The sequence below is a fragment of the Pelophylax lessonae genome, assembly GCF_965119305.1.
Source record: "Pelophylax lessonae genome assembly, chromosome: 11".
Lineage (NCBI taxonomy): Eukaryota > Metazoa > Chordata > Amphibia > Anura > Ranidae > Pelophylax > Pelophylax lessonae.
Window position 1 is genome coordinate 188776250 of NC_138778.1, and position 72089 is coordinate 188848338.

General features: G+C 46.1%; 1 protein-coding gene across 3 annotated transcripts; it reads left to right on the forward strand.

Moving 5' to 3' along the window:
* Positions 1–10229: 10229 nt before the first annotated feature.
* Positions 10230–58727, forward strand: LIMD2 (LIM domain containing 2). Of its 3 annotated transcripts, none has more exons than XM_082272003.1 (5): positions 10230–10370; positions 48998–49089; positions 52787–52831; positions 53418–53557; positions 58343–58727. In XM_082272003.1, exons 2-5 carry the CDS (start codon positions 49048–49050, stop codon positions 58503–58505), a joined length of 390 nt encoding a protein of 129 aa, XP_082128129.1. In that variant the 5' UTR covers positions 10230–10370; positions 48998–49047; the 3' UTR covers positions 58506–58727. The 3 variants fall into 3 exon arrangements, with proteins under 3 accessions (XP_082128129.1, XP_082128130.1, XP_082128131.1); XM_082272004.1 differs by lacking the exon at positions 10230–10370 and adding an exon at positions 34613–34761; XM_082272005.1 differs by lacking the exon at positions 10230–10370 and adding an exon at positions 34731–34765.
* Positions 58728–72089: the final 13362 nt, after the last annotated feature.

Sequence of the window (72089 nt, forward strand, 5' to 3'; positions counted from 1 at the left end):
CAGCCACCTGACACAAGCCTCGTGCCGAGAAAAACCAAGCTGTCTACCATTAGGACGCACATCAGCTCTCCGGGCCCCCCAGAAAACATACGAGTGTCCCACGATCCAAACAAGGCAGGGTTCCAAACCTACAAGAAAGGGGACAAAAGGAAAAGAAAAACCAACCAATAATCAGATAACCAGCCGGGCCCACACCCCCCCAGCGACAAAAACCACCCCCCTTACATACCCTACACCAACAGCTGTGGACGAACGTACAACAAGAACCTCCTAGACTCCCAGCGCCCAATGCGTTTGACCGCATCGTCGTTCAATCCCCAGCGTGCAGCCTCAGTGGCCGCCCCGATCCGAAAGGAATGAGATGCAAACCTACTGGCATCCAAACCCAAAGAGCCCACACACCTTCTGAACACCGATACAAATTGAAAACGGGATAACGACGACCCGTCCGCATGCATTAAAAATGAACCGGGCCGCGAAGGGCGGATTGCCCAGTAATCCCGAACCGCCCCTACCGGGCACAGCGGTGAAGACGGCACCGCGAACAACCGGACACGGACCCCCTTGCCACTCTGGTCCGTTTTGGACCGTCGAAGGAGGATAGTAACCCCCTCCCGACCGACAGAGACATCCTGACCCAATAGGCCCCCCGGCACCGTCCGGGAGGAGCTGACCAATTCCCCAATCCGGAAAGCCCCGAAAAAAGCGAGAGAAAAGGCCGCCTTAAACAACACCACCTCGTAACTCGAGGCGCAGTGCTCCCCCAATTGCCGGCAGACGTCCTGCAAAAGAGCGAAGGACACCGGGCGCCTAGTGTCCCTCCTCCGATAAGCCCTGGAATAGCCCCGTAACGCTTGTCTCACCACGAAGTCCTTCGTGTAATCCTGACAACCCAGAAATTTAAACAGAAAGGCCAAGCCGGACAACTTGCGAGCCACAGCGGAAGCCGACGCGCCCCTCTCAAAATGATCAGAGACAAAAGAAAGTAACACCCACCTGACCTCCGGACCCAGAGGATCCACCGATGCCACCCGCAACACCTCCAGCCACTCCAACCATACCTTGCAATAAGCCGACCACGTGGACTCGCTCACCGACTTCCTGATCCATCCAGCGAGGACCCCAAGGCAATCCCCCATAGCCACTCCGGACACGTGACTCCGCGTTGCTCCGCTGCCGGTGCCAACTCCCGGAACCTGTCCCACTGAAAACGAGACAGCGCGTCAGCAATATCATTCTTAACCCCCGGAATGTGCACAGCGTACAGGAAAACATTCAACCGTAGACACCGCAAAACCAAATACCTGAGGAGGCGCACCACCGGCTGAGACGAAGCCGACGCGCGGTTGATCACCTGAACCACCCCGAGATTGTCGCAATGGAGGCGAACCTTCAGGTTCCTGAACTCCGCCCCCCAAATCTCCAGGGCCACCACCACCGGGAACAGTTCCAGCAACACCAAGTTGCTGACCAGCCCCGCTGCCTGCCATGCCCCCGGCCAAGGGGCGGCGCTCCACGCCCCCCGGTGAAAAGCCCCGTACCCCGCCGAACCAGCAGCATCGGTAAACAGTTCCAAATCAAAGTTGCTGATCGGCCCGGCCATCCACAAGGATCTACCATTGTATGTGGCCAAAAAACCGTGCCACAGACGCAAGTCATCCCTGTGTTCCCTGTTGAGCCTGACGAAGTGAGTGGGCAACTTCACCCCCGAAGTCGCCGCCGACAGCCGTCGGCAGAAAACCCGGCCCATGGGCATAATGCGGCAGGCAAAATTCAATTTACCCAGCAACGACTGCAAGCTGCGCAACTGAATCTTGCGCAAACCCAGCACCCCTTCAATTTCAGCTCTCAAAGCCCCCAATTTACCCTCCGGTAGGCGACACTCCATGGCCTCCGAATCCACGACAATGCCCAGGAAGCTGAGCACCGTGGTCGGGCCTTCCGTCTTGTCGGGGGCCAACGGAATGCCGAAGCTCCCGGCCACATGCTGCAACGTGGCAAGCAGGATCGCGCACCCGTTGGAAGAGGGCGGGCCCACACACAGAAAGTCGTCCAAATAGTGGATCACCGAATTCACACCGGAAACCTCCCGAACCACCCACTCCACAAAGGAACTGAAGGTCTCAAACAGCGCGCACGATATGGAGCAGCCCATAGGAAGGCAGCGATCCACATAATACGCCCCTTGCCACCGGCAGCCCAGCAATCGAAAACTGTCCGGGTGAACCGGGAGCAACCTGAACGCCGCCTCAATGTCCGATTTGGCCATCAAGGCCCCCCGCCCATAATGTCGCACCCAGGCCACCGCGGCGTCAAAGGAAATGTAAGACACCGTACAGGCATCCGGGTCGATGGCGTCATTCACAGACCCACCCTTTGGGAAGGAGAGGTGGTGAATGAGGCGAAACTTGTTGGGTTCCTTCTTGGGAACCACCCCCAACGGCGAAACCACCAAGTCACGCACCGGCACCTCCGAAAACGGGCCCGCCATGCGACCGAGAGCCACTTCCTTGTGCAACTTATCCGACACCACCAAAGGGTGGCGCAATGCCGAACGCAAATTCCTCGCCACCGGCGGCACCGAGGCCAAAGAGCAAGGGATACGAAAACCCACCGCAAAACCCTCCCCCAGAAGTCGGGCAGCCGCCCTATCGGGGTACCTATCTAGAAAAGGCCGCAGCCTTTCCACCCTCACCGGCGTCGTCCCCTTTGTGCGAAGGCTCTCCGGACCGCCCTTTTCCGGACTTAAAACACTGAGCCAAGGAATGGGAACCTCCGCAACCGGAGCATTCATGTTTGAAGCGACATGTGCCACCGAACTTACAGGAACCCTCATTAAATTGCCAGCAGAAACCCCTCCTCTTTGCGGCCGGCTGTCCCGGGGTCGCAGAACCACCGGCCCCCCCTGGAAAAAACTGATTCGGAGCCTTCGCAGACGACATGAGCCGCATCCACAGGCTGATGTCCTTGTGGTCCCACCGCAAGGACGGCCTAACCGCCTTCCGCTGCCGGAACTGTTCGTCGTACCGCAGCCAGGCCGACCCCCCGTAAACCCGATAGGCTTCCCCTACAGCGTCCATGTAGCAGAACAGGGCCGAGCAGTTTTCCGGCGCCTTTTCCCCTATGACGCCCGCCAGAATGGCAAAGGCCTGCAGCCAATTGGCGAAGGTCCGAGGGATAAGCCGATAGCGTCGCGCCTCCTCGTCCTCCTTCTTGCGCTCCTCCGGTTTAACCCTGTCCAGGTGAAACTTCTCGAGGGGCAACAGCGTGAAGATTTCCACGTACTCACCCTTCCAGATCTTCTCCCGGACTTCCTGCTTCAAATGTGCCCCCAATGGGCCCTCAAAACAAACATATACCTCACCTTTCGCTGAATCGTCCAGGCGAACAGCGTCCGCCTTCCCCTCCTTCGCCGTCCCGGTCTTGTCCCCCGCCGCCCCGGCCGTCACTGCCACCACTGCCGGCGCACCAACAACCTGGGGAGGGGCCCCAGCCCCCCCCGCAACTAGCCCCGTGGAAGACGGCCCCGCCAGCCCCGGGGCCCCCCCCGGCTCCGCGCCCGAGCCCCCCGCCGGAGGCACCCAAGCCGCCGTTGGAGACAAGCGGCCCCCGTCCCCTGGGGGCAAACGCCCCAAGAGGTCCCGTAGACCCAGGAGGAAGCCCCTCAAACCCCCATCATCACCCCCTTCCGGGGTCCCCGCCCCCACTGGCCGGGACACCCCCACCCCCCGAGCCCCTCCAGCACTCCCACCCCCCACATCAAACAAGCCCCGCAAATCAGACAAAGCCAGAGAAGGAATCGTGACCTCACCTGTCTGCCCAGGGGGGGCGCCCCCAGCCGCCGATCCAGCCTCCCTCGTCGCCGACCGACCACCGACATCCTCTTCCACATCCGATCCGGACACCTCGCCTTCCGAACGATCGTCCCCGGGCACCGCCGACATCCGTCCACCAGGTGTCGCACTCCCGCCATCTGCAGAGCCGAGCGACAGGCGTCCACGCCCCCGTACTCCAGCTCCGCCCGACGGAGACCTCTGTGAACCAGCCGAACTTCCGATGACCCGGCCACGTGACTTGCCCCGCCGCGTCATCTCTCTGCGCCCAGCCGAGGCCGACTCCGAGTCCCGCCGATCACTGCTGCCACCGGCCGCCATGAAGCCGCTCCCACGCCGAGGCACCCCTCCGACCGGAGCATCGCCAGTAGGGGAGCCCGCCAGTCCAGCAGCACCCCGGCGAGAGGGACGGGGAGAGACCGAAGGCCGCCTCCCCCCACTACCCCCAGAGCTCCGTCCATGCAGAGGATTCCTCCCAGAGGCGCGCACGGCCGCAGCAGGAGTACGCTTAGCCGGCGGCCCTGAAGGGTCCCTGTCGGGGCTCCTAGGATGACGCTGAGCTCGAGGGGAAGGGTCCGGTGAAAAACGCTCCGGCGGCCGTGACCGCCGAGCCCGCGGGACCGCAAGCCCCTCCGAATCCTGTGCAGAGTCCTGAACCCCCATCAACATGGAGACCTGGGACCGGAGCCACTCAGTCCCCTTCACCGCAGCAGCGGCCTTGATTTGCTCCAGCAAAACGTCCAAATCCGCCATCCCAGACCAGGGAAGCTGAGGTGAGATGCTCTGCAGTGAAAAAGGTGGGTGACCAAGCTTCTTCTTCCTTCGTCCGTTGAACTTCCACTGACCTCCAATCTGAGGGGCCACCCCTCCTAACTGTACCTCAACCCCTCCCAAACCTGATACACCAATCCCTGAATACCCCCCAACTCAAAACAATTTAATTTAACTCACACCTGCCCTGTCTCCCCTCTTCACATGGTCATGTCTGCCCTGCGCTATTTTTTTTTTTTTTTTTCTTTCGCTTCGGGCCTTGCTATAAAATAAGTTATGAAATAAGTTAGGTCAGGTGCGTGCAACAAGTTGAAGTGTGTAAACCTATCTATAACGAAAAGTCCATAAATGAATTCCAGTGTGCAAATCTAAAGTGTCACTTCAATTGTCAGATGCTTCCACCTCCTTCAGTGCTCGAGTGACCAACCAGCACACTTAATGGTGGTGGCACTGGTGGATAGCGTCTGGGTGGCACTGGCACTGACTGCACTGGTTCAAAAAGCCATATATATTTAATTATTTCAATTCTCAATCACATAGGTCCTCTCCTCATAAGATATTAATAACTTAAGATTAGGTGATGAACTTCTTGGCGGCCCTGGCAGGATGACGGGGACACCCGCCACTTCTGGAGCCGAGCCGCTGTGATTCCCCAACATGTGACAAAGTGACTGCCAGGAGATCTAGTGGCTAGTAGTGCTCAACAATAGCGCTTTTATATATAAAAATGAAATAAAATATACTGACTCACAATTTAGTAGTAGTAGGTAGCGTGTAGCAGTAGGCAGCACAACTCAATTCAATCAATCCCACAGCCTCGCTCGTGCCGCGGCCCGCGGAATCACTGTCATGATCATCAAGTTAAGACCGCACTGGAGGAGCCATGCTGCCGTCTTCCCACTCAAGGTCTCTGCCTCTAAACGTGTTGTGTGTCACTCAGACTCCACCCCTTAGGGCACTTACTGAGAGCAGTTGTGACGCGGGCGGCGGGACGCGGGAGCAGAACTCGGAGCATTTTCTTCGTTATCTCATCTTCTTCTCTATGAGGTGAGTGAGGTGGACCGTGGAGAGGGCCTAATCCTTGCCATGGCAAATGTGCCATTTGAGAATCAAATCAATATAAAATATTAATATATTATATACACACGGGTCATGGGTGGCTTTTTTGAACCAAGAAGAGTGAGACTGACGGCTATGATGATTATCCGACCATCCATGGTCCATGGACCATAAGTGTTGTGTTGTGGTGGTGCCTGTGCTTCCTGCGGCCTGCCTCTGCCTGTGCGGCTGTGCCCGCACTGCAGTGGCCACTGGCAGTGGCACTTGACTTGAGCAAAGCAAATGAGCACTACTAGTGTGAAGGACAGGTGGTGGAAGCATGTTCTGACAAGTGCTTATAATGAAAAAAATTTATAGACAGCTTTTTGAACCAGTGCAGTGCCAGTGCTACTAAGGTGAGAGGCAGAGAGAGAGAGGCTATCCAGTCCACCACTTTACTTGAGCAGATCACAGAAGAAAGGTGGAAGCATCTGACAGCAAGTGACAGCACTTCTTAGATTGCACACTGGAATTCAGTTATAGACTTTTTGTTATAAAGTTTAGTTTACACACTTAAACTTGCACCTAAATTATTCACAATCACAACTTTTTTTATTGTGGTATTGTCATATATATTTTATATGAATTAAATTTACATTGTGGGAATAATTTGCACTGCATTTAGCACAGACATGTCACTTTATTTTTGATACTGTGGGCGATGATTTTGAATACAAGAAGAATATATATAATTGCAGGCGCTTTATTAGCATTTTTAGCACAGCCACTTTGTTAGTAGTTTTTGATGCATTTTTTACTTTAAGCGTTGTAGGTTTGATGAAGCTGGCCTGGCACATCATCATCAATTGTGCAAATCAAATCAAACCGCGATTAAGAAGACTGCGCATGCTCCTGTTCTGCCTTTTGATCAGCTGAAAAGATGGACGAACCAAAAACACCACTGGCTTTAAAAGGTGGATGCTTTAAAAGGGGAAGGGAGGGACATACTTTATCTGTTTTTTGTTTACAAAAAGTTACAGCCTAAGGAATTGTGATTGTCCTTTAGGTTAATCATTTGAATAAATCATTTGAAATAATAAAAAACAATATGATGTTCAAACTTTTGACTTCTTTCTTTAATAACTACATAACACAGTACTTCTACTTCTACTTTCAGTACTTGAGTAGAATTTTTTTTTCAAAACTACTGGTACTTTTTACTTTTAGTACTTAAGTAGCAATTTTTTTGAAAAAAATACTTGCAATACTTAAGTAAAAAAAATGTTGAATACTTTAGTACTTCCACTTAAGTAACTTTTTCTGCGAGCACTTCCACTTCTACTCAAGTCACTTTTTGATCGAGCACTTGTACTTTTACTCAAGTAGAAATTTTGAGTACTTTATATAAGTCTGCCTGTTGCACTCCCTACACTGCAGGTTTATTTACTAGTACAGGCGTTTATATGGCGCAGCCAATGTCCGCAGCGCTGTACATTCATATCAGTGTGGTGTCAGAGAATCTCCATGTACTTCCAAGTGCGTTGGTTTCCTTGCTGTAGTGATCTGCTGACCCCCTATGTCACTGCACTTCACAATCTGTGCATTCGGGTTTATTAGTTGATTTCTGGTTTTGTGCTGTCTAGCTTGACTGCACAATTGGTCAGTCGTGTCATCTGCACAGCCAATCACATTTTCACTGCACTTAAGCTGGCCATACATTATTCAATTTCCTTTAGATTTACCTTCAACTATTTAGTGCAAAGGCCTGGCTGATTGCATACAAATTGAAAGTGTTTAGGTTTGACCTCCATATTATATGGTTTTGTTAAATCTAAAGGACAACTGTGCAAGAAAATTGTATAATGTATGGCCAGCCTAATTAGTGTCAATGATTGAATGATGAACTGCAGGTATTGATTAACTGGGATTTTTATTGACCTTATTGGCACAAGAGAGTGAAGTGAGAGACAGGATGAGTTGAAGACAGGTATGGGTGGACAGACTGATTGAAGGATTGGGGGGGGGGGGGAGACACATGCATGGATGAGTTGATTGTAGGATTGGGGGGAATCATGGAATGTTTAAGGGGAGGCAGGCATAGCGATGGATGGTTGGAGAAGGCATGGAGGATGAAAGGATAGGGAGGGAGACAGGCATGGATATATGGAAAGATGGCTTAGGGGGCCATTGATGGATGAAGGGATGAGAGACAGGGATGAATAGAAGAAGAGGAGATTGGGAACAGTGGCAGGAGTGGAGGTAGGGATGGAGGGAAGGAGGGGAGATATGGATGGAAGGAAGGGAGGTGGGGATTAAGAGAGCGGGAGAAGGAAGGGAGGTAGGAATGGAGGGAGCTGGGGATGGATGAATGGATGGAGGGAGTGGGGGAAGGGAGGTGGGGATGGAGGGAGAGGGGGGAGGAGGGGAGATAGGGATGGAGAGAACGGTGGAAGGCGGAGAGATAGGGAAGGGTGGAAGGAGGGGCGATGGGGATAATGGAAGGGTGGAAGGAGGGGAGCTAGGGATGGATGGATGGATGGGGTAGGGGGGGTGGAAGGATGGGGGAGGAAGGCTGGGTGGGAGGATAGACAGCAGTGGATGGAAGGGGATGGGGCAGGAATTGATGGATGGATGGGGGAGGGATTAGGTAAGGATGTATGGGGGGGGATAGGCATGGATGGATGAGGGATAGGTAGGCATGGATGGGTGAAAGGCTGGGTGGGGGGTAGACAGGAATGGATGGAAGGGGATGAGGGGGCGGGAATGGATGGGATGGGGGGGAAGGCATGGGTGGGTGGGGGTATAGGCAGGGATGGATGGATAGATGAGGGCTGGATGAGGGGGCAGGAATGGATGGATGGGGGGGTGGGTAAAGGCAGGGATGGATGAGGGACCGTTTGGCATGGAAGGAGGGAAGGCTGGGTGAGGTGAGGGGATGGGGGGCAGGCATGGATGGATGGGTGGGTGGTGGTATAGGCAGGGATGGATGGATAGATGAGGGATAGGTAGGCATGAAAGGAGGGAGGGCTGGGTGAGGGGATAGGCAGGAATAGATGGGGGGGAGGCGTGGATGGATGGATGGATGGATGAGGGATGGGTAGGCATGGAAGGAGAGAGGGCTGGGTGAGGGGATAGGCAGGAATGAATGGAAGGGGATGAGGGGGCAGGAATGGATGGAAGGAGATGGGGGAGCAGGGATGGATGGGTGGGGGTATAGGCAGGGATGGATGGATGAGGGATGGGTAGGCATGGAAGGAGGGAAGGCTGGGTGAGGGGATAGGCAGGAATGGATGGAAGGGGGGTTAGTATGGATGGGTGGGGGTATAGGCAGGGAGGGATGGGCAGGCATGGAAGGAGGGAAGGCTGGGTGAGGGGATAGGCAGGAATGGATGGAAGGGGGGTTAGCATGGATGGATGGGTGGGTGGGGGTATAGGGAGGGATGGGTAGACATGGAAGGAGGGAAGGCTGGGTGAGGGCATAGGCAGGCAGGAATGGATGGAAGGGGGGGCAGGCATGGATGGGTGGGTGGGGGTATAGGCAGGGAGGGATGGGAAGGCTGGGTGAGGGGATAGGCAGGAATGGATGGAATGGGGGGGGGGGCAGGCATGGGTGGGTGGGGGTATAGGCAGGGATGGATGGAGGGATGGGAAGGCTGGGTGAGGGGATAGGCAGGAAAGGATGGGATGGGGGGGCAGGCATGGATGGGTGGGTGGGGGTATAGGTAGGGATGGGTAGGAATGGAAGGAGGGAAGACTGATCGAGGGGATAGGCAGGAATGGATGGAAGGGGAGGGGGGATCAATGGAGGAGGGAGGGGAGAGTGGGACAGAGGCATGGATGGATTGAAAGAGGGCAGACTAGGAAGACAGAGAGGGTAACATCTATATAGGAGAGATCCAAAATGGATGGATGAAAGAAAAGGAGGAAGAGTGAAGGGGGGTGCGATAAAGAGTGGGGGGGGGGGGGATTATCAAACGAATCAGTAACTTGATTAGTCTCTGCGACAGGCTTGCAGTTTATTTTGCTGGTTTTCCTGAGCATTCCCAACATTCTGAGACAAACTTCTTACTGAAGATGAGACAGATTTTCACTGTAAGCAGACGCACCATTCCCAGCCGTGTACACAATGGCGTTTTGGTAATGCGCAGCAACACGCGATAAATGGTGGTGCACGTAGATTTTTCTACAAGTGCGCTGTGTTGCTAGATGCATGGAACTTGCGTAGCAGTAAAGTGCGCCCCATAGTGTGAATGGGCCCCAAAAAGCGTTCGGAGTCCAGTTTCGTGCTGTCGCAATATAACCATGTCAGAATTAATAAATGTCTAAAATCAAATATAGGGAATCCAGAATGAGAATTTTATTGGTTTGGAATTGTCACCCTTTCTTGGGATAAACTTTGGAAATGATAGGATGCAACAACAAATGGGGGATCAGCTGAGTGCAATGAAAGCTGCCTTCCGATTGGCTGCTGTGAGTTGGGGCACTTTTGTGTTTTTAGGTAAGGAGACATCTGGGACAGAGGAGGAGGAGGAGGAGGATGGAGTCCAGTAGAAGCACTGGGGGAGGGTGGTAGGGGATGGAGGGAGACAGATAACAAGGGAGGAGAGGAAGAGGGGGAGGGGGAGGCTGTTGCATGAAGCCGCCACACAAAGGACCTTGCTTGTGAAACAGAGAGAGAGCGAGCAGAAGGAGGAAGAGTCATCTCAGAGGAGGGTAACCAGGAATGAGGTGAGTGACCCTCTGCCAGCTCAGCATTGCATGCCCGCCTATGTCCAACCATGCTCTGCCAGGCCACCGTCTACAGCTGCTGCACAATGACAGCCGGCAAAGCGGGGGACCTGAACAATGGCACACAGGCTCATTCAGTGTGGAAAGTGCGATAACCCATAGCAACCAATGAGAATTTGTCTCTTCTGACGGCGAGCCAAAATCCCATTGGTTTCCGGTACTTTGCCCACTGCCATCGATCTTTGCACTTATTTATAGAATAAGCAAGCTTTTGTATAGATAGATAGATGCAAATGATCCCCATTTCCCATGTCAGCACATGCAAAGCAGTAACCCAACACCCATATCGCCGGCCGGGGCCACTGTCCGTATTGTTCCCTGCCATCGCCATATTCTTCATCTGGAAATCGGTGCCCGGTAACTTTTTTATTTTTTAATTTCCAGTACTGGACCTTAAAAAAATTCTGAATGATAGAGAGTTTATTATTCATACATTGAGGTTATAGAGTACATATTTATAGGCCAGCATCATTTAACTTCAAACAAAAGTGTTTAAAGTGCATGTAAACCATAACCACATGCGTTTGGTTGGCTAAATTTCTGTTTATTGTAAGCAGTTGACATGCATTTGTAATTAAAACCTTTTTCATGCTTTGTTACATCAGTGCAGCTGATCTTCTGTGGCCCATTTGCAGCCACTTCTGATCTACATGCAAAGTAGAGATGGCTACATGGCATTTTTCAGGACCGGCTAATGAGCATGGGAACAGTCATGTATTTGTTTTATTTCAGGTACTTATAGAGCGCTGTCAATTTACGCAGTGCTTGACATATACATTGTACATTCACATCAGTCTCTGCCTTCAAGGAGCTTACAATCTCTAAGGTCCCTAACTCACATTCATACATACACACACATACTAGGGCAAATTTAGACAGGAGCCAATTAACCTACCAGCATGTCTTTGGAGTGTGGGAGGAAACCGGGGTACCCGGAGGAAACCCACACAAGCACAGAGAGAACATGCAAACTCTAGGCAGGTAGTGTCGTGGTTGGGATTTGAACCAGTGACCGTTTGCTGCTAGCCGAATGTGCTAATTACTACACCACTGTGATGCCATAGGGCTCCTTTAGACCTACAGTATGTCCCATAACGACCAACTTCCTGATTTTGACCACAGCAGAGTATGCCCACATAATCCGCTTTGGAATAGTCACTTAGGGCCCCTTTGGCTCTACAGTATGTCCAATACTGTGACCACAGCAGAGTGTGCCCACATAATCAGCATTGACACAGTTGCTTAAGGCTCCATCAGACTTCTGTCCAAAGACATGCTGGATTCCTGTGGTGACCACAGCAGGGTATGCCCACATAATGAGCATGGGAACAGTCACTTAGGGCCCCTATAGACCTACAATATGTCCAATAACAGCCAACTTCCTGATGGTGACCACAGCAGAGTATGCAACATAATCCGCTTTGGACCAGTTGGGGCCCCTTTGGATACACAGTATGTCCAATAACATGCCAACTTCCTGATGGTGACCACAGCAGAGTATGCCCACATAATCCGCTTTGGAACAGTCGGGGCCCCTTTGGATGCACAGTATGTCCAATAACATTCCAACTTCCTGATGGTGACCACAACAGAGTGTGCCCACATATTTAGCATTGGCACCGTTGCTTAGGGCCCTGTCAGACCTATGTCCAAAGACGTTACCCCTAGTATATGTATGTAGGTATGTGAGCTAGGGGCCTTAGATTGTAAGTGCCTTAATACAGGGACTGCTGGTGAATGTTGGAGATAAATAAATACCTATAATGATAATAATAATAATGTGCTGTGATAATGTGCGGCACTTTTATGTGCTGCCCTCTGATCCCTTTATTTAGAGCAGCACCCCAAAACACAAGAGCAGCAGGGTGCCAATGGTCCCAGGACCCCAAGCTGCAGATTACCACAATGAACATGCTGTACACTGCGTTAAGAAGTTTAAGTTCTTTGGCGTACTTTGGCAGCCCATTTAAAATGCATGTCTTACTGCAAAGCATAGGTTGCTGCAAAATCTGAATGGGCCTCTTATAGTCTCCAGTGGAAGTGCATGTGACAAAGTGCCACTACTGTGAGATGGGGTCAGAGCATTGTCACCCTATAACAGGAAGTACCTGAACAAGGACTTTTCATGGCAGGATCACCGGGTGTTTTTTTTTATTGAAAGACGTAAAATCTTGTATACTACATTTAAAAGTATATGAATATCCAATTGCATATATTTTTGTGTGTGTATAAAGCAGTGTTTCTCAAATCCGGTCCTCGGTTTGCAAGATAACTGAAATACATCCCAGGTGATATCATTTGCTGCTCAGTGACTGCAGTATTCTAGTCTGCATCTTCCCAAGGTAATACTTAAAATCTGGCCTGTTAGTGTGCCCTGAGGACCGGAGTTGGTATAAAGTATAAAAAAAATGGGGTTGATTTACTAAAATGGATAGTGCAAAATATGGTGCAGCTGTGCATGGTAGCCAATTGGCTTCTAACTTCAGTTTTATTCAATAAAGCTTTTACAAAAAAAAAAAAAAAAAAAAAACCCTGGAAGCTAATTGGTTTGTATGCAGAGCTGGACCAGATTTTGCTCTGTCCAGTTCTAGTAAATCAAGCCCAGTATGTATGTATTTATGTTTGTGTGTGTGTGTGTGTCTATATATGATATTGTAGTATTAAGACATTAAGACATGAACTGCAAGCCAGTTGTGAATATATAAACTTTTGTGGATAAGTTGCAAATTCAGATAATATTGACTTTTGTACTAATTTCCAGCTAGCATTCCCTCCATCGGAGTGCTAGCGAAAGAACATGACATCAGTGCGCTGCCATGGGGACACTATAAATGACACAATGACCGCTATGTGTTTCATACTAGCTCCAGGCTGGGGCAAAACAAAGGATTTTCACGTATTCGTTAAGAAGTTCTAACTCTTTAGTGTAGCCATCCACAGCAGCCAATCAAACTTCATTTTGCTGAAGTAAATATGAATTCTGATTGGCTGGCATGGGTTACTGTATATAAGACTTGGAGAATTTTATTGGATAAGGTAAAGCTTTTAAAGTGTATCTTTAGGTAAAACTTTTGTTTTGCGTAGAATAGGGAAGGGATAGACCCCCTGTAAAGTCTTTATTCCTGTCTTGTTTCCCCATTAGGGAGATTCACCACTCTTTGTCCCAATGACCATTGTCATTGAATCAAAAAGTGAGGGGGGAGACCACTTCCTCCTAATCTTTACAAAATGTTCTGAACTGGATGCAGGCGCATGTACATATGGTCAAGCATGGGAAGTTACAGGCCTGCTGTTTAATATTAAGAAATAATATGGGTTAGTATCCAGGATCACCCTTATACATAAATTAACTAAATAAATAAATGACACCACACCTTTCTTTTGTTGGAATAAAAATTCTTTAGGCCGCGGCCATTTATTATTTGCAATAAAACATAAATAAATAAATAATTTAAAATATAACAATATCTGAAATACTGTAAGCCACCCGATCACCAAGATCCGGGTGCCATTAAAATGATACATCATCAAAACTTTATCCATAACATATAAACATAATGTCCCCCTTTGCAAAACAAAGGTGACCCTCAAATAATAAATTTAGCCGCGACATCCAAGGGAGGGGGGGGGGGGGAAGCTGAAGTTCTCTTCTTGTCCTCACAGAGACGACTGAATGAAAAAGGCGGCAGCGAGCCCCTTAAATAGCCCAATACTGAGCCAGAATCAACTGGTTTAAGGCTCTGGACCTACTAATTTGAGCGGGAAGATGACTGTTCCACGAAATCTCCCCAGATACAGGGCTAATATTTGGGCGGGAAAACCCCGCAGTTCAAAAAACTCCCTAGTTACAGCCCTATAATGAGCGGGAAAATGAACACAGGAGGGCCGGGTCAAAAGTTCATATGACCTCAGTAACCCATACCTACTTTAACCTAACCTAGCACCTACTAATAATTTCTCAATAGGCCTAACTTAATTTTATATTAACTGCCCTGTTAACTAACCCATGGGGAAAATAAAGGCATAAAATATGCCCATTTTCCTTACATGGGTTAGTATCCAGGATCACCCTTATACATAAATTAACTAAATAAATAAATGACACCACACCTTTCTTTTGTTGGAATAAAAATTCTTTAGGCCGCGGCCATTTATTATTTGCAATAAAACATAAATAAATAAATAATTTAAAATATAACAATATCTGAAATACTGTAAGCCACCCGATCACCAAGATCCGGGTGCCATTAAAATGATACATCATCAAAACTTTATCCAAAAGACAGGAGGGAATTAATTCCCTCCTGTCAACCCCCACACCGCGGCCTTTTCAATACAAGTGCCTAAGTTGGTATTGAAAATATCCAAACCGATTTCTGAAAGGTGGGTGTCATCTGACCTGTATAAACTATTAACCCAACCCTCTAATTCTAGGTGACGGAAAGAAAAGAAACCCATCTGAGGTAAAAACTTCTCAACTGCTTTATTAACGCGCTTTCTTATTTTCTCAAGCGGCTTAAGGTGTTTGAACTTATGCCATGCTAGTCTCGGGACAATTTCGGAAAAAACCACTAAAATGCTGGGGAAGTGCAACTTTATTAACTGAAAATCATCCCTGATCCTAAATATCAAGTCCAAAGTCCTATCCTTACCTATGTCGTTGCCCCCGAGATGGACTATGAGTACATCCGGGGGGCAATTAAACTGTAACAACCTAAAAATTGCGAAACGAAACTCGGACCATTTCATCCCTCTTTTGCTAAACCAAAATACTTTAAATTTTGTGATATCCAGACCCAAGTTCTCCTTGTAAGATCTGCCTTCAGCTCTCAGTCTCGCCCAGTGTACAAAGGAATGCCCCAGGATCCAAATCACCCGCTGTTGACCTAAAAAGATTATGAAAACGGATTAGGACGAATGTAAGATATGTAAGCATTCGATTTCCATCTACCTATACCTTTAAGTACCTCACCTTTCAAACCTAATCTAGCCGCCTCAGTGGCAGCCCCTATCCTAAACGAATGGGATGACAACTTTTCTTGCTCTAGACCCAGCTTGTGCAAACATTTATTAAACACACTGTTGAACTGGTATCTGGACAATGGTTTACCAGACATATGTACAAAGAATAGCTTACTATCCCACGGCCTGACCCGTTGAAACCTTTTTAGCAGTAATACAGGGCAAACTTTGGAGCCTACAAAACTGTTTAGATGAACCCATTTGCCTATACCTAGTTGGTCCGTTTTAGAATAACGGATAAAGAGATGTGCTTTGTGCTCCGAAACAATCAGATCGGAAGCAAACAAACCAGCATCTTTAAATCTACCATCTGGGATCAATTCGGATATACGCAGAGCTGCAAAAAACATTAGACTAAATGCAGCCTGAAACAAAACTGCCTCAAATTCTGAATAACAGACAACATTGCAAACGGAACAAAGCTGTTCCAGCAGCTCCAAAGTAACCGGCTTTCTAAGGTCCTTGCCTCGGTTACTTTTCCTGTAACCTTTAAGAGCTTGCTTAACTGAAAAATAAGACGTGCATGGTGGCAAGTCCCTAAGTCTGTTAAAAAATGATATCCCCGCCAATATTCTATTGGCATGTGACCAAGACATCCGTTTCAGGAAAAGAGAATTAAGAAATAGTAAAACTGAATCTTCTGAAATTTGACTTGGCTCCAAATTATGTTCGTGCAGAAAAGACACCCACATGACCCAAGCCGACTTATATCCAGCTAGGGTGGATGGGGCCAAAGACTTGTCAATATTATAGTTGATAAGCTCTAGACCAGGTCCCATAAATGTTGTGGGTAAGGAAAGCCCGAACGATCCGCCTCTGGGTAAATGCTGAAAAACTTCTCTACCTGCAGGCGAGACAGAGAATCTGCCATGGAGTTGTCCTTACCAGGGATGTACTTTGCTTTTAACCAAATATTCAGTTGCAAACATTTAAAAACTAGAAATCGCAGCAATTTTATTACCGGCAGAGATTTTGCTGACAGACAATTTATGGCGAACATGACGCCTTTATTGTCTGTGCTAATTAACAAACGCTTATTCCTATAATGATGACCCCATATCTCCAGTGCCACCAAAATAGGAAAGAGCTCAATCAGCACACTGTTCCTCGTGTAACCCATGGAAATCCATCTCCTGCACCAGTTATCCGCACACCAGTGGGACCTCCAGATTGCCGCGAATCCCACGGAACCCGCCGAATCCGTGTATAAGCAAAAATCGGAATCTAGAATAAAATCTTCTTGCCAGATTGATTTACCGTTGAATCCTATTAAAAATTGTGTCCACACCAACATGTCTTCACGTATTTCATGAGGCAACCTGACGTGCGCTGACGGCGATTTTAGTCCCGAAATTGCAAGATACAGTTTTCTAGAAAAAAGTTTACCTAAAGGAATGATTCTCGAGGCGAAAGCCAATAAACCTAATAACGATTGCATTTCCTTTAGGCAAACCTTGCGTTTGCGGATCACTGTCAGTAGTAGTCTAGTTAGTTTTGTGACCTTTTCTTCTGGGAGACTAAATTCCATTAAAACTGAATCTATCGTTATCCCTAAAAATTCAATACGAGTGGATGGCAAAGATGTCTTTTCCTGAGCCAAGGGGACCCCAAAACTTCTGCAAATGTCTTGAAAAGTATTCAGCAGAAACAGACAGTCCTGTGACCCACCTGAACCCAGGAAAAGAAAATCGTCCAAATAGTGAATAGTGTTCCTCAAACCTGACTTCTGGTCAACCACCCATTCTAAAAATGACGAAAAACACTCGAAATAAAAGCAGGACAGCGAGCATCCCATTGGTAAACATCTGTCAAAGTAAAATAAATTCTCAAAGAAAAAACCTAAAGAGTTAAAACATTTCGGGTGAACTGGTAAAAGCCGGAAAGCTGACTTGATATCGGCTTTAGCCATCAAAACTCCTTTACCTAAACGCCTAAGCTTAACTAACGCATCTTCAAATGAAGAGTACTGAACCGTTGCCCATTCATCCTCTATTTGATCATTCAACGATCCTCCCTGCGGATAGGACAGGTGATGAATGAGCCTATAAGAATTAGGCTCCTTTTTCTGCACTATCCCCAGGGGGGAGAGCCGAAAATTCTCAAAAGGAGGAGAGGTAAATGGGCCCATAAATCTACCCAAACTGATTTCTTTGTTAATTTTGTCTAAGACTACTTCTTTTAAACCACTAACCGATTTTAGATTCTTCACAAAAGCACACCCTTGACCTTCGAAGGAGGGGAGCGAAAAACCTTCACTGAAACCCTCAAACAACAGGTCAGCCTTCAACTTGTCGGGGTACTGTTGAAGCCAGGTTGACATGCTTCTGAGATTCACTGGGGTTGAAGCTTTTGGGAATACCGGCAGCTGATTGATTCGTTGCCTGCATCCTCTTAAAACATTTGGCGATTGGATGCGCCCCCGAACAGAAGGCGCATTCATGTTTGTAACGACATGAGCCGGGCCATCGGCATTGTGACTCGTTAAAATTAAAACAAACTCCTTTTTTAAAGCTAGTGGACGTTTGTTGTGATTGTTGTGTGTAATTTGATCTAGTAAGAAATGGCTTCTGGGGAAGGAAAAGGTCCAACCACAGACTAACATCCTTAACGCCCCACTTAAGATTAGGTTGTACAGCTAACTTCTGTCTAAAAGCTACGTCATAGCTGTACCACGCTGTTCCGCCAAAGTGTTTATAGGCTTCTAGGATGATGTCCATATGTTGGAACAGCCCCAAGCTCTTGTTAGGAAATCTCTCGCAAACAACTGCAGAGTAAATAAAAAATGCTTGAAGCCAGTTGTTAAAAGACTTTGTAACTGGCCTTTTTCTATCCTCTTCTTCTTTCTTATCCGACTTGGAGAAGAACTCCCTGGAAGATGGCAATAAGGAAAGGATATCAATAAAGGCTCCTTGCCAAATTTTATCTTTCATGGATTCCGATAAATGAAAGCCTAAGGACGAGACTTCACATGTTAAAGGTTCCTTTAAAGCCACCTCAGGCAAATTTTGTTCCCGAGCCAACCTAAAAGAGTTGACATTTCTGTCACTATTTGTGGTGCATTGTCCAGGGACCGAACCAGGGTGTGATTCCCTATTCATGCCTTCTCTAACCTCGCCACAAGGTGGCAACCATACTTCACTAGCATTGTGGCTAAGCCTTTGATCATCTCTTTCCATCAGGGATCTAAAATCAGAAAAGAATTTCCCAAATAAGCTAAACATGTCATCTTTAACCGGCCGTCTTCCAGACTCACCGCTAAGAAAATCTGAGTCCCCGGCGTTGCCGCATCCATGCTCCCGCTCCGCTCCACCTGTGGGAAAAAAGATCTGCCTCTGTGCAGACAGGTTACCGCTTCTCTCACCTGTCACCCTGTCGGGCTGACTTGTGGATGAGTGCCCTCTGACCTCTTCGGCCGCTTGCGTCCCCGCCGGCCGTCCTGCTGCCGCCGCTGCCTCCGCTCTTGAAGCCTCCGATGCTGCTGCCTTTGCCGCTGTCGCCGACCCGCTACTCTTCTGCCGACTCGCTGACCGCTGTTCCTTCTGCTGCCCGGGGTTCCTGTGGGGAGAAGAAGGGGGAGAAAATCTTCGCCGGGGCGTCCTCTTCCGTTTCCCGGAGACCGCGTCACAACCGGAGGTGACGGAACTTCCGCGGCTGCGCATTGACGAATGCGACCGCTCCTCCTCATCCGGCTCCGGTGACGCCATCACTCCTCCGCCGGACTCCTCCACGCTCTGAAGACAACTCCCGGCCTCCGCCGCTCCGCTGACGATGGGTCTTCTCGTCCCGACATCTGCTGGCTGGCCGACCGATTCTTCCAACGGCAGGTCCAGGCACCGACGGATCCAATCCTCGCCTCCCGCGCCGCCGGCCCGCTCTATGAGACGTCTCATCAGGCTCATCTTCAGATCACGGTAAGAGTCTTCAGTCTTCACTGTACAACAGCCAAAAACTTCTCAAGTTGATAGCTGCACACAGGAGACTTGAACCCGTCGACCTGTCTTCCGAGAAGCCGGGGAAAAAATGCTGAGGGGAAGCTGAAGTTCTCTTCTTGTCCTCACAGAGACGACTGAATGAAAAAGGCGGCAGCGAGCCCCTTAAATAGCCCAATACTGAGCCAGAATCAACTGGTTTAAGGCTCTGGACCTACTAATTTGAGCGGGAAGATGACTGTTCCACGAAATCTCCCCAGATACAGGGCTAATATTTGGGCGGGAAAACCCCGCAGTTCAAAAAACTCCCTAGTTACAGCCCTATAATGAGCGGGAAAATGAACACAGGAGGGCCGGGTCAAAAGTTCATATGACCTCAGTAACCCATACCTACTTTAACCTAACCTAGCACCTACTAATAATTTCTCAATAGGCCTAACTTAATTTTATATTAACTGCCCTGTTAACTAACCCATGGGGAAAATAAAGGCATAAAATATGCCCATTTTCCTTACATTCTATCTACATCCAGTCTGTTCTTGCTATGTGTGTTATTGTTTCTATTCACAATGTGCATCCCATCTATATTGTATATGTGTGTAAAAAGTTTAAACACATATTTTGAAGGAGGAAAAGTGAGGAAAAATCTAAAATTGTGGAGGTATCCTAAGGAAAACTTCTAATGGGGACACCTGCTCCCAAGACAACTAAAGAGGGCAATTCCCTCACTTTGGAGATAAGCGCTAACTTCCTGCTTCATCTCTGGGCCAGGAAGTGAAGGGATATCTCCCTAATTGTACAAACCGAAAACAGTGGTAGGGGGTTTAACCTTTCCCTACTCTATCCAAAACAAGCAAAAAATGGCTATACATACAATTTAATGACAAAGAAACCAATAAAAACTAAAGGAAACACATGTAAACCTTACACTTTTGTTACCTTTTTTTTTTTTTTTTTTTTTTAGTCTGTGCCTGATGTACATAGCTAAAATTTAAATTGTAGCAGCGGATTTAAACCTACAAAGGATTAGTCCAACAGTAATGCGTAGGGATGTAAAAAACAGAGGAGAGGGAGCTGGGCCCAGACCCAGAGCAGTGAGGTGACCGAAGACATGGAAGCATGAAAAGGCCAAATGATAGTAACATACAGGTCCCTCTCAAAAAATTAGCATATTGTGATAAAGTTCATTATTTTCTGTAATGTACTGATAAACATTAGACTTTCATATATTTTAGATTCATTACACACAACTGAAGTAGTGCAAGCCTTTTATTGTTTTAATATTGATGATTTTGGCATACAGCTCATGAAAAAAACAAAATTCCTATGTCAAAAAATTAGAATATTTCATCCGACCAATAAAAGAAAAGTGTTTTTAATACAAAAAAAGTCAACCTTCAAATAATTATGTTCAGTTATGCACTCAATACTTGGTCGGGAATCCTTTTGCAGAAATGACTGCTTCAATGCGGCGTGGCATGGAGGCAATCAGCCTGTGGCACTGCTGAGGTGTTATGGAGGCCCAGGATGCTTCGATAGCGGCCTTGAGCTCATCCAGAGTGTTGGGTCTTGCGTCTCTCAACTTTCTCTTCACAACATCCCACAGATTCTCTATGGGGTTCAGGTCAGGAGAGTTGGCAGGCCAATTGAGCACAGTAATACCATGGTCAGTAAACCATTTACCAGTGGTTTTGGCACTGTGAGCAGGTGCCAGGTCGTGCTGAAAAATGAAATCTTCATCTCCATAAAGCTTTTCAGCAGATGGAAGCATGAAGTGCTCCAAAATCTCCTGATAGCTAGCTGCATTGACCCTGCCCTTGATAAAACACAGTGGACCAACACCAGCAGCTGACATGGCACCCCAGACCATCACTGACTGTGGGTACTTGATACTGGACTTCAGGCATTTTGGCATTTCCCTCTCCCCAGTCTTCCTCCAGACTCTGGCACCTTGATTTCCAAATGACATGCAAAATTTGCTTTCATCTGAAAAAAGTACTTTGGACCACTGAGTAACAGTCCAGTGCTGCTTCTCTGTAGCCCAGGTCAGGCGCTTCTGCCGCTGTTTCTGGTTCAAAAGTGGCTTGACCTGGGGAATGCGGCACCTGTAGCCCATTTCCTGCACACGCCTGTACACGGTGGCTCTAGATGTTTCTACTCCAGACTCAGTCCACTACTTCCGCAGGTCCCCCAAGGTCTGGAATCGGTCCTTCTCCACAATCTTCCTCAGGGTCGGGTCACCTCTTCTCGTTGTGCAGCGTTTTCTGCCACACTTTTTCCTTCCCACAGACTTCCCACTGAGGTGCCTTGATACAGCACTCTGGGAACAGCCTATTCGTTCAGAAATGTCTTTCTGTGTCTTACCCTCTTGCTTGAGGATGTCAATGATGGCCTTCTGGACAGCAGTCAGGTCGGCAGTCTTAACCATGATTGCGGTTTTGAGTAATGAACCAGGCTGGGAGTTTTTAAAAGCCTAATGCCCCATACACAACGTGCAGATTATCTGCAGACTTTTGTCTGCAGACTTACCAAAACCATATAATATGAGGTCAAATCTAAACACTTTCAATTTGTATGCAATCCGGCAGGCCCTTGCACTACATAGAAAAGGTAAGTCTGCAGACAAAAGTCTGCAGATAATCTGCATGTGTGTATGGGGCATCAGGAATCTATTGCAGGTGTTTAGAGTTAATTAGTTGATTAGGTTAATAGCTCGTTTAGAGAACCTTTTCATGATATGCTAATTTTTTGAGATAGGAATTTTGGTTTTTCATGAGCTGTATGCAAAAATCATCAATATTAAAACAATAAAAGGCTTGCACTACTTCAGTTGTGTGTAATGAATCTAAAATATATGAAAGTCTAATGTTTATCAGTACATTACAGAAAATAATGAACTTTATCACAATATGCTAATTTTTTGAGAGGGACCTGTATACAGGCAAAAACAAATGGGAGAGGGGGCTGACAAAGTCCACCAGACCCACAGCAGTGAGATGACACGACTTATGAAGTAGAGAGGGAGCTAACTTGAGTCCAACAGACTCAAATAGATGAGAGGTATGGAAGCTTGGATAGGCCAATAGAGGGTAGAACATTCAGGCCAAAACATGTAGGGGAGAGGGGGCTGACTGAGTCCACCAGACCAAGAGCAATGAGGTGACAGGAGGTATGTAAGCTTGGAAAGTCAAGAAGAAGGTAGGACATACTGGCCAAAACACAAAGACGAAAAGAGCTGACTGAGTCCACCAGAGCAATGAGTTGATGGGAGGTATGTAAGCTTGGATAGGCCATGAGAAGGTAGGACATGCAGGCCAAAACACGAAGAGGAAAGCGGGCTGATGGGAGTCCACAAGACCAAGAGCAATGAAGTGATGGGAGGTATGTAAGCTTGGAGAGGCCAGAAGAAAGTAGGACATGCAGGTCAAAACATGAATAGAAAAGGGGGATGACTGACAAAATAATGCATGTTGATGTATGCACAGGTGCAAATACAGTCTAAAACAAGACAAGAGCCGAGCGACCCAAGGTAAAGGGGTATTATTCCATTCCATAGCAACCACAGTAAAAATATGAATTCTAATTGGTCGCTATAGGTGTATTTTGCGCACAGCCATTGCACTGCTTGACTGAATAAGTCTTTAGTTGACCTCCTGTACTGCTGTAAATTATCATTACATGAATATGCCTGCTTCTCTTTTGGAGAAGACTAGTAAACCAAGGCTGTTTTTTAGGTTCCATCCTGATACTTCTAGAATATTTAAAACTTTGGGATAATAGATGAATGGAGGCAATATTGTAAAGGGTTTACTTAAATTTTCCAGCTACAAGGCTGTATTCCTTGTAAGTTGTATTACCTGTTGTTTATGTATAAATGCAGCTGGGGCCCTGCCATCGCCTCTTGGGAACAATGTTCTATTACACTTCTCAGACAAGCCCGTCTATTACATAGAATGGCTTCTAGATTAGGCTGACGAAGTGAAAAGGGTTCGCTCTTTATTGCCATTTTTTTATTAACTTGTTTTGCCATTGTTAAGTAGTTCAGACTGTACTGAGATGAGCAACATTTCCGGTAGACAACTTGTATACTTTATTAAAGTCAACCCTTGGACACATATAGACTATATTGCCAAATGTATTGGGACGCCTGCCACACATGAATTTTAATGGCATCCCATTCTTAGTCCGTAGGGTTCAATATTGAGTTGGCCCACTCTTCTCAGCTTTAACAGCTTCAACAATTCTGGGAAGGCTGTCCACAAGGTTTAGGAGTGTGTCTATTGGAATGTTTGACTGTTCTTCCAGAAGCGCATTTGTGAGGTCAGGCACTGTTGTTGGACGAGAAAGCCTGACTCGCTGTCTCCGCTCTAATTCATCCCAAAGGTGGTGTTCTACCAGGTTGAGGTCAGGACCCTGTGCAGAACAGTAAAGTTCCTCCACCCTAAACTCGCTCATCCATGTCTTTATGGACCTTGCTTTGTGCACTGGTACACAGTCATGTTGGAACATGAAGAGGCCATCCCCAAACTGTTCCCACAAAGTCGGGAGCATGAGAATGTTCAAATGTCTTGATATGGTGACGCTTTAGGAGTTCCCTTCACTGGAACTAAGGGTCCAAGCCTAACCCCTGAAAAACAGCCCCACACCATAATCCCCCATCCACCAAATGATTTGGACCAGTGCACAAAGTAAGGTATGGATGGGCGAGTTTGGGGAGGAGGAACCTGACTGGCCTGCACAGAGTCCTGACTTCAACCTGATAGAACACCTTTGGGATGAATTGGAGTAGAGACTGCGAGCCAGGCCTTCTTTTCCCACATCAGTGCCTGACTTCACAAATGTGCTTCTGGAAGAATGGTCAAACATTTCCACAGACATACGCCTAAACCTTATGGACAGCCTTCCCACAAGAGTTGAAGCTGTCAATATTGAACTCTACAGACTAATGCCTCGTACACACGCAACGATTATCGGCCGACCGATCGTCCGACTTTTGTCCAGAGTGGTGTTTTGTTGGTTGGAATGTGCCTAGACTGCACACGAATTTTCTCGGCCAACAAAAATCTACTTCAGAAGTGATGTCATGTGCTGGTTTACTTTCCGTGTGTTTTTTCTTCTCTGAGAATGCCCAGTCTTGCTCATCAGATTTTTGTCTGCCGAAATCTGTACTGACTGACGGAAAATCGGCTGTTGTGTTGACGGCCAACAAAAATTTTATAGCCTGCACACCAGATTATTTTCGGCTGAAAAGTTGGCGTCGGTTGTTGGAAGCATCATACTAACAAGCCGGAAATCGGCCAATCGGACGTTGGCCGAAAATTCACGGCCAATTATCGACGCGTGTGTACGGGGCTTAAGACTGGGATGCCATTAAGGTTTATGTGCGTGTAAATGCAGGCGCCCCAATACTTTTGACACAATAGTGTAAGTGTTTAAAATATCCAGTTGATGAATATTGGACACCATCGGCTGCTTTCATGCTATCTTTAAGTTCTAGCTCTAAATCCAAACGTTTTCTTTAAGCTTTGGATAGTTGGAAAAGTGAGAAGCCCTATCAAGTTTATAGCAGTCGGTGTCCCCATTGGAAGATTTCCTATCGGCACCTGTTCTGGTGACAATTGTTTTCTCTTCCAGGTGACAATGGTCATCAAGACAAATGGAGAGGTTAAGTCACAGCTGGCAATAAAAGCCTGACCTTCCAACTCTTCCACATTCTATTTAAAAAAAAATAATAAATTCTACATAATATAGACTTTGGATACACTTTAATTTCTAGAGAACACCAGATGTAAAATTTAAGGAGCTGTAATTTGCAAACTGCTCCATATCCTGTGGTTGCCGGTTCCATGAATGGTCATACTAACCAGTTGTGAGGGGTGGGCCAGATCATTGAAGATGGTCATTATATGCTCTTAAAAAGATTGAAGATAGTATGTGCACAGTTGAGGTTACCTGCTTTTAGGTTTTAAGTGGCAATTTTATAATGTATGTGTTTGCAGGTTTACTTTAATCTAGGTCAGTGATGGCGAATCTTGGCACACCAGATGTTTTGGAACTACATTTCCCATGATGCTCAAGCACTCTGCAGTGTAGCTGAGCATCATGGGAAATGTAGTTCCAAAACATCTGGGGTGCCAAGGTTCGCCATCACTGATCTAGGTTAATACACCTCCCGAGCTCTCAATATTTAGATGAATTTGTTGAGAGACTATGAGGGGTTAAAATAGGTGGACGAAGGAGTATTATGACCGTGCCAAACTGAGATAGGTCACCCTGGCTCATTTCAGGTTCTCTTTCTTGCAGTTTTCGACAGGAGGCTAATAGTGTCCTCATCATACTCTTGGGTCCCACACTTGCTAAAGACTAGAGGCCAATGTTCCATTCTTTCAACCACAGCAATCCTGTTGTTCTATCTCTTCTGAGATGTATGTTACTTCCCACTATGGACAGAGCACCTGTACATTTAAAACTGGAGCAGGGGCTGTCGGGCAGACATACTTCCCATGCTCCATTGGCACCCCTGATGGGCAATCCTTCGTTCCCATCGGGTCTGACCCCCGTGGTATTTGACTGGTGGACAAACAAAGGGTTTATCAGGTTGGCTGATTTGTGTGATCACCGGGGACTGCTTACCAGGACACAGTTGCAAGAGAAATATTCCCTCCCTGAGGGAGAGTACTATCGCTACGCTCAAATTTCTCATTTCGCAGCCTCCCTTAAGCGTAAGAGTGACATCACTACCTCCACACCAATGGAGTATCTCTGTCACACGCTAGATAAACAAAAAAGCTATATATCCACAATCTATACTATACTACATGACGATGACATTAAATTATCATACATGCTACGCTGGGAGGAGGATTTGAATGAGAATTTGGACCGAGCTGATTGGAATTCTTTGGCACAGTTTAATTCTAGATCCATACTTAATACTTCCTTGATAGAAGCTAACTACAAGGTGTTTTTACGTTGGTACATGGTCCCGGTCAGGCTGGCGGCAGCGGTTCGCACTGCATCCCCCAACTGTTTCCGGGGATGCGGACAGGGGGGCACTGTGCTCCACACCTGGTGGACTTGCTCGAAGGTTAGACTCTTTTGGATCTGTGTCTATAACTTTTATTTATTCCCTGACGCAGGTCAACCTGGTGAAAGATCCCCCAACAAGCCCTTTTGGGTAAACCGGTTGAGGGGGCATCCAAACACGCCAAACGCCTTACAGCCTTTGTGAATAGGAAAAGTTTTGATTGTACAATTTCCCTTAAAGTTGAAGTCTAGTTATGGCATTTATACATAGTTTTATCGGTCCTGTTTGGACCAATGCATATATGTATGTGCCATCCCTGTGGGGCATCCAAACACGCCAAACGCCTTACAGCCTTTGTGTTCACGGCTGCTAAGATTGCTATAGCCCGTTCCTGGCGCACCCCTGTAGTGTCGTTCGAGCTACTAAAAGCCAAACTGACCTGGATCATGATAAATAAACGGATGGTGGCGCTATTAAATGATAAGATGCGCATGTTTGACAAGACCTGGTACCCCTGGATAAGGTATTTGGCCGGCCCCCCTTAGGGGGGGATCGGGTGCCTTGGTCTCCTTAGACAGTGAGTTCTGGGGGCCTACCCCACTGGGGGGTGTTGGACCTGGATGTCGATCCTTTCCTTCCTTATCAGCCGCTATTGTTCTTTTCCTCCCTCCCCCCATTCCATTCCTGCTACCTTTTCCTAATTTTCCACACCTTTCTCTTCTGTCTTGCCTCTTCTTTCTTCCTTCTTTATTCATTTTTTCTCCTTTTTATTTTTTTTTCTCCCTTTCAGTGCACTGATAGCTGGATGCTGCCTCTTCTAGTCGAGTGATAAGTATTGGGGTCGGGGATTGGGGGCCGCCTCCTCCCGAGGGCACAGTGTGTTCCCGTAGGGGCGCTGGGGGGGTCGGGCCCGGACCGCCTGACCTTTAGTGTTATAGAGCGGGGGCACTGTGTCCACCTTGATTTAGTAGATACCTAGCCAATTCTACTGCTAATGTTTTTTGTTTTTTTTTCTGATTCCTGATTTCTGATCTTGCAGATATCTGTATATGCATCTTTATACTTCATGTTTTACATATGATGTACCGTTTTCTAACGGCCGTGTTGGCTCATTTTGCACTGTTATGCCTTTTAAAAAAACTCAATAAAAACCATTGAAACATAAAACTGGAGCAGGAAATATTTCTAGAAATAAAACCCTTTTTCATTTCATGGTAAGGTGGGGAAGGATCGGAACTTGTTAGGATCTTATGGCTGTTTATGTTGTGAATAGGAAAAGTTTTGATTGTACAATTTCCCTTAAAGTTGAAGTCTAGTTATGGCATTTATACATAGTTTTATCGGTCCTGTTTGGACCAATGCATATATGTATGTGCCATCCCTGTGGAATCTGGAAATCACAATTTTGAATTCAGCTTTAAGCTAACTATACACATTAAAATCTGATTCTACGCCCTCATTAGCATCAGATTGGTGTTAATACCCAACCCCTCCCGAGTATATACTGGCTTTTCTTTGTTCTCACACCATTCTGTTCAGAGCCAGCAGCCAAAGAAACTCTTGAGCATGCAACTCACTCATGAATCAGTGCTGGGCCTAACAGAGCTGTCCATAGCTCTTTGTAATTAGCTATTCCAATAGCATATTTGATCAATTACTGGACACCATTTAATAAGAGAACTTCAAACCTGCTACCTTCGTTACCTGTACTTGCATAGTCGGCCAGCACAAGGTGCTATAGGAAGGTGGTAAACTCTGTCTGTAATGGCCTTCTCAACCAGGGTTCCTCCAGAGGTTCCTTGAGCAATTGCTGACTCTCAGAACTGTAACCACTGAAAACATTGATCTTTTTGGCTAAGCACGGGCGTTCCACCATGTTGCCAGCAGTATAAGCAGCATTCTTCTTCATGATCACCAGTGTAATGGGGCCATTCTTCGATAGACTATTGATGTAAGGTGGGCTTTTTCTCACTAACCACCAATGTAAGGGGGTCATTTTTTCACTGACAGCCAATGTAAGGTGGGCTGTTATCCTACTGACAGCCAATGTAAGGTGGGCTGTTATCCTACTGACAGCCAATGTAAGGTGGGCTGTTATCTTACTGACAGCCAATGTAAGGTAGGCTGTTATCCTACTGACAGCCATCCTACTGACAGCCAATGTAAGGTGGGCTGTTATCCTACTGACAGCCAATGTAAGGTGGGCTGTTATCCTACTGACAGCCAATGTAAGGTGGGCTGTTATCCTACTGACAGCCATCCTGACAGCCAATGTAAGGTGGGCTGTTATCCTACTGACAGCCATCCTACTGATAGCCAATGTAAGGTGGGCTGTTATCCTACTGACAGCCAATGTAAGGTGGGCTGTTATCCTACTGACAGCCATCCTACTGACGGCCAATGTAAGGTGGGCTGTTTTCCCAACACTCCCCATGTAAACACCGATATATGAACTGTATCCTTGTCTACAATGGTACATACCAGTATTCTTGGTTTATATGTATTGTGAACTGTGTCAAGTGTACCAGACTGAGTCTAAGTGGATTTCCTCTGGTCACCAGCCCAGCTCTCAGGTACAAAGCTTATTACACTGCCGTACAAAGCACTCCAATCCCATCAAGACATATTGACAAAGCCAGTGTAGGAATCCCTTCTTTACATTTGAAATGCTCCAAGATGCATGCATTTATGGCCATTTTTATTTTTTATAGTTTTTCCTATAAATTGACTATTTTTAGCCCATTTATAGAAAAGGCTAAATAATAAATGGCTATAAATGCATGCATCAAATAGAGATTTGTTTGTGTGGATACCCTGTCACACTGAGGCTAAAAAAACTCCTCCATAACATGGCAGTCAGAGACATTCGGGACTTTTCACAACTGACTAAATGCATTTTTAAAGTATATCTATAGTCAAAACTTTTTTTTTTTTTTCCATTTTGAATAGTTATGGAAGGGTTATTATAGCCCATTGGGGAGATTTCCCTCCACTTCCTGTCCTGTAGACACAACAGGAAGTAAGCAGAAATATTTCCAAAGTGAAGGAAATCCCCTCAGTCATCACAAGAACAAGTCTCTCTGATGAAAGATTTTTTCTTTGTTCCTGTTCCTCAAAATTTGGATTTCCCCATCAATTTCTGTCCCAGGGATAATAGTAACCTGGACAGAGAAGGAAAATCTCCCCAGTGGTGCACAGGCAGCGATAAACACCTGTCAGGGGGAGGGGGGGGGGTTAACCCTTTCCATTCCAAAATAGGGGTAATCTTTAGATGCACTTTAGGTAGATGTCCCATTCTTTCCTATGTGGATATCTTAAAATTCTGGGGTGATTGTCGCTGTATTAGTGCACTTGCAACCAGAACAATTTAGTTCGAGATTTTTTTTTTTTTTTTGCACTAACATCCAGATTTTTTAGAACAAGCTTTTTGCATGTGTACCCTTCATCAAGGTCCAAGCAATTCAAAGGTCTAGGAAGTCGCAAAAATTCCTCCTTGTTGTGGTCTGCGCCCACACTGCAGAGGTTAACAGCTTGTTTAGTCTAAAGGCCCGTACACACGAGTCGAAATTCGACAACCGACTCCAACTTTTCGGCCGAAAAAAAATCTGGTGTGCAGGCTATAAAATTTTTGTCCTCTGTCAAAACACGTCCGATTTTCGTGCAGTCAGTACAGATTTCGACAGGGAAAAATCTTATGAGCAAGACTGGGCATGCTCAGAGAAGAAAGAACACAAAGCAATCCAACACATGACATCACTTCTGAAGTAGAATTCTGTCGGGCTGGAAAATTTGTGTGCAGTCTAGGCACATTCCAACCAACAAAACACCACTCTGGACAAAAGATGGACGACCGGTCGGCCGAAATTCGTTGCGTGTGTACTAGGCTTAAGGGAGAGAAAAAGTTGTGTTACTTACCTGATCCGCTGCTCCCCTGCAGATGGCGCACCCTTATGCTCTGGTAGTGGATTATGCCTTGGCGTCAGTGCTGGGACCAGATCCTCAAGTGCCCAGGGCAAAGATGCTAAATTGCTCCCCCCTCCGTTCATTATGTGAGTTTATAAGGAGGAGGGGGAGAGCGAGCACAGCCTGCACCTCCTCCCAGCTCTCTCCTCTCTTTACCGTTTTCAGCGCTGTGCTGACAGAAGTAGCGTTGCCGCTGTTACTACTCCTGTCAGCCTTATAGTTGAAGGAACTTTCGGCGCACCCCACCCATACAGCACATGTGGTTCAAAGTGCAGCAGTCCCTGCTGCCCACTCCTTGTCCTGGCCCAACTTGGCGTCATCACATCCAATCCAGGGCTATGGAACCTTGATGGCGCCAGGATCTTAGACTACTGGAGAATGGGGGAGAAGATGCTGCTGGGACTGGATCTTCTTTTAGTGATGCCTAGACCTAGGAGAACATTTAATGCTTGCAGTGCGGGTGCAGCCCCACTGCAAGGGGGAATTTTTAAGTTTTCCGGAGTTGGGCTGTAAAGCTGAACTCCAGGCAAACATGAAATGTCCTGTATTTTTGTTTGAACATGGTATGCTGGTGAGGTCTTGGATTAGGGTGACACAACATGGGAGAACTAGGAACACACACCTGTGTGCATTCCTAGTTGACATGTCTTGTCAAACTGACAGCTCATTTATAGCTTCGTAGTCAAGTTAGCTGACACTGAAAAATCTGACCGCTCACGCTCTGGTCTGGTCACACAGGGGTTAAAACAGATATTTGAGTTACAGATGGATGCCGGTGGGCTGAATTCACTTTTTGGAAGGCCCCAGTGAGGATCCTAATCCATGCGTCCTCATTTAGGAGGAATCTTGGTGCTATAAAATGATTGGGAATCATGAGGTCACCTCGAAGTGACAGCTGGAGGTGGGCGGAGCTGGGAACCCCCCTGACAGATGAGAGCAGATGCTGGGGGATCTCAGTTTTGGGTGGACCAATGCCTCAAATGTCTGTTTTTTTTTTCTCTGAGCATAGAAAAGAGTTGTCTGTCACAACGTAAAGCTGATGTAAAGAGGATGAATAGAAAACACATGTGGATGAGCTGAGGATGTACAGGACGATGTGGCGGTGGGGGGAGGGGGGCGTCTTGGCAGATTTAGGCGGTGAGTCAGTAACACAAGGCAGAGCCCTCACTGCTGTTCTGAGAGGTGTCACCAGAGACCGCACTAATTGCTGTGTTTAGAACATCTCTAAGGCCTCCTGCACCACTGACACAGCCGCGGGGAACCGCCGGAGAACTCGCCAACACTTCGCTCATTATTTACTCCTGGCTAAGTTTCATAGCAACACCCTAAATATATACTGACAACATTACGTTTTACTTTTTGGATTTTCTTCTCCTAAAATTACACTTCTAGGAAGTGATACTTTAAGTGATAGCAGGCTCTTGCTGAGATTGTGATCCATGTTTTGCTATATACAAGGCATTCATACACAGTTTAGAATGCAGCTCCGCATGCAGCTAGCCAATCAGTATCGGGGCATGAAATGTGTGAATGATTGATCCTCCTGGTTAAAATAGATCTGCTATGGGGTTGCCATTGATGCATTTCCACTTAAAGCCAAACAGTCCATTCAGAGGTGGAACAGATTCTCTTGATGGTGGCTGCACCGCTTGCACATGTTTGCTTTGCTCCACTCCCCTCCCATTCTGTTCACCCGCAGGGAGCAAAAATCTGTACCAGTGTGGTCGACTTAAATAAAGAATTGCAAAAAAAAAAAAAAAAAAGCGCTAGGTACTGGAGATGCATGTGACGTACTCCCCATCCTACCATGGGACCATGGTGCTGATTGGCTACTCAGGCACAACGAAGGAGCGAAGGTAACTACAGCTTAAACTGCTGGTGGGGCCACCATTAAAGTGAAGCTGTTGCTTTACAATGCTTGGCCATCTCAGTTGCCTTGTATAACTGCAAGAGCTCTTTTATTTATAGGTCCAGGATAAGGAAATTTTGCCTGAATCCAAGAGTCATGGATATTCTATTGAATCTCGGTGTGCTTTGTGTATTTCTTCCAGGTCTGTGCAGTGATCCATTGTGTAATAAAGACCGCTCACCACTGATCTCGCTCCTTGTGCAGGGTGACTGGTCTGGTCTCCGCCCCCTCCTCTACTTATCTCCAATATTTTGAATGTTATGGGCCCTTAGAAAGTAACCACATCCTTAGTAAAAAAGGCCTTCTCCCTGCCAGCATGGTGCAGATAGGGACCCTTGCTTTCTGTGGAAGCAGTGGTCTCTCTGAAGAGGTCCAATGCTTACTTCTGTGTCAGAGCTATAGCTCCCAAATCAGCAGGAAGCATGCGCTTCACTGACTGCATAGTTGTAGGCCTGACTCAGAAGGGGATGTGTCGGACCACTGCAGAGTGGCTGCTGCTTCCACTTAGGGAGCAGGTGTTCTGCTACAGCAGGGGTCCCAAAACTTTCTAAACAGGGGGCCAGTTTACTGTCCTTCAGACTTTAGGGGGCTGGACTATGACCAATGGGAGTAGAAAGTCCCAACATTAGCAGGAAAAAACATTGCCCCACCTTTGCCATCAGTGGAAGGAATTCTGCCCCATTGGTAGTGTCGTTGGAAGGAGTTGTACCCCATTGTTGGTGTCAGTAGGAGGAATTGTGCCTTATTGTTGGTGTCAGTAGCAGGAATTGTGCCCCATTGTTGGTTTCACTGGGTGGAATTGTGCCCCATTGTTGGTGTCAGTAGGAGGAATTGTGCCCCATTGTTGGTGTCACTGGGAGGAATTGTGCCCCATTGTTGGTGTCAGTAGGAGGAATTGTGCCCCATTGTTGGTGTCACTGGGAGGAATTGTGCCTTATTGTTGGTGTCAGTAGGAGGAATTGTGCTTCATTGTTGGTGTCACTGGGAGGAATTTTGCTCCATTGTTAGTGTCACTGGTGTTGGTTGTATAAACTTGATAAGTGTTCAGGGAACACTAAAGAGGCCCTTGGAGGGTCCCAGGTCCTATGGCATTAGATCACACCCAGTGAAGTATAGACTTGATGGACTGCCTCGGGTGCACCAACTGGGAGGAATTTTGCTCCATTGTTGGTGTCAGTAGGAGGAATTTCGCTTCATTGTTGGTGTTAGTGAGAGAAATTGTGCCCCAACATTGGTTTCATCAAGCCCAATTGTTGGTTTTAGTGGGACCAGTTGTGCCCCATCCTTGTTGTCAGTGGGAGCAGGGCAACTGCTACCTATAGGCAAGGTAAGCGCTGGCCTAGAGCGCACAACAGTTGGGGGCACCTCACCGGCATGTTAAGCAAACAAGCCAGCGCTGTTTTCTTCTGGCCGGGTCCAGAGGAGCAGGTGCAGGCCTGCAGACCTTGGCTGGTGTGAGGAAGCAAACCAGTGCCTCCGCTATTTGTCTTCAGGCCGGGTCCAGAGGGGCAGGTGTGAGCCTACAGACCATGGCTGAAGAAATAGGTGGAGAGGGGCCACAAAAATCTCAACCACCTCCACCTTCTACATGGGCAGGGCAAAGGGTTGGAATCGGGGATGGAGCAGCAAAATTATGTTTCGTCTAGAGCAGTGATGGCAAACGTTGGCGCCCCAGATGTTTTGAAACTATTTCCCATGATGCTCATGCACTCTACAATGTAGTTGAGCAGCATGGGAAATGTAGTCTCAAAACATCTGGGGTTCCAACGTTTGCCATCACTGGTCTAGGGTGTTAAAAATCCTTGTGCCCCATCATTGGTGTCAGTGGGAGGCATTGTGTCTCATCATTGGGCCCAATTGTTGGTGTTATTCGGAGGAATTGTGCCCCATTATTGGTGTCATTAGGAGGCATTGTGCCTCTTCAGTGGTCTTGGGGGGGGGGGGGGGGGGGCATTATTGGTTTCAGTAAAAATATTTCCCCAAGGGCCGAGTAAAAGCAAGCAAAAGGCCACATCCGGCCTCTGGGCCGCAGTTTGGAGACCACTGTTCTACAGCATGCCAGGCTTTTCTTCTTGCTTTTTAAAGAAAAGATCTTGTAAGATTTAGTTTTGAGGCCCCTGGAAATTATTTAGTGGATTTAAACTGGACATTGAATTGCGATGCCCAGCCATGCCTACTCAGGGCACCAGAGGCCATATGACACATGGTGGCCATGGTTCTGCAGGCTTTCCTTAGTGATGTGACACGAGGTTGGAGTTATAGTGGTTTGCAGGGAGCTTAGCATAGCATTCAGTTCCAGGAAGTTGTGTTATGTGTAATGCTTGCATCCTGTGTGTGCCCCGGGGGAGGAGGGTTATAGACTGTGAGGCCTGCAGTCAATAGAGCAGAAGGGAGGGGAAGTGTCCTTCCAAACTCAAGAGCCACCGCCGCAGCAGCAGCAGCAGTACTGAGAGTGGTCCTCAACTGGGAGCCCCTGTAGCTGTGAGTTCCTGCACTCCTTTTATCCGTCTTCTCCGCTTCCTCTCTCCTGCAGCTTCTTATCGCCTGCTTTTCCTATTCCTCTCCGATCTTCCTGCGGCAGATGGGATGGCAGGCAGGAGTCGATGCTTCCCACCGGTTATTTATATCCGACTGCCATCTGTGTGCCCAGAGAGGCCGGGGTGCGCTCAGTGCTGCTGACAGCTTCAAGGTGTGATACCCAGGTATATATAGAAAGATGTGCATGGGGAGGGAGGAGGGGGAGAACACTGAAGGAAGAGCAAGAGGTTTCTTCTATAGCAACCAGTTGGGTACCTTCTATAATTTCATCATCTCGGTACCTTCTATCATTTTATCATCTCCATGAGAAATAGAAAACAATGGATCCATTTGATTGCTAGAGGTATCAGATCCAGCTTTCCTTTATCTTTGAGCCCCGGCTCACACTGACTTTAAATGCGACATCCCTGCGTGACTTCATTGCGGCTTGCATACGACTTCTTTAACAGAAGTCAATGCAAGTCGTGTTAAGGTTGCACCAAAAGAAATGCAGGAACCAAAAGAAATGCAGTCAGAGCGACTTGATTCGGACCAAATAGAACGATTCAATTGCCGTTAATGGGGCGCGACTTTGTCATGCGACTTTGAACTCTCAAGTCGCAGCAGCATGAATCGGGGCTAAGGCCAGTTTCACTCAGGCTTCAGCTTGTATAAGAGCAGTGTGAACCGCAAGCTTTGACAAAGCATATGCAGAGCTTTCAGCAAGCTTTGTTGAAGCTTTTAAAGTACCATTTAAATGCTGAATAAAGACCCTAATGGGATTGCTGATTGCCACTTTAATTAAGATGCTAGCAGGCTTCAGCGGGCTTTCACTAAGCTTGAAGAAGTTCTGAAGCCTGCTAGCAGCTTGTTTAAAGTGGAAACGGCAATCCCATTTGTGTGAAACAGGCCTAAAGTTGATCTGTCGCTGGCCCAAACACTGCTGAATCTGGATCACTACCGATGGGAGCAACATCCAGCTGCAGCTGGCTACAGCGGGAGCAATTCCATAAAGCCAGATAGGCAGCCTCTTGACAATCCTGATGCTAAATATTTTGACAAATCCCCAGTGGCAGGATCACCAGTTGCCCGTCGGACATCAGCCTAACAGTTCTTAAAGTGCAGTGGAATGTTCAAAAGGGTTTCACGCTGGGACTTGTAGTACTGCAGCATCCAGAGAATCAAAAGTGTGTACAATAGTACTAGCAGTCTATTGTTCTGTGTGATTAGGGCAAAATCGAATGTTCTCCATCTATATTCTCTGTACAAGCAGTCCACGGGTTACAAACAAGATGGGGACTGTAGGTTTGTTCTTAAGTCGAATTTGTTTGTAAGTCAGAACAGATACATTGTTTAAGTTTTAGCCCCAGCCAAAAGGTTTTATTTGGATAGCATAGGGAAGGGTTAACGCCCCTGTACCATTTGTTTTGCTGTGTAATTTGAATGTGTGCTCATGGAAAATACCACATTATGGTCACTAGATGGCATTGAGGACCATACACTGTTCCAATGATGCTCAGCACCATCTAGTGGCCATAATGCAGTATTTTCTCCATTCACATATTTAATATGGAAATATAGCTGGAGAACATTTGGTTTTGTCCTGTCTGCACATAACAAATTTACATGAAATCTTGATGGGTGAACAGCTATAGAAATGTTTTTAGAACTAAATCCCTAAGAGTTAGCCATCATAGTATGCATGGTATGCTGGGAATTGTAGTTGCTGGGGAGTCTCAGGTTACATACAGCCATATTTACAATAAGCTATTGTGGTATGCTGGGAATTGTAGTTGCTGGGGAGTCTCAGGTTACATACAACCATCTTTATAATTTGCTATTATGGTATGCTGGGAATTGTAGTTGCTAGGGAGTCTCAGGTTAGATACAACCCCCTTTATAATTCGCCATCATAGTATGCATGGTATGCTGGGAATTGTAGTTGCTTTTAGAGTCTCAGGTTACATACAACCACCTTTATGATTAGCCATCATAGTATGCATGGTATGCTGGGAATTGTAGTTGCTTTTGGAGTCTCAGGTTACATACAACCACCTTTATGATTAGCTGTCATAGTAGGCATGCTATGCTGGGAATTGTAGTTGCTCCTTTATCTTTAGTCATGGTCAGCAGTGTCCGCAGTATAGGAAATATAACATTTTACAGTTGTATCAGAACGGGAATAAAGGGGAAATCTTCCAATGCTGACAGCTGCCTGGCAGGGGAGTTTTCCCTCACTTTGGAGAGATTTCCACCCACTTCCTGTTGTGTCACAGGGAAGAAAGTTCCTTTAGGGGACACAAACGGCAAAAAAAAGAAAATGAAAAGGTTTGGCTACAAATACCTACACCGGAGAAGTTCACTGGCTGTTATTGCTGACCTGTCTCTTTGTAAAAAGCAAGTTGCCTGTCATTCTGTGGCTTTACTCAAGTCACAAGGTTTTGGCAAAAGAAGGCAGAGCTCTGATCTGCATGGCAGACATCTAGTAAAAGGTGGTCAGTGCTGGATGTCTATGTATTTCTGTCATCACTAAATGATAGGCAGGCCTATTTTTGTCTCAGATTGCTGAGTAGTCAGTGGCTAGTGCGGTCCTGGGTACAGGAACATGTCTCCGGCTTCGTAAGCTGAAATTTGGATCACGTGTGACCATGGCTGTTATCTGATGGTGTTGGAGGCCATGTTTTGGTGTCATGCCCATGGTTTCATTTGTACTGAAAATGTAAGGTCTGTGTGTTGTGTGTGTTAAGTCATTTTTAAGTGATGCATCACACCTTCTGCTGTTGGCAGTTTGTGGTTTGGCCATTACACAACAGAGAGGACACAGACAGTAGCACTGGTCACAAGAATCCTCCAGCATACTGGAAAATTTCTGTTATTCAATCATGCAGTCTATTTTTATTATACTTTGGGGCCCTTTCACGCTGATCAGTTTTTGCCTTCCCAAAAGTGGAAGAAAAATGCATGACCAATAAATCCTTTTGGAGCTCTTCACACCAGTCATTTGCATTTCAGTTGCGTTTTTTTTTAACCACCTCAGACCCGCACGTCGAAAGATGGCTACAGCACAGTTCTCTTGTTTCAGGAGGGCGCCCATGGACGTGCCCACCAGTGCTGCCTATCGGTGCCGCCTCATCTACGCACATCAGTGAAGAAGAAATATTACTTATTTGCTAAATTTTATAACAAACTAAGAATGTATTAATTTTTTCTCTTTTTGTTTATTGACGGACACCACTCCTATTCTTCTTAACTGTTTGGGTTATACTGCCCCCTACAGGAGTAGGCAGAAAAAAAAGTCTGACTACACCTATAGGCAGTCCCAGGGAGTATACTCCCTCTCTCTGTTATAGGTACTCAGTTTTTTCTGCCTAGTCAGGAGTAAGGACCTGGTTCCTTGCTGGGATCTCTGGTCCTGACAAATGTATTCTTTTTAGATAGATTTTTTTCTCCTGTTTTTGGTGATCTACAAACAACTGCTGGATTGGGCGATGGGCTGGATAATCTATATCCAGTGGTCACCCCAGTATGGCCAGCGAGCGCGCGCAGACCTCAGCTCTGCGCTTGGTCGGCCGCGACATAGTCCCACCGGACGGAAGCTGGCCTGTGAGTTAAACGCCTTGCAAGGTCGCATATGACCGGGTTTCGGCCTGAGTCACAGCATTCCTTCTGGCCGACAGATCCTACCCCCCCCCCCCCCATTTCGATGGTGAGGAGCTTTGTCTGGAGCAGTGCTCGCCTAGTTCCTGGTATGGTGAGTAGCTGTCCCCCGGTCAGACTCCTGAGTTCCCGTCAGGCACCCCCCTCATCTGTCGTCCCCCCCCCCCCCTCCACTTCTGCTAGGGCTGTGTGTGCAGTCGGTGACTGGACAATTGGCTGTGCGGGGGGGGGGCTGTTCTGGTGGGGGCTCCTGCCAGGGCCCCCGTCCCGCCTGTCCTTGAGGCCTAGGGATCTCTCCTGGGTCCCTGAGAGCCTCATGGTGCCATTTTGTTGTAGCTTTGTAGCTGCAATGCACAGCGGCCATGTTTGTGTAGTATGGCAACCATTTTGCTGTGGTTTGCCATAGCAAACAGTGGCGGTCGTGGAGTCTTCTGGGTGGCGTTTTTGGCAGTGGAAGCCCCTCCTCATCCCCTGGTGCTGACTCCTGTAACCATTCATTTCCTGATCGCTGCACGTGCAGTGCAGATTCTCCTGGTGGCTGCGATGCCCGGTTTCTGCAGGGTGGTAAGTTTGGTGGGGTCCTCTCCCTCTCTGCTGAGGATCGATTGGTGCTCTGTGAATGGCAACCGGGTGGTGCTGCCAGAGCAGTGGGGATTGTCCCTTAGCAGTGTTTTACACTTTTTTGTGGGCTCCCCCTGGTGACACATGAAGTCTTTGGAGCGTGGGTCACCCTGCTGGGTCTGCAACCACGTGCCCTGAATACTCAGCTAGTGAGGATAGATCCTCCACTTCTGCAACCGCGCACGAAAAGGCGCTGGTGGATGTACTGATTGTGTCTGTGCGTGAGACCTTAAAGATGGAGGACGCAGCTGAAGCGCAGGTTCCCTTTGGCACTCACAAGCTATCCAGAGAGGCAAAGGTGTTCCCTTTCCCCTCCTATTTTGACAAAATTGTCACTAAAGAGTGGGGACAACCAAAGCTTCCCCTTGGGGTACCTAAGTGATTTGCTGGGCGATACCCCTATGAGGAGTCCCTTCTTAAGAAGTGGACTGTTCCACCAGTGGTGGACCCTCCGGTTCCTAGATTAAACAAAGGAATCATGATTTCGGGTAAAGATTCCCCGGCATTTAAGGACCTGGCTAACAGGAAGGCAGAGACTGTGGCCCGCAATATGTACACCCTGGCTGGTTCAGCACTGAGGCCGGTATTCACCACTGCCCTGGTGTCGCAGACTCTGACCGAATGGACTAAGCTTTGCGCCGTGACCTGGAGGGGGAGCAGCTCCCCCCTGCCTTTGATGAGCTGGCAGGCCAGCTGGTGCAGAGTCTGCAGTTTATCTGTGATGTCTCTTTGGATGCGGCTCCCCCTAGTGGCTCGACTCTGTTTGGGCAGTGGCAAGGTGTCTTTTGGCTCAAATGCTGGTCTGTTGGCCAGACTTCTAAAAAGGCCTTGACTGATCTTCCCTTTCAAGGAAATTGCCTGTTAGGTGCTACCCTGGATCACATCATTAAAGGTTTCACAGGGGGAAGTGTACCTTTCTTCTGCAGGCTACTAAGGGCAAGGACCCTCGTCGTAGACATGGCCCCTCCTTCTTGGCTCATAAGAGGTTTTTTCGTTCCTCAGGGTCGACTGGCAAGGGATCAAAGTCTTTCAGGGCCTCCTTTGGAGGATCCAAGCGAACTTGGTCTGGCAAGTCAAGAGCGGGCTTCTCCAGACCCGCGGACAAGGCCCCTTCAGCATGAAGGTGCGTCTTCACCCGTATCTGGGGTGGGGGACGTCTTCCCTGGTTTTCAGACCCGTGGAGTTCCCTGGTACAAGACAAGTGGGTCCACAAAGTCATACGGGCCGGCTACAAGATCGAGTTTCGTTCTTGCCCTCCGGAAAGGTTCTTTACTTCCAACGTGCGACTGTCCCCGGTCCGCTTACAGGCTCTCTTTGGGGCAAGACCTTTTGCTTGGTATGGAATGGTCTTTTTTAATCTGGAGGGGTTTCATCAGTTGTGTCTCCGTTGGGGCACCCCCAAGGTGTATCTTTTGGCGTCTCGGCTCCACAGAAAGGTGCAGAGGTTAGTGGCACGGTCACAGGATCCTCTGACGGACGCCACAGACAAGCTGGTTGCCCCGTGGGATCAGTATCATCTGATTTACACCTTCCCACCTCTCAAGCTTCTGCCAAGACTTCTACGCAGGATCGAGGCAGAAGGGATTCGGTCATCTTAGTGGCCTGGACTGGCCCTCTGGGGGCCTGGTACGCTGATCTGGTGTGGCTGGTCGCCAATGTTCCTTGGAAGCTTCCTCTCAGGGAGGATCTGCTGTCCCAAGGGCCAATCTTCCATCCTGCTTTACAGTCACTGGCTTTGATGGCTTGGCTGTTGAAAGCCAGGTGCTGAAGGACAGGGGTTTGTCTGAATCGGTGATTCCAACTCTGTTAAAAGCTAGGAAATCTACTCCTGTGAAGTTCTACCATCGTACGTGGAAGACGTAAATCATGTGGTGTTAGTCTCTTGGGGTTCATCCTTGCTCCTTCTCAGTGGCTCGAATATTGACCTTCCTTCAATGGGGGGTTGAACAGAAGTTGGCCTTGGTACCATCAAGGGCCAAGTGGTGGCTTTGGCGGTCTTCTTCCAATGATCCTTGGCCACACAATCCCAGGTGCATACCTTTCTTCAGGGTGTTTGACATTTAGTTCCTCCAGTGCGGTCTCCTCAATTTGGTGCTTTCGGTCCTCCAGAAGCCTCCCTTTAAGAACCTTTGTGAGATTCCTTTGCTTATGCTGTCTCAGAAGGTGGCTTTTTTTGGTGGCTATCACCTCTGCGCACAGGATGTCAGAACTGGCGGCATCCTGTTGTTCACCTTACTTGGTGATTCACAGAGATACTGTCTGTCGTTCCTTCCAAAGGTTGTCTCCCGATTTCCATTTGAATGAAGACATTGTGTTGCCCTCCCTGTGTCCCAGGCCAAAAAACTCTAAGGAAATTGCCTTGCATGCCTTGGATGTGGTTTGGGCAATTAGGGTGTACCTGGCAGCTACAGAGTCTTTTAGGAAGTCGGACTCCCTATTTGTGCTTACGGATGGGCCTCGGAAAGGGTTGTCCGCTTCCTCTGTGACCATTTCCAGATGGATGAGACAGACGGTGATTCAGGCTTATTCCATCAGGGGTCAAGCTCCTCCTTTCCCTGTCAAGGCGCACTCTACTCGGGAGCTCGTTGCCTCCTGGGCCTTCAGTCATCAGGCGTCCATGACGCAGGTTTGCAAGGCGGCCACCTGGTCGTCGGTGCACACTTTCACACAGTTCTATAAAGTGGATGTGTTGGGATCTGCGGATGCTTCTTTTGGCCCCAAGGGTTTGCAGGCTGCTGTTTAGAGGACCTGATCCTCTTTGAGGGTGTAATTTTTTTTTTTTTTTTCAGGTGAGCTCCGGTTGTTTTGGTTAAGCTCCTATTGCCTGGTTGGCTACTGTTTAGCCTTGGGAATTTTTTGCTGCTCCCACCTCTCATTTTTAACACTGCTTTAGGATGTCCCAATGGTTAAGAAAATCAGGATCTGTGTACGAAAGAGAAAATGGGACTTTTGACTTACCGTAAAATCCATTTCTCTGATGTTCATTGACAGACACAGCACCCACCCCTCTGTGGAGTTGTATTTTCTTCTGACACTGCTTGTAACAAAACTGAGTACCTATAGCAGAGAGAGGGAGTATACCCCCTGGGACTGCCCATAGGCGTAGCCAGACTTTTTTTTATACCCAATGTCCTACTCCTGTAGGGGACAGTATAACCCAATGGTTAAGAAGATCTGGAGCGGTGTCTGTCAATGAACATCAAAGAAATGGATTTTACAGTAAGTCAAAAATCCCATTTTTTTTTTTTTTCTTTTTGACCATTAAGTCATATCGAGCTCTTCACACCAGTCATTTGCATTCAAGTTGCATTTTTATAAATATAAATTTTTATTGAAGTTAGATTGGGGAAGTCCGCCAGCATCTGGCACCGCAATACAGTAAGAGAGAAGTCAAAACATTGCATGTTACAGAACCACGAGTACAGGAAGGTCAACAGTATGAAACAAAACAAAGCAGATTAGTGACATCCCAGTTGAATTTTTACCCACCTCTGACCCGCACGTCGAAAGACAGCTACAGCACGGTTCGCTCATTCCAGATGGGCATCCATGGACATGCCCAACAGTACTGCCTATTTGTGCCGCCTATCAGTTCAGTGTCCGCCTCATCAGCGCACATCAGTAAAGAAGAAAAATTACCTATTTGCAAAATTGTATAACAGAAACTAAGAAAAAAAAATGTTGGTCTTTTTTCAGTTGTTTAACAAAAAAAAAAAAAAACCCAGTGGTGATTAACTACCAAAAGAAAGCTCTGTCTCAAAAAAATGATAAAAAAAATAATTTGGTTACAGTGTTGCATGACTGCGTAATTGTCATTGAAAGTGCAACAGCTGAAAATTGGCCTGGGCAGGAAGGGGGTGAAAGTGCCCAGTATTGAAGTGGTAAAAGTCCTGCATGCTGCATTTTTGGTGTAGGTTTGGTGCAGTAAAAAAGCGGCACCAAAAACACACCTCTTAATCGAAATGAATGGAAAATGCATCAAAAACATGACAAAAATGCTTAAAAAAATGCACCCCCTGGAAATGTGTCAAAAAATGTATATACAGCGGTTTGATTTACTCCCTTCTTTCCCATTAAAATTCTTGGCGCTGTACTTTTTTTTTTTTTTTTCTTTCAAAAATTTTTATTTGTTTTTGCAACAGAACAGTGTGAAAGCAGCCTTTGGCAAGCTTAAGCCCCCGTTCACACTAAGGCGACCTGTGAGGTGACCTAGTCGCCTCACAGGTCGCCATAGGTCGCCTCCCATAGGGAAGCTGCGGACCCGTTCTAATAGGAGCGACACAAGTCGCTCCGACTTAGAAAAAGGGTCCGGAGCTTCTTTGGGGCGACCAGGAGGCGACCGCCATAGACTTCAATGTTAAGAAGTCCGTGGCGGCCGCTCCGAGGTAGCGGCGCGCTGCTCGCACATTTGAACGGGGGCTTACTCCTCTGGGGGGTGGTAAAAACAGGTGTTTCTACCACGTTTTTAATCTATCTCTCTCTCCCGAACATCAGCTTTTCTGCAAGGAAAACTCAGTGTATTTATAGATTTATATGGAATGCTGGAAATGTTTTGGTCTAACCCCATTGTTCCAATGATCTAATGCAGAGAGATTTACTGCAGATTGTCTGGTGGGCGAATATTTGCTGTAGAATGTATGATCGAAGTCATGGAGTTCAGGTATAAAGCAATGTGTGCAAATTCCTTACACTAGATGGACATGTCTGAATCTGCTCAGTGTCCCCATGCATGCTGGTAGAGGTGTCCCCAGGGCAGGGGGCAGGTACAGGCCCGTTACCTTGGAAGATGGCCTTTCTGCTGACTCTGTAGAGGGGAACACAGTAACTGTGCAGGAAATAGCAGAAGCCACAGGGTGACAGGAAATTGCAGAGGTGATAAACTCCAACCCTTCACACCCTTCCGCACACACCACCCCACTGACAACAGGGTGCCTGAGTTGTGGATGTACTAAAAAGAATACAAGTTTATACCCAGAGACTGCATGAATCAGAACCTGATAAGCTTACGATATCTTCTCTATTATTTATATTAAAACAAAAAAAAAAATTTAAATTAAAAAAAAATCTATATTCCAATGATCCAAACCTACTACTACTTAGTGTATTTATCTTGTTTGTCTTTTTATTATTATTTTTTTTTTTGTTTGTCTAATATGATCACTTATATTGTCTGCTTTGCTCTCAGTTGCAGTTCTATCACCTTCTTCTTTGGAACAAAATCCCACTTAAAGGCTGCAATAAAACATTAATGGCACCAGCACACGCGTCTTCACTTTCCACAAGGACCCAGATGCACTCCTCTGTATTTATTTATTACGTTCCATGTTTGCTAGTACAAGTCTAATGTAATATAGCACACATTGGGGGAGATCTACTAAAACTGGAGCACACAGAGTCTGGTGCAGGTGTGCATGGTAACCAATCAGCTTCCACCATGGTTCACATTGATGCTACTTTAAAATCGTGCATGATTTTAAAGAAGCAGTTCAGAGCGATTTCAGGTGCTACTTGAAAGACATCTGTGCGGCTTCATACACAGATGTCTACTGAAGTGGCACCTGAAATCGGCAAAAATAGTGCAGGAACTACTTTTGCAAATTAGTACAGCACCGCAAAGTCGGAGTCGCCCCGATTGGAACGGTGCCATTGCCAGCAATAGGCTGTGACTTCTCATGGGAGTTGACCTGTCAAATCGCAGGACAAATCGCTCCAATGTGAACAAGGGCTTCATGTTTTATTGTTAAAGCCTAAAGCTTTCATCTGTACCCAGTCTTCTTTCCGGGTTTGAAGCTTCGGCTCTGTGACTGGCCGGAGCCGCGATGACGCATGCGTGCGGGAGCCACCAGTTATGGCACACTGCTCTGAAGAAACGGCACGGGTGGCCGTTCGTTCAGAGCTTACGATCCAGTGATGTAACTGATGTAACTCTCAAAAACAGGTACCCGTCCCCCCCTCCCCCTCTAAAAGGTGCCAAAAATGGCACCAGAGTGGGGGGGGGGGGGGGGAGGAAGCAGATGAGTGGAAGTTCCACTTTTGGGTTGAACTCCGCTTTAAGGCTGAAATAAAACCATAGGCGTAAAGTCACCCTGCTGTTCATTTGGGTAAAATCTGCTTCTCTCTGGAATGAAAGCAGATCAGCACTGGGACAAAATAGGCCTGGGCATTTTAGACTGAGCAGCCAATTTTTATTTCTTTTTTAAACTAAAACCTTACTGTGAGAGGAGGACCAAGATCCCTGCGGGCTTATTGGAGAGAAGCAGACCTTGAAAAGAAGAATAAAGACCATATCTGGCTATCCCCATACTGTATCCTAAGCATGTTGTATAGCCTACGCGATGTGTGTAGCCTGATGCACCTTTATTCCTCCTCGGACGGGTAGCCCAGGCTACCAGCCTACTGTCCCCGTGAACATAGTGTAAACCGACCCTGTGTCCTGGAGCCCAGTGCCAGAATTTCTGGCTCCACTAACTTGCCTGGCAAGAGGGCACTAGCTTGGGCACCAATCTCTTGCTCTGAGGTGTCCATGTGGGGACTCTTAGTCCTTTAAGCACTATAAGTCCCAGCATTAACCTCTGAGATCTAAGGACGTGACCCCCTAAAAGTGAAGGATTACAAGTCCCAACAAGAACCCCTGTGACACCCCCCCCCAAAAAAAGTAAAGGATTATGAGTGCCAGCATGAACCCCTGAGATCTAAGGATGTGACCCCCCCCCCCCCCCATCAAAAGTGAAGGATTACTTTTCCCAGCATGAACCCCTGAGATCTAAGGACGTGACCCCCTAAAAGTGAAGGATTACAAGTCCCAACAAGAACCCCTGTGACACCCCCCCCCCCCCAAAAAAAGTAAAGGATTATGAGTGCCAGCATGAACCCCTGAGATCTAAGGATGTGACCCCCCCCCCCCCCCATCAAAAGTGAAGGATTACTTGTCCCAGCATGAACCCCTGAGATCTATGGATGTCACCCCTCAGATCTCAGGGATACATGCTGGGGCCTGTAGTCCTTCACTAGTAGGGGGGGGGGGGTCACATCCTCAGCTCTGAGGGGTTCATGCTGGGACTTGTAGTCCTTCACTTTTGGGTGGGTCACATCCCAGAAAATCAATAAATTCCCCCCCATCCACAAAAAACAGCATGGATGAAGGAATCCCCACTGCTGGTTAATGTATTTCTAAAAGCCATGACTGTTTGAATACCCGAACAATGACTGCTACTGATAGCATACAGTCACTGTCCAGCTGATGGATTTTACTTCTGACCCACCTTTTGTTGAGCCTGGGGGTGCCAACTAGGACACCCACTGTTTGTATTTTGGCTGAATTTAGATCTGTCCATGGGGTGCTTTATTGCAGCTTGCTCATTGACAGATCTGAGGATAGACTGTCTCAGCCCACAAGGGAAAGGTTTATATGGAGGGCTACTTGATGGCACTGCTACACTAGGTGTGATATGTAGGGGTATTCAGGACTTCGGGATGGTGGGGTGGATGCAGTTGTGTGAAAATGTTTTATTCTATGGAAAGTGGATAAGCTTCTAAAGCCATTTTCTTCTCTCCTCTACATAGAGATAAAGTAATGAAAACAGCTACTAGAAAGTGAGACTGTACTACAGTAAAGTTTACGTTTGGAGATATAAGCAATATCCCTAATCTGACTGCTTCCCTAAAGTCCATGTCCCAATTTTTGGGGGTTTTTTTGTTCAATTTGGAACTTAGTTTTGTAATTATCTCATGCAATATGGTAAACACATGTTTGCTTTTCTTTGAGTTGACTCATTCAACCCTTTTGTCTTATATACAAATAAATCTATTTCCTTTTTTTTTTTTTTTTTATTAAACCTGGGAAGTGTTTAATCCCATTATTCTCAGGCTGAATACATTTTAGTCTTATACCGAATGAAAACATCTTACAGTTCATATTTTCCTTGTCTTTCAGGCTGGGATAATGCTGGAGGGATGGGTTATGGTCTCATATTGGGGCAGTCTTATATTGGTGTAGTGTGACTTCTTTCTCCTCTTCTCTTGGCTCTCTCTCTTGGGCTGGAGTGATGGATTGTAGTCTCATATTGGTGTGATGTGGTTTCTTTCTCTGAGGCTTTAGGGATGCGTTGTGGTCTCATATTGGTGTGGTATGACTTTTTTCTCTCCTCTTCTCTTGGTTCTTTCTCAGGGTAGAGTGATAAGTTGAGGTCTCACATAGGTGTAGCCTTCTATAGGTGTAGTGTGGCTTCTCTCCTATCTTTCCTTGACTTTCTCTTGGGCGGGGGTAATGGGTTGTGGTCTCATATTGGTGTAGTGTGGCTTATCTTGCCTCTTATCTTGGTTCTCTTTCTTGGTCTGGAGTGATGGGTTGAGGTTTCATATCGATGCACTCATATATTGGGTTAGTGTGACTTCTCTCTCCTCTTCTCTCCTGGGCTGTGGTCTTATTGATGCAGTCTTTTATTGGTGTAATGTGGTTTCACTGGACTCTTCTCTTGGTTCTCTCTCTCTCAGACTGGAGTGATGGGTTGTGGTCTCCTATTGATGCTATCTTGTATTGGAGTAGTGTGGCTTCTCTCTCTCGGTCTCTCTCTCTCGGTCTCTCTCTCGTGATTGGTCTCTCTCTCTCTCGTGATTGGTCTTTCTCTCTCTCTCTCATGATTGGTCTCTCTCTCTCTCTCTCTCTCTCGTGATTGGTCTCTCTCTCTCTCTCTCTCGTGATTGGTCTCTCTCTCTCTCTCTCTCGTGATTGGTCTCTCTCGTGATTGGTCTCTCTCTCTCGTGATTGGTCTCTCTCTCTCGTGATTGGTCTCTCTCTCTCTCTCTCTCGTGATTGGTCTCTCTCTCTCGTGATTGGAGTGATGGGTTGTGGTCTCCTATTGATGCTATCTTGTATTGGAGTAGTGTGGCTTGTCTCTCTCTCTCGTGATTGGTCTCTCTCTCTCTCTCTCTCTCTCTCTCGTGATTGGTCTCTCTCTCTCGTGATTGGTCTCTCTCTCTCGTGATTGGTCTCTCTCTATCTCTCTCTCTCTCTCTCTCTCTCTCGTGATTGGTCTCTCTCTCTCTCTCGTGATTGGAGTGATGGGTTGTGGTCTCCTATTGATGCTATCTTGTATTGGAGTAGTGTGGCTTGTGTCTCTCTCTCTCTCTCTCTCGTGATTGGTCTCTCTCTCTCTCGTGATTGGTCTCTCTCTCTCTCGTGATTGGAGTGATGGGTTGTGGTCTCCTATTGATGCTATCTTGTATTGGAGTAGTGTGGCTTGTCTCTCTCTCTCTCTCGTGATTGGTCGCTCTCTCGCTCGTGATTGGTCGCTCTCTCTCTCTCGCTCGTGATTGGTCTCTCTCTCTCTCGCTCGTGATTGGTCTCTCTCTCTTATGATTGGAGTGATGGGTTGTGGTCTCCTATTGATGCTATCTTGTATTGGAGTAGTGTGGCTTGTGTCTCTCTCTCTCTCTCTCTCTCTCTCTCTCTCTCTCTCTCGTGGAATGGTCTCTCTCTCTCGTGGAATGGTCTCTCTCTCTCGTGAATGGTCTCTCTCTCTCGTGATTGGTCTCTCTCTCGTGATTGGTCTCTCTCTCTCGTGATTGGTCTCTCTCTCTCGTGATTGTTCTCTCTCTCTCTCTCTCGCTCGTGATTGGTCTCTCTCTCTCGCTCGTGATTGGTCTCTCTCTCTCTCTCGCTCGTGATTGGTCTCTCTCTCTCTCTCGCTCGTGATTGGTCTCTCTCTCTCTCTCGCTCGTGATTGGTCTCTCTCTCGCTCGTGATTGGTTGTGGTCTCATAATGGTGCAGTCCTAAATTTGGTGTAGTGTGGCTTCTTTCTCCTCTTCTCTTGGCTCTCTCACTTGGGCTGGAGTGATGGATTGTCCTCTCATATTGGTGCAGTGTGTCTTCTTCAGGTGTTGGATACATTCAAATCCTTCCTCCTTCTTCTCTTTTTACAGATGAGAATTAAATAAACCTGAACCATCCAGGAGCAGACGTCTAGCCAGAGATGTTTCAAGCTAAAATTCCAACCACGAGTGCCGCAGGCCATGTAAGTTCAGCTCAGTGACTAAGGCTCTGTAGATGTCTTTTTTTGTGGCTAAGTGGAAATTCGGAGTCCTGGAAAATGAAGCTCACAATGACAGCACTGTTCTGTCACTGTTTATGGACTCTTATGGGAATGTAAAGTTTACACATCAGAAAAAATACGTCATGTACGGCAGAAGTCACACAAAGGCCTCGGCCAGTGAATACATTAGTTATGTGCAGAAGAAAGGAAACTTGTACTAAAAAATGTGGGTTAACTGCTCCTTCATAAAATGCTAGTTCCCTAGCTTAATACCTTGTGGGCTATCGAACCAGTATGACAATGAGGAAACTAAAATAAGTCAGTTTGCATATTTATTGCAGGTCAGGAAATGCACAGCAGTATCTGTTTCCATCTTTCTCACATGACAGGCCCACTTTAAAGGGAGGGTGTCTAGGAAGAAAATTAATTCCTTGCTTGCTTGTGAGCATGTCCCATCTAAAACTTCTGCAGCCACCTTTAAAAAAAAAAAAAAAGGCCCCTAGACTGCTCTATAGTCCAACCATAGTGAGTTTGTGAATGCAAGCAATGCACCATACTGAAGGATTAGACGCATAGCAAGGAAATCTAGCCATACACAGATAGACATTGTTCTCCAATAATGATCGGTCTGGTCTCAACATATAGACAAATTGCAACATTCACCACTGTGACTGGTCATGCATGCCATATGCTGTACAATGACCATATCTGCCTGCTAATAATTAAAGCAACCCTTGTCAGCAGTTTTCACCCACAAAGGAAGATAAAATACCAGTCCAGCAGCTGCTGACTTGCTCTCTTGAAGATCTACAGCTCCCAAAAGGTCCTGTGAAGCCTTTTTAACTTTAACATGGAGGATCCTATGAAATAACATTTTAGGTCTTAGGGAACCCCTGGTAGAAATGACAATGTCTACCGCTCATGGTACAATAACTTGGTGGTCAGTGGAAAGAAAACCTACCTTTTACAGATGGTTAAAAAGCTCATTGGTTTCAGCGTTTAGACATCTGAGAGGCTGAAACTGCTCATTGCTCAAAAAACCCCATAGTAACATTTGGAGGGACCCCAGTTGAGAAACGCTGATCTTGCGCATATGACAATTCTGGCAATATGGGATACCTGGGCCCACTCCGTGTTCTGTGGTACCTTCCACCATGTCGTCAGAATACAGTAGTGCCATAGGGTTCCCATGAGTGGAACCACAGCAGGGACCAAGTATCCCTCATACATGAGGCTGTTAGATGCACAAGATTCTTCAGCCGTTGTAGCTCTTCAATAGATCAAAATTAGGATTTACCACCAATCAGAATGGTAACTATTCTTTATCATCTTTTGCAAAAAAAAAAATGGTGATTTTTGGCTTTAATTGGAGCTGGGATTAAGTTTAAAATTGGCCATACACATAGAAATCTCTGGGATCACATGAATAACTCCGTATTTTCAAATGACCACTGGCAACCCCGGCCAAATGTGGAAAATCTGATCATTTTTTTTAAGAGATTGCTTGACAGGGTTCCTGTTTTCAATGTTTTTCTATTCTGTCACAATTATTCTTTAGGTTAAATCTATTTCTGTCTGTAAAACCAATCCTAGTAGAGACATATGAGACGATGGAAGGAACCAGAGTGCAGAGGTGGACAAGGAAACCTATTATTAACTAGTTTGGCTGTCCTGAAATCACATTTGATCATATGAAGGAGTGAATGCTGGTTAAAAATTGCTATGTGTATGGCCAACAAACGGGGGCGAGTATGGGGGGGTATTAAAGTGTTAGCTGAAGTTGGCCTTTAATTTGTTAGTCACTTTATGTTAATCTAAATCTAGTAGAGCATCTAACACTACCCTTTTCATAGGGTGAGAGTATTGCCGTTTAAAGGGAAGTACATTGCTCCATAGAAACAGTAGAAGACTGAGTGTAGCCACCCTAAGACAGGAAGTGTGTTATTGGCAGGATCATCATGTGAATGTTAGAGAAAAAAAGTCTAAAAAAGAAAAGTAAGGAAGCCACCACATATACGGACTGGTAAGCTGCCATACGTTTACATTTTTATCAGGGGCGTAACTACAGGGGTTGCAATTGCAACCGGGCCCCATGCTCCAGGGGGCCTGTGCGGCTCCCCTGTATAGGAGGGGCGGCATGTAGAGAAATCACTGTCCTCCTCCTTTTTTCCTCCTGTAGCTGCAGGAGGAAAATGAAGGAGATTGGTTCCTCTGTATGCTGCCCCCGACACTCCTCCTATCCTCCAGTTCACTTGTGTTCTGCTGTCACTGGGCCTCTGTGTGCTCCCCTGGTCCCCCCCCCAACTGTGCACCCTTCCCTCTCCTCCTGACGGCTGCTGCAGAGGATGTGTCACAATAGAGACCCAGGAAGGGGTCGGTAAATATGTCATTTACCAGCTCCTTCCTTTTCTGAATGGACAGAGTCCTAGTGTGTGGTTATGATTAAGCGATTTTTATCGTGAAACGCGTCAACCCGACACGTCTGTCCGTGTATTGCACTGTCTGTCTGCTGTATTTATGGAGAATAAAGGAGTTCAATTGATTTTCATTTTACGTCTTTGAGTGCGGTCTCTCTCTTTTTGGATTTCTACAGAGTCATAGTCAGTGACATTGTAAAAAAAAATAAAAAATAAAATGATAAAATAAATTCAAATACCAAAAAATAAAAACTGACACCAGTGGGTGAACTTCCAGGATCACAAAGGTCACACTTATGACCGGGCCCTGGCATTCCACCACCGTGGGGAGGCCCCAAGATGGCAGGAAGGGGGTCCACTGCAGAACTTGTGAAAGGGTCCTGCTGCGGGACTGTAATTAAGGGCCCCACAACGAAAGTAAAGGGCCCCAGGATCAGTAGGACAAGCCCCAGGCTTGAGGGGAAGGGCCCCGGCCAGGGGTCCGGGGGGCCCTTCATGGTTTCTTGCACCAGGGCCCTGAAGGTTCTAATTACGCCTCTGATTTTTATACTTGGATTAAAGCATTAATGGCTTTCTGTAAGGCAGGAGTATGAAACCCAATTTCATTGTGGGCTCCATCCACATTATAGTTGTCCTATAAGGGCCAGTTGTATCTGTAAGACTAGATGTCTAGAGCACCCCCCCCCACCATAGAAGGCGAGAGTTCCCCGCCCTCCGTTACTTTGTGCTGCTGCCCCTTGTCTTGTTCTTGTCTTGTGCTGCTGCCTGGAAGAATTTGTGGGCAGAGCTGGGAAGCAGAAAGTGCAGCAGAGCCTGGAGGAGGACCAGAGGAGGGCTAGCTGCATGGTGAAGTGCAGAATCTGGTGGAGGAGTTCTGTCCTCCTCCTGAAATGCTGAGAAAGGTTGAGGGGAAGAGATGAGGGGGGTGCCACAGCTGCAGGAGAGGTGCGCAGACTACATGATTTGGCCTGCAGGCCTTGTGTTTGATACATGTGCTTTAAGGTAAGGGGGAAAATATTATTATTCTAAATAAAGAACAGTATGTTTCCTTAGAAAGTACACAAGGTTTGCTGTTTGATAGCTGGGATGTGATCACATGACGAGGGAAGAGGAACTTTTGAAAATCATTTCCAGATCCTCAACAGGGCAGCATAAATGCAAAATTCTAAATAGCAGACTGTAACCGAGAGATTCCTTCCAGAGCCTAGAAACAGGAAATGCGTAGAATATTTGTTATCTAATTAGCTTTGTTCCTCTTTCAGGATTCTGCCTGTAGTCCTGGGGCAAGTGTGGTTCAGAGATCAAAGGTGAGCACACACATTCCTCTTGTGTTCCTTTTCTGTATTTATTGGTGTTTAGCAAAAAATTGAATCTGTAATGCACTAAGACTATTACACTACAACTCAATGCCCTTAGGGGATAATGGGACCTGCCAGCCCATTCCACATCCATGCTTGTCTTTTTGGTAAAGGGAACATTTTAAAGCTTAAGTTTTTAGGTTGGCAATTTTTACATAGTTACATTGTTAGTTAGACCAAGGTAGCTACTGTATATACCATACCTATGGGATCTCCCTGGATGCTGGGAGTCACTGTAATAGGCACTGCTAGCTCCAGTGATCGCCACTAGATCCCAAGTCCTATGCCAAGCAGCTGTCTGCTCAACACAAGTGTTCGCTTGCTCACTGAGTACAGGTGCCATTCAGAGAATGCTTTGCATTTTATCAATGAATGAAGGCGTTCTCTAATTGGATAAGGTGTAGAGGTGGGGACATCGCAATATCCACCTTGTCCAATCCAATAAAGCTTTGCAGGTATAGTCCTGGTATAAGAAATTATATATAATGCAGACATAACACGCAGGTGCCGCTAACATCCAATTCTTTCTCCACAGTCCTTCAGTATGAAGCCTGCCGTTAAAGAACTCTGCTCATCCTGTCAGACGACTGTGTATCCTATGGAGAGACTGGTCGCCGACAAGCAAATCTTCCACAACAGATGCTTCTGCTGTAAGCACTGCAGTACCAAGCTGAGGTAGGTATAAGGTTAGCGCAGGGAACATATTGATGACAACACTAGAAAACCTCCACATACAGAAACCTACAGTATACCCACAACTGCTCCAGAGGAAGTAAAGAAAAACGATGAAGCATGGTCCAATTTGCTCCGGGGGGGGGGGGGGGGGGGTAATGTCCTAATGAGATATCGGAGTTCCTGGGTCTGCAGCTATTATAAGGGGTTCTAACTTTCCCTGCTGGATGAGGTGAAACACAGAGGTAGTCATAGACACCCAAAACTTCCAGGTGGACAAGAGCAAAGATGGCAATTATGGCAGGGGGATCTCGCTGTTGGCATATCAGAGACATGTAAGAAGCCCAATGAGGACACTTGCAAAAAAAAAAAAACCCACCCAACGGCCAAACTTACTATTTAAAAAACATATTGTTCCCCATGCCATGGTCAAAAGCATTTGATTTACATATACAGATGAGATTTTTATACAGCCAACAGAACCCTTACGAAAACAGAAGTATTGGAAAAAATTGGAACAAGCTCCTTTGGGAAAAAGTTTGTGGAAATGATCTTTTTGCACATAAATAAACCCAATACAAAATGATGATGATGATGTGGTACGGAACCCTAATCCTTCATATAACCCCATAATACCAAATATATGTTGGAAATGCCAAGGTAATATCTTTTGGACTTGTTCATGGATTGTCCCATTTTGAATATTGGTTTCCCATCAGTTGAACCAAGTTATAGGGATTGATCTCCCTTTGAATCTTATACATTTCCCACTGGGTCTTCCCTTCTAGAATGTCACACGGTCTACAAGTATAAACTATGAAATCATATATTCCTAGATGCCAGATCCTTCTGAGATCGAGATCAGAGTGCGTCCCCCGCCCCCTCTAACTTAATTAATGGCATCCTGGAGGTGTGGTTAACTTATGGCCAAAATTCATGACCTCATGCTTACATTTTAAGCTCATCTCGATCCCTTGGGACAAATAGTAATGTAATTCCTCCCTCCAGGATTGATATTCTCCAAGAACGGCTAAGGCATGCCCCCTTCCACATTATATTAAACTGGGAAATAACCGCGTAAAGCATTTTTCCAATGGTGCAAATTTTATGCTTAATCATTTTGCATCCTATACAGTGTATTTCTTTTTGTCTACATTGCTGTTGTAGGTGACTTGTTCTGTAATCTTATAACGTGTTCCTTTCTTAAATTCTCTACAGATACTTACCATAAAACAGGAAGGACTCATTTACTGCTTCTGCTTACATTATCTGCTATTTATTTATTTATTTTTTAAGACGTTACTTGTATGTACAGTGCCTTGCGAAAGTATTCGGCCCCCTTGAACTTTTTGACCTTTTGCCACATTTCAGGCTTCAAACATAAAGATATAAAACTGTAATTTTTTTGTGAAGAATCAACAAGTGGGATACAATCATGAAGTGGAACGAAATTTATTGGATATTTCAAACTTTGTTAACAAATAAAAAAACTGAAAAATTGGGCGTGCAAAATTATTCAGCCCCTTTACTTTCAGTGCAGCAAACTCTCTCCAGAAGTTCAGTGAGGATCTCTGAATGATCCAATGTTGACCTAAATGACTAATGATGATCAATAGAATCCACCTGTGTGTAATCAAGTCTCCGTATAAATGAACCTGCACTGTGATAGTCTCAGAGGTCCGTTTAAAGCGCAGAGAGCATCATGAAGAACACGGAACACACCAGGCAGGTCTGAGATACTGTTGTGGAGAAGTTTAAAGCCGGATTTGGATACAAAAAGATTTCCCAAGCTTTAAACATCCCAAGGAGCACTGTGCAAGCGATAATATTGAAATGGAAGGAGTATCAGACCAATGCAAATCTACGAAGACCTGGCCGTCCCTCTAAACTTTCAGCTCATACAAGGAGAAGACTGATCAGAGATGCAGCCAAGAGGCCCATGATCACTCTGGATGAACTGCAGAGATCTACAGCTGAGGTGGGAGACTCTGTCCATAGGACAACAATCAGTCATATATTGCACAAATCTGGCCTTTATGGAAGAGTGGCAAGAAGAAAGCCATTTCTTAAAGATATCCATAAAAAGTGTCGTTTAAAGTTTGCCACAAGCCACCTGGAAGACACACCAAACATGTGGAAGAAGGTGCTCTGGTCAGATGAAACCAAAATCAAACTTTTTGGCAACAATGCAAAAACGTTATGTTTGTCGTAAAAGCAACACAGCTCATCACCCTGAACAACACACCATCCCCACTGTCAAACATGGTGGTGGCAGCATCATGGTTTGGGCCTGCTTTTCTTCAGCAGGGACAGGGAAGATGGTTAAAATTGATGGGAAGATGGATGGAGCCAAATACAGGACCATTCTGGAAGAAAAACTGATGGAGTCTGCAAAAGACCTGAGACTGGGACAGAGATTTGTCTTCCAACAAGACAATGATCCAAAACAAAGCAAAATCTACAATGGAATGGTTCACAAATAAACATATCCAGGTGTTAGAATGGCCAAGTCAAAGTCCAGACCTGAATCCAATCGAGAATCTGTGGAAAGAACTGAAAACTGCTGTTCACAAACGCTCTCCATCCAACCTCACTGAGCTCGAGCTGTTTTGCAAGGAGGAATGGGCAAAAATTTCAGTCTCTCGATGTGCAAAACTGATAGAGACATACCCCAAGCGACTTACAGCTGTAATCGCAGCAAAAGGTGGCGCTACAAAGTATTAACTTAAGGGGGCTAAATAATTTTGCACGCCCAATTTTTCAGTTTTTTATTTGTTAAAGTTTGAAATATCCAATAAATTTCGTTCCACTTCATGATTGTGTCCCACTTGTTGTTGATCCTTCACAAAAAATTACAATTTTATATCTTTATGTTTTGAAGCCTGAAATGTGGCAAAAGGTCGAAAAGTTCAAGGGGGCCGAATACTTTCGCAAGGCACTGTAGTTACCTGTCGCTGTGTGATCTGACAAGTGTGCAACTTAAATTTAACACTAAATTACATTTAAAAAAATTCACTTTTGGGTGGACTGATCCTTTTAATTTTTATTATGGTTATTTTTGTTTACTTTGTCATAATTGAATGATTAATGGTCATTGATTGATGTCCGTGGTGCAGAACTACAGAACAATCATAGTATGCAATATTTAAAGCGTATCTAAACCCCAACACAATAAAAAATATTATATTCCAGCTTGCCAGTCCTTAGATGTGGTAGCTGCTTTAGATATCAGCCCTTTTTTTTTACGTTTTTTATTATCCTGCTAAATACACACTTATTTGGGTCTACACTCATTTCTCCACTGTAGGGTTGTCACATAGTCCGAACTTGTCTACCTTTACCCAGCTCCATTACGTTGATTGGTGGGAATGGTAGTTTACACTAAAACAATAAGAATGTTTGTGCTTCTTCTCAGCTCACAGGAAGCGACATGACAAGGACATGACATTTCTGGCAAAGACAACAGTTATTTTCTGTACTTGCTGAAAATGTTTTTAGCTTGAAAAAAGAAAACGAATGCAGTCACATCTATGAACTGGTAAGCTTCAAAAAGTTACATCTTTGTTTTGGGGTTTAGATATGCTGCAATTAGAACTATATTAACAGATCTGCGCCCATACACATGCAGTGAAGTAGAAGCTGTGCTGCATTGCTAGTAGGAAGAATACTGACCTTTCTGGCTTCAGTTCTTTTAGTTGCTGACCTGGAAGAAGTGTGGAGATGGGGATTATTTAAAATTTTATCTTGACATCGCAAATCTGCATTAAAGCGGAGTTCCAGCTTAACCGCACACCCACCTGTCCCACGGTCCAGCGATGCACTGTCTTCTCCCTCTCTGCTCTGCGGCGCCGGCATCACTGATGTGGGCACCCGGCTGTGACAGTTTGCGGCTTCACAGCCGGGTACGCACTGCGCATGCGCGAGTTGCGCTATGCGTCGTGATTGGCCGGCAATCTTCTGGGACCTCTGACGTGTCCCAAAAGATTGCAGGGAGGGAGGGAGAGAGGAGAACTTGCGCTCAGGGCGCCGCGGCGCTCCGAGCGGAAGTGGGAGCGGGTACCTGTCAAAACTAGGTACCCGCTCCCCCCCCCCAAAAATGACATGCCAAATGTGGCATGTCAGGGGGTTAGGACTATTTAAAGCGGAAGTTCCACTTTTGGGTGGAACTCCGCTTTAATGTTGCCTATGAGCAACTTATACAGAGGATAGTGGATTAGCATGACAGCCAGGTGCCTAGCATGTATAGGAGAGGCCAGCACTGGAACTTTCCATAAACTCTCAGTACAGGTTTCCTGAAAGATTTCTGAGATTATTTTAAAAGCCTGTTGTATTCAGTTGGGTCTCAGACCCAACCACAGAATGAGGAGCAGTGAAGCACCATCCATGTGATGTGTTGCTCATCAGGAAGTACAGCCTGCATACCTAATGAGCTAACATGGCTTCCCCGGGGTACAGTTAGAAGCGATACATGGCTTAAAACATTATTTTTGCTCGATAAGAGATGCAATACTTACCAGCACCAGCACAGCAAAACTAGGCAAAGAATCTTCAGCATCTGACACTTCTGCGTATTTCAGAGATTCTTCTCCTGGCCTAGTTTATCTAGAGAGATCGGAGTCCTACATTTTTTATTTTTTGTAGGGTGACTTTTCATTTTTTTTTTTTTTATTTGAATTTTTTTGATCTGGTGATGCCTTAAAAATAAGACGGCACTGGCCTTTTATATAGTACATAATAAATGTAAACATCTGGACAAAGCATAACTTACTGGTGCTTCTCTTCCTTCAGCCTTGGCACGTATGCTGCCCTCCATGGTGAATTTTACTGCAAGCCTCACTTCCAGCAACTCTTCAAGAGCAAAGGAAACTACGACGAAGGATTTGGACGACGACCTCACAAGGATCTCTGGACCCACAAGGAACAAGAGGCTCCTGGTGACAAAGATCCTTGATGGCCTATAGACCTGCAACTCACCTGGCCGTTTGTTCCTCCCCCACAATGCACCTGGGGTAGGAGCTATCCTGTGCCTCCGTGTGAGTTTTTAATGCAGATAAAGGCACTTTTTTTTATTAGGATGTAGCTTATGCAGTTATCGCCTCCTAGTGGTGGGAGAGCTTAACTGTAAACGTCAGATGCCACCTGGGCCTTGAAGACCTCAAAATGCACAGTTTTTTTTTTTCCTTTGACAATGACAGCTCCATCCATTTTATGTAGAGAGAAAGTTTTAGGTCTGGCACTCCAAAATAGAGCTGTCCTGGACCCATGTGGCCTCTTGAATGTGGCAGGAGGGTGGTGGGTGATATGGGCAGCCTGGTTTGCAGTGGTGACATTAGCCGCAGCTGCCAAGTTGAGCGATTGTTTGGGCACATTAAAACAATGGGTGATTACTTCTACTGCCTTAATTTAGTGAGATCTAGAAAGGCAGGACTGGCAGTGATGTAGGCTATTTATTTACTGCAACTGTGATTTTATTCCTCAGAACAGACCAAAAGGTGCAGTAATGGCAGGAAGCGGGACGATGGCCATTTTGTTCTTACAGGGATAATGCAAACTGAACCAGACAGCCGTCTTCTCCCGCTTTCTGCTCTATGACCTCAGGGGACATACTCATCTCTTCTGTGCATACAGATGTAAAGCTAGCACATGGCCATACTGGCCTAACCATCATTCAAATTGCCATTCCCCATCACCCACCTCCCTCCAGCATATTTCCCCCCCTCCAAAAAAGGGAAAGACCCTTACCCCTTCCTCCCTTGGTATTGGATAAGGGAGACTGAAACATTCCTGATCTTCTTTCGCTGCACCCTCTGTGCTGATGAAAGGGGCATCCATACTCTGCACTGGTTTGGGGTTTTGTTTACAGACTGTTTTTAAATAAAATGAATCTTCTCTGTGAGCTTTGATTGTAAAATAAAGTCTCTCTAGGAAAAATGCTTCCCACCTGTCTTGTGTGTTTGTACATATGTCATGCAGTTACTGTCTGATTTACTAATGGGGAAAACCAATGCGGGGAGGGAGTTGCTTATTAGCTGGAGTTGGTCTTGAAGTTAAAGAGGTTGTAAACCCCCCAAAAAATGTTTTTTTTTCTTTTTGCAACCTGCAAGAGAAACACATAATGAGCTAGTATGCATCGCATACTAGCTCATTATGAAATACTTACCTTAGAATGAGCCCCCGCCGTGCTGTCCGCTTACCTGTATGACGGGCAACATGTCCAGTCGCCCGTCTTCCGGGATCGCGGCATCCAGCCATCTGATTGGCCGGAGCCGCGGTGACGTCACTCCCGTGCACGCGTGCGGGAGCTGACGGTCACGGCACGGAGCTTTGAAGGAATGGCACGAGCGGCCGTTCCTTCAGAGCGCATGTGCCAGTGACGTCACTGGCTGCATATAAGGTAAATATCTCCTAAACGGTACATGTTTAGGAGATATTTACAGTACCTATAGGTAAGCCTTATCATAGGCTTACCTATAGGTACAAGTTACAGAGGAGGGTTTACTTCCTCTTTAATGCTACTGGAAACTGCGTTAATGATCCCAGAAGCAGTGACAAGCTAAAGCTGGCCATAGATGGAGACATTTTCTTTTCCACAGGTTGTAGGAAAGAAAATCGCTTGATTCACTCACCCCTGCCAGCAGTATTGGAGCAGATTTCACAGAGGACACACAATACATCACACCAGGGCTTTTTTTTCAGCTAGAACTTGGTGGAACTCCGTTCCACCACCTCTGGCTCAGGCCCTTGACTCCCTGCGCACCACAATTTACTTGTAAACACAGAAGTCCTGCCTCTGTGTTTATCAGTGACAGTTTGTCTCCCAATGGCACCCACTCCCACAGATCTGATCTCCTGAGTGGCACCCACTGAGTGCATGATGGTGACAGGGGAGGGGGAGATGCAGGTGCCGGGGGGGGGGGGGGGAGTGCAGATGCCAACAACCCCAGTTGATGATCTCCCCACAAGTGAGAGAGCCACAGCTAACTACAGTGTGGAGGTACTAGAGTCAACTGGGTGCTTCAGCTTAATACAGCAACAAAAGTAAGACATGTGGAAGATAGTGGAGCTTTCAAGGAGGTGGGGAGAAGATGGGGGCAGTAGAGGAAGGGGTGGCATGCAGAGGTCAGAGCTGAAGAGATTTGAAAGGGAGATGTGGATGGGGGATGCAGAGGTAAGCAGCTGTGGAAAAAGGCTGAACTCTGCAATCTGTATGCAGTGCACTTCTGAACTCTGCACTATGGACTCTGCCCTCAGTGTGTAAGCCCCTCCTTCCCGAACTCTGTGCTCCTGGTATTTAATGCCCCTTTAAGACCCTCCCACTGTGAAATTTGACCACACCCACTATTTAATGCTGTTCAGAGTTGATAAAGCTTGGGGGGGTCGTGGTTAAGTTCCTGTATCTTTTTTTTTTTTTTTCTAAAAAAAAAAACCCTGCATCACACCAAAAGAGAAAACCTGTTGAGACCTGAGACATTCTACAATTATGCCTTCCCAGTGCGTGATATCTACTATTTCTTGGACACTCTATCAGGGAGAATATGATATAGACTCTGTAGATATTTGGTATTGTCCTTGCTCCTATGTGGGTGTTTGCTTTTTGGGGTTTTGCAGACATTCTATACAGTATTTGACACGATCTGAGGCCCTGACGAAGCGGGTCAGCCAACGAAATGCATTGGTTGGAAGACACAAAACCGGATCTTTAATCCAGGATAACATCACCCTGGACAAGCAGTTTAACCTTTTTTTACAGAACAAACTGCCCTCGGAAGGGATTGGCTGCGTCTGCTGCCACCATACCCAGATGGATCAGGCAGACGGTGGTACAGGCATATTCACTTAAGGGTCAGGTTCCACCTTTCCCTGTGAAGGTGCATTCTGCTAGGGCGCTGAGTGCCTCTTGGGTCTTTCGCCATCAGGCGTTAGTAATACAAGTTTGCAACTTGGTCGTCTGCGCACACGTTCACATAATTCTACAAAGTAAATGTGTTGGCATCCTCGGATGCTTCTTTTGGCCGCAAGGTTTCGCAGGCTACTGTTTAAAATAGCATTTTTTTCTCTTTGAGGGTGTATGTTTTTTCTAGGTGAGCTCCAGTTGTTCCTGGTTGAGCTCCATGTTACCTGGTGCTTTGGGGAATGTCTTTTTTTTTCTCTGCATTGTATTTCCCACCCCAAATACTGCTTTAGGACGTCCCAATGGGTAAGAAGAACATGGAGCTGCGTCTGTCAATGAACGATAGAGAAAACTGGGTTTTTGACTTACCGTAAAATCCTTTTCTCTGAAGTCCATTGACAGATGCAGCACCTGCCCCTCTATTTCTGAGTGGGTTGGGGTTTTTTTACTTCTGACACTGCTTGCAACAAAACTGAATCATATAGCAGAGTGAGTGGGTGTAAACCTTCAGGGACTGCCCCATAGGCGTGATAACGTTTTTTCCACGTTTTTTTTTTTTTTTTTTTTTTACGTGAGTGCACGTCCACGTCTTTTGGGGTGAGGCAGAGCCCAGAGCCCCCAAAAGCACCACCACATGTTGAGGGCATGTGGCTTGGTATGGTTCAGTAGGAGGGAGGCACTCGCTTGTCCGCCTCCCCCCTTCCTGACCTGCCAGGCTGCATGCTTGGTTAAGGATCTGGTATGGATTTTAGGGGGGGACAGCACACTTTTTTTTTTTTTTTTCTTTTTCATAATTTTTAATTTACTGCATGATCCTGACAAATACCGCATGTGATACCGCCAGCAAAGCCCTGATTACCCTCTGTTCTGTTTGTGAATTGGACTTAAGAGCTTACTGCATGGTATTTTGATGATATTTACCGGTGCATTTTTCATTATGTGGTAAATACAGCATAATCATTTTTTTGATGAATTGGACTTTATTTACGGTATGTAATACTTTATGCAAATGAGTCATGTGACTGCGTTGTCGCATGTGGTAAACGTTAGTGAATTCACCCCTTAAAGTGGTGCTGAAGGTGTTTTACCTTCATGCACTCCCCCCCACAGCTCCCCTAATACTCATCTAAGCCTGATCCCGTGCACAGCACAGGAGCCTCAACTCTCCTGGGTGTCTCCCTTTCCTCATTGGCTGAGACTGAGGCTCCCACTGCTGTCAATCACAGCCAGTGAGGAGGGAGCAGGGGGTGGGGCTAAGTCACGCCCTGGGTGTCTTATAGACACACAGAGGCAGCTGGGGAGTGAGCATGCATTACTGCCCCTGATCAAGCAGCTTGCTTTGGGGGCACTCAGAAGGAGGGAGGGGCCTGAAGCGCCGGTGGGGTACCCTAGAAGAGGAGGATTGGGGCTGCTCTGTGCCAAACCATTACACAGAGCAGGTAAGTATGACATTTTTATTATTTTAAAGCAAAAATCAAAAGCTTTAGTGTCAGTTTAATAGATTGCTGTTAAAGGGGTATGGCGTTTCAATCGTTAAGGTTTGTCATTTTGAGTAGAACATACCTGCACAATAAGTATCAGCACACCCCCTTGTATCCACCAGAAGAGCACAGGCTAAAACTGGGACATGTGCATATACAAGGACCTCCATGGCAAGAGCACCAGGTATTAGTTTAATGAAACATTAAAAAGCCCACACAGCCATGTCATTCATCAGAGCAGAGGGACTCCTAGTTCTCAATTCAGCACAAATGTGGGTGACATCACCGCATTTGTAGTCAGTTTATATACTTTCTTCATAACTAACAGTGTGGACCTGCGGCTGGAGGGATATCTGCAGGAGCAAGAGCATGTCACCCCGACTGCAGTTACAAGGTTTTATTAGCGCAATAAAAAAAATGAATTAATAATCTATATGGATGCTTATATTTTTAAGGCCACAGCCTAATTTCAAGGATTGCCATCTAGTGGTAATACAAGCAACTGCTGAAGAGGAGAGTTTATGATTTTTATCACAAATATCTGCAGCAGTGTTATAATATGTAACATCATTTAATAAAGTATTGTACAGTAAAGTCCATCAACAGGTTACCTTTTTTTCTACAACGTCCTGTGCCTATATCCAGGTGTCTATGAGCCTTGGAGCACCCTGAGTAATGCCTACTCTCATTTGTTCTGCCTGGAACTTGACAAAAACTGGGCATTGTTCTTTAACAATCAATGAGGCATTCCACAACTATCTGTAACAATGAATGAGGCATTCCACAACTAAATGCATTTTTAAAAGACTACTTTTATATTACCTTCCCACAGCATTCTGTGCAACAGAAATCAGACTGGGAATGGGATCTTCTGCATCATATCTGCACTTTAGCCTGCTGGTAGCCTTAGATGACAGCACAGCTGCACCAGAGGGCTTTATTCATCTGCCAGCCTTATAGTGTTTCATGATTGTGTGAATCCCAAGGGTGGCTGAACATCATCCCAAAAATGTTCACAGAAAAAAACAGTCAGCAGCTTTGGATTTCCAGTATGTTGTGGCTGACCTGTAGTTCTTAAATAAATGCCTTTTTTTTTTTTTTTAGACTTCTGTACATACACCAAACCTCCTTTATAAACTTTTAGAAGCTGCGCTGTGCATCACTGCAAAAAAAGGATCAGGTTAACGAGATTTTCAGCAACCATTTTTTATATGCGCTATATGACGTGTGTCTTGTAATCGCTGTCAGACAAAAAGTGGACAGGAACAAGAAGGACTGAAGTAAATAACCCCTCAAAAGGGAAAGAAAGGTCACCTAGAACCCAAAACAAAGCAAAAAAAAAAAAAGTTGTCTTTGGAGATTTATATATATATATATATATACACACACAGTATCTCACAAAACTGAGTACACCCCTCACATTTTTTTAAATTTTATTGTATCTTTTCATGTGACAACACTGAAGGAATGACACTTTGCTACAATATAAAGTAGTGAGTGTACAGCTTGTATAACAGTGTAAATTTGCTGTCCCCTCAAAATTACTCAACACAGCCATTAATGTCTAAACTGCTGGCAACATAAGTGAGTACACCCTTAAGTGAAAATGTTTAAAATGGGCCCAATGTGACAATATTTTGTATGGCCACCATTATTTTCCAGCACTGCCTTAACCCTCTTGGCCATGGAGTTTACCAGAGCTTCACAGGTTGCCACTGGAGTCCTTTCACTCCTCCATGACATCACGGAGCTGGTGGATGTTAGAGACCTTGCGCTCCTCAACTTTCCGTTTGAGGATGCCCCACAGATGCTCAATAGGGTTTGGGTCTGGAGACATGCTTGGCCAGTCCATCACCTTTACCCTCAGCTTCTTTAGCAAGGCAGTGGTTGTCTTGGAGGTGTGTTTAAGGTTGTTATGTTGCAAAACTGCCCTGCGGCCCAGTCTCCGAAGGGAGGGGATCATGCTCTGCTTCAGTATATCACAGTACATGTTGGCATTCATGGTTACCTCAATGAACTGTAGCTCCCCAGTGCCGGCAGCACTCATGCAGCCCCAGACCATAACATTCCCATCACCATGCTTGACTGTAGGCAAGACACACTTGTCTTTCTACTCCTCACCTTGTTGCCACCACACACGCTTGGCAACATCTGAACCAAATACGTTTATCTTGATCTCATCAGACCACAGGACATGGTTCCAGTAATCCATGTTCTTAGTCTGCTTGTCTTCAGCAAACTGCTTGCGGGCTTTATTGTGCATCATCTTTAGAAGAGGCTTCCTTCTGGGACGACAGCCATGCAGACTAGTTTGATGCAGTGTGCAGCGTATGGTCTGAGCACTGACAGGCTGACCCCCCACCCCTTCAATCTCTGCAGCACTTTTACGTGTATTTCCCAAAGACAACCTCTGAATATGACGCTGAGCACATGCACTCAACTTCTTTGGTCACCCATGGCGAGGCCTGTTGCAAGTGGAACCTGTCCTGTTAAACCGTTGTATGGTCTTGGCCTTGCCGTGCTGCAGCTCAGTTTCGGGGTCTTGCCAAACTTCTTATAGCCTAGGACATTCTTTATGAAGAGCAACAATTCTTTTTTTCAGATCTTCAAAGAGTTCTTTGCCATGAGGTGCCATGTTGAACTTCCAGTGACCAGTATGAGAGAGTGAGAGCGATAACACCAAATTTAACACACTTGCTCCCCATTCACACCTGAAACCTTGTAACACTAATGAGTCACATGACACCGGGGAGGGAAAATGGCTAATTGGGCCAAATTTGGACATTTTCACTGTACTCACTTTTGTTGTCAGCGGTTTAGACAATAATGGCTGTGTGTTGAGTTATTTTGAGGGGACAGCAAATTTACACTGTTAAGCTGTACACTCACTACTTTACACCGTAGCAATGTGTAATTTCTTCAGTGTTGTCACATAAAAAGATATAATAAAATACTTACAAAAATGTGGGGGGTGTACTCACTTTTGTGAGATACTGTATAAATATATATATATATATACACACACACACACACACACTGCTCAGAAAAAGTAAAGGAACACTTTACAGCATGAAGTCAATTAAACTCCTGGGATATTGATCTGGTTACTTAAGCAGCAGAGGGGGTTGTTAATCATTTTCAGCTGCTTTGGTCTTAATGAAATTAACAACAGGTGCACTAGATGGGCAACAGCGAGACAACCTACAAAACAGGAACGGTTTTACAGGTGGAGGCCACTGACTTTTTTGTCCAACTGTTTTTCACTAGTTTTGCATTTGGCTAGGGTAAGTGTAACTACTGGTAGCATGAGGCAATACCTGGACCCTATAGAGGTTGCACAGGCAATCCAACTCCTCCAGGATGGCACACCAATACGTGCCATTGCCAGAAGTTTTGCTGCGTCACCCAGCATAGTCTCAAGCACATAGAGGAGATTCCAGGAGGCAGGGAGTTACTCTATGAGAGCTGGACAGGGCCGTAGAAGGTTCTTAACCCATCAGCAGGACCAGTTTCTGCTCCTTTGTGCAAGGAGGAACAGGATGAGCACTGCCAGAGCCCTACAAAATGACCTCCAGCAGCCACTGGTGTGAATGTTTCTGACCAAACAATCAGAAACCGACTTCATGAGGGTGGCCTGAGGGCCCGACGTCCTCTAGTGGGCTCTGTGCTCACTGCCCGGCACCGTGGATCTCGATTGGCATTTGCCATTGAACACCAGAATTGGCAGGTCTGTCACTGGTGTCCTGTGCTTTTCACAGATGAGAGCAGGTTCATCCTAAGCACATGTGACAGACGTGAAAGGGTCTGGAGAACGTTATGCTGTCTGTAACATCGTTCAGCATGATCGGTTTGGTGGTGGGTCAGTGATGGTCTGGAGAGGCATATGCATGGAGGGACGCACAGACCTCTACAGGTTAGACAATGGCACCCTGATTGCCATTAGGTTTTGGGAGGAAATCCTTGGACCCATTGTCAGACCCTACGCTGGTGCAGTGGGTCCTGGGTTCCTCCTGGTGCATGACAATGCCCGGCCTCACTTGGCGCATGTTGCAGACAGTTCCTAGAGAATGAAGGAATTAATACCATTGAATGGCCCCCAGGCTCACCTGACCTAAATCCAATAGAACCTCTGGGATATTATGTTTCAGTCCATCCGACGCCGCCAGGTTGCACCTCAGTCTGTTCAGGAGCTCAGTGATGCCCTGGTCCAGATTTGGAAGGAAATACCGCAGGACACCATCCATTGTCTCATTAGCAGCATACCGAAATGTTGTCAGGCATGCATACAAGCACATGTGGGCCATACAAACTACGGAGTAGCATTCTGAGTTGCTGCAATGAAATTTCAGCAAAATGGACAAACCTGCTGCATCATTTTTTCACTTTGATTTTTGGGGTGTCTTTGAAATCAACCCTCTGTAGGCTGATCATTTTCATTTCCATCAACCAATATGGTATCCTTTTGTTCCTAACACATTACACAATCCATATCAGTATAGATATCCAGCATGAGATTTTTCCCCATTGAGATCTGATGCATTTTCAAAGTGTTCCTTTAATTTTCTTGAGCAGTTTATTTTAGAGTGGTGGTTGGCAACTGGTCAATTGTGACCATCTCACAAGAAGATTGCAACTCTCCTGTATTGTCTTCCAGACCAGAGCCACAATATAGCTGGACTTTGAGGTAGACAATGCCAGTCACCAAGACCCCACCCTGCCAGTGGTGACAAACCAAAAGACGCTTCTTCTGTGTTATAGTTTCTACAGAAGAATCTTGTGAGACCTGGGGGGTCACACACTGCAGAGAAGGTCTCTGAGGCCTGAAAGGGTAATGGTCATCAGTCCTGAGGAAGGGATCAGCAGTTTTCTGCCACTTACAATGCAGATACAGAGTCCTACTTTGGCATCTGCACTCTGCATTGCTTACTCCTGACCCTGCACTGCCTACCCCTGACTCCCGTGTGCTTTGCACTGCCTACCCCCGACTTTCACGCGCTTTGCACTGCCTACCCCTGACTCCCGCGCGCTTTGCACAGCGTACCCCCGCGCACTCTGCACTACCTACCTCCAACTCCTGTGCACTCTGCACTACCTAAAACTGACTTCTGCACACTCTGCGCTACCTACAACCAACTCCCGCGCACTCTGCGCTACCTACAACCAACTCCTGTGCACTCTGCCTTACATATTGCTGACCTCTGCATTCTTCATAAGGGACCCCTGCACTCTGTATGACATACTGCTGAATTGTCCATTACAATTGATCACGGCACTGACAAATATACAGTATGGGTAGTTTTAGTGGGCAGTTCCCCTCACACTGGGCACATATTCTCTTACTTGCTGTTGCAACTCTAGAACAGAAAGACGTTAAATCTCCCCAGTAAGACACCACAAAAATAGTTGGCTAGGGATTTAATCATTGCATACTCTGTTCAAAATAAAGTGGCTATATGTACACTTTAACCACTTGTCAACCACGCTATAGCTAAATGACGGCTAGTTCTGGGAGGCAGTCATATGATGTCCTCCCGTGATAGCGTCCACCGTTCAGCCGCTGCAGGGCACGCTCTGTAATCAGTGTCTGGAGGACACTGCTGATCACAGATTGAGGTAAAGAGCCAATCAGCAGCTCTTCACCACGTGATCATGGATGTAAATAGAAGCACATCAGTGCAGCCTATCAGTGTCCACCAGTGCACATCAGTGCAGCCTCATCACTGAAGGAAAAAAAATTACCTGTTTGCAAAATTTTATAACTATAATAAATCATTTTCTTTTTTTTCTAAATGTTTTGGTCTTTGTTTAGCAAAAAAATAAAAAAACAGTGGTGAATAAGAGCCGGTTCACATTAAAGCGATCCGACTTGCCGGGACGACCTCACAAGTCACGGTGCGCAGCCCGCACCGCGACCTCGGAGCGGCCGGTGCGGACTTCATAACATTGAAGTCAATGCAGGCCGCTCCGGGTCGCCCCAAAGAAGCTCGCTTCTATTAGAACGGGTCCACAGCTTCTCTATGGCAGGCGACCTACAGCGACCTGTCAGGCGACCAGGTCGCCTGACAGGTCGCCCCAGTGTGAACCGGCTCTTAATACCACCAAAAGAAAGCTCTATTTGTGTAAAAAAAGGATAAAAATGTTGTTTAGATACAGTGTTGCATGACTGCGCAAAAGTGGGACAGTGCTGAAAATGGGCCTGGAAGGGGGTAAAAGTGCCCAGTTGGCAAGTCGTTAATTTTTCTGCAAAATAAGAATGCGGAACAAAAGTGGTAGCGATTGAGAAAGTGAATGTGATGTTGTAATGTGCTGTGTGTTCACTACATAGTGATTGCAACAGAAAAGCTTGAACATTACTTCCTTTTATTGTTAAAGCTTAACTTCAGACTTCCAGGTTCCCCTCCTGTACTGAAATTGCTTTCACTGAACATTGTGAGCTTTTCACGCATCATCTAGCCCTTTCCCCCCAGCCGTACTGTCTCTGACTTACCTTTTTCATTAATTAGATTTCAGTTCTTTCAATCATGAAGGCTTGCATAGGAACACATTTTCCTTTTTTATCAATTATTCATGAATATACAGTGCCTTGAAAAAGTATTTGTTTACCCCTTGAAATTTTCCATATTTTTTTGTCATGTTACAACCAAAAACGTAAATGTATTTTATTGGGATTATGTGATAGACCACCACAAAGTGGCACATAATTGTGAAGTGGAAAGAAAATGATAAATGGTTTTCAACATTTGAGTCAATACTTTGTAGAACCACCTTTCCCCGCAAGTCTTTTTGGGGATGTCTCTACCAGCTTTGCACAAATAAAGAGTGACATTTTTGCCCATTTTTTTTTTGCAAAATACCTTCCAAGTCTTGCTACAGATTCTCGATCGGATTTAGGTCTGGACTTTGGCTGGGCCATTCTAACACATGAAGATGCTTTGATCTAAACCATTCCATTGTAGCTCTGGTTGTATGTTTAGGGTCGTTGTCTCAAGTCTTTTGCAGACTAACAGGTTTTCTTCTAAGATTGCCCTGTATTTGGCTTCATCCATCTTCCCATACAACTTACCAGCTTCCCTGTCCCTGTTAAAGAAAAGCAGCACCACAAAATGATGCTGCCACCACCATGTTTCACGGTGGGGATGGTGTGTTCAGGGTGATATGCAGTGTTAGTTTTCCACCACACATAGCATTTGCTTTTAAGCCAAAATGTTCCCTTTTGGTCTGATCTGACCAGAGCACCTTCTTCTACATGTTTGCTGTGTCCCCCAAACTGCAAACTGGACTTCTTATGGCTTTCTTTCAACAATGGCTTTCTTCTTGCTACTCTTCCATAAAGGCCAGATTTGTGGAGTGCACAACTAATAGTTGTCCTGTGGACAGATTCTCCCACCTGAGCTGTGGATCTCTGCAGCTCCTCCAGAGTTACCATGGGCCTCTTGGCTGCTTCTTTGAAAAATGCTCTCCTTGCCTGGTCAGTCAAGTCTTGGTAGGTTTGCAGTTGTGCCATACTTCCATTTTCGGATGATGGATTGTACAGTGCTCCATGAGATTTTCAAAGCTTGGGATATTTTTGGTATAACCCAACCTTGCTCAAAACTTCTCCACAACGTTATCCCTGACCTGTCTGGTGTCTTCCTTGGCCCTCATGATGCTGTTTGTGCACTAAGGTTCTCTAACAAACCTCTGAGGGCTTCACAGAACAGCTGTATTTATACTGAGATTAAATTACACACAGGTTAACTCTATTTACTAATTAGGTGACTTCTGAAGGCAATTTGGTTTCACTAAATTTTAGTTAGGGGTATCAGAGTAAAGGGAGCTGGATACAAATGCATGCCACACTTTTCAGATACTTTTTAATAAAAAAATTTGAAAACCATTTATCATTTTCCTTCCACTTCACAATTATCAGATAAACTTCCAATAAAATACATTTACGTTTTTGTATGTAACATGACAAAATGTGGAAAATTTCGAAGGGGTATGAATACTTTCTCAAGGCACTGTACGAGGAAAGGAGACAATAAAGAAACGCCATCTATTAGCAGGATGCGGCATAAAGTTTGTAATGATTGCTGCTAAGTAAAGGGTGAAACAAATGTTTTTCCTTGCCTTTGTAAGGAGGAGCTGATTATAGGATGGTACTCTTTGGAGGAAAAACACGTACCCACCAATAGTGAGATATTTGTCATACACTGGTTTATAAATGGAGCCCATTGAGCCATACCATAAGCTTTCAGCAGAAGATGGCTAAACAGGCCTCATTTAGAATAGCCTGAAAAACCTATGATGGATTTTAATAACTAATAAAACTGGTTGGTTGTTCTGTTCTCACTACATGTATGCCCCAGGCGTGTGTGCAGCTCAACATACGGCTAAACCTTCAATCCTATAATAACCAGACCTTTTGTAACTTTAGGCTTTATTCCATTGAAAGAATGGTAGTCACATGAAACAGGATACATATGAGAATAGGATTGCGAATAGATAGGATTGTATAAGGTGAAACTGGAAATAAACAGATAAGTCCCCGTTTACATAAGGTCGCTGCGACTTCGGGGGCGACCTGTGAAGTCGCCTGCACCGCGACTTCGGCACGAGTTGCACGGACTTAATCTAATGAATGTCTATGCAAGTCGCCTCCAGGTCGCCCCAAAGTAGTACAGGACCCTTTTTCTAAGTCGGAGCGACTTGTGTCGCTCCTATTAGAACCGGTCCTGTACTACTCAATGGACCCGACGGTGCACGACTTGCCAGGCTGACCAAGTCGCCTGGCAAGTCGTAATAGTGTGAACTGGCTCTTAAGCATACAATCAGTATATAAACATAAACAAGATATGCACTGAGTATACAGTCAACAGTTCTGAGGCATACCAGCGATGCTTCCTAGAAGGATTCAAGAATCTTCCACAAGAACATGAGGGACAGTCTCACTCCTCTTAGATGGAGATTGCAAAAGGAAGTTTTCTCAGTAAGAGGTGGAGTTAATATCCGGTGATAGAGAGCAAGAAATACCATTGAGTACTGTCCATCAATAGTCTTTGTCACAGTGGCATCTTGTGGACAATATCGGTATTGCAAGTTTCAATAATATTAATTCTTTTCTTAGGCTGGAGGCATGACAGTTGGAAAACCAAGTTTGAGCCTGAGCTGTGAGGCTTTATAG

What these genes read in the sequence shown, in the direction of transcription:
- LIMD2 (XM_082272003.1), top strand. Translation starts at nt 49,048, where the DNA reads ATGTTTCAAGCTAAAATTCCAACCACGAGTGCCGCAGGCCAT. An exon ending in GTGTGGTTCAGAGATCAAAG is followed by an intron (nt 52,832 to 53,417) that starts GTGAGCACACAC and finishes CTTTCTCCACAG; the next exon opens with TCCTTCAGTATGAAGCCTGC. An exon ending in CACTGCAGTACCAAGCTGAG is followed by an intron (nt 53,558 to 58,342) that starts GTAGGTATAAGG and finishes CTCTTCCTTCAG; the next exon opens with CCTTGGCACGTATGCTGCCC.